Source organism: Lampetra planeri, chromosome 30 (genome assembly GCF_965212315.1).
Source record: "Lampetra planeri chromosome 30, kcLamPlan1.2.h2, whole genome shotgun sequence".
In the NCBI taxonomy this organism is placed as follows: Eukaryota; Metazoa; Chordata; class Hyperoartia; order Petromyzontiformes; family Petromyzontidae; genus Lampetra; species Lampetra planeri.
In genome coordinates, this window is record NC_136136.1 from 7,293,103 (window position 1) to 7,365,043 (window position 71,941).

At 53.9% G+C, this 71,941-nt stretch overlaps 1 protein-coding gene and 1 long non-coding RNA gene across 2 annotated transcripts; one reads left to right on the plus strand and one right to left on the minus strand.

Moving 5' to 3' along the window:
• Window positions 1–1,881: 1,881 nt before the first annotated feature.
• LOC144728904 (uncharacterized) lies at window positions 1,882–3,948 on the minus strand. Its single transcript, XR_013587578.1, has 2 exons — window positions 3,888–3,948; window positions 1,882–2,757 (listed from the first exon to the last, which is right to left on the minus strand). It is a non-coding gene; the product is annotated as an uncharacterized LOC144728904 (long non-coding RNA).
• A 10,231-nt stretch (window positions 3,949–14,179) lies between these two features.
• Window positions 14,180–50,620, plus strand: LOC144728905 (follicle-stimulating hormone receptor-like). Its single transcript, XM_078608645.1, has 10 exons — window positions 14,180–14,915; window positions 28,999–29,070; window positions 29,450–29,524; window positions 30,825–30,899; window positions 31,363–31,437; window positions 32,412–32,489; window positions 40,089–40,157; window positions 42,177–42,254; window positions 42,460–42,648; window positions 43,457–50,620. The coding sequence occupies exons 1-10, from the start codon at window positions 14,719–14,721 to the stop codon at window positions 44,742–44,744; spliced, it is 2,196 nt and encodes a 731-aa protein (XP_078464771.1). The 5' UTR covers window positions 14,180–14,718; the 3' UTR covers window positions 44,745–50,620.
• Window positions 50,621–71,941: the final 21,321 nt, after the last annotated feature.

Genomic DNA, 71,941 nt, shown 5'->3' on the forward strand with positions numbered 1-71,941 from the left:
ACTCACCCTCCCCACTCACCCTCACCACTCACCCTCACCAATCACCACTCACCCTCACCACTTACCACTCACCCTCACCACTCACTACTCTCCCTCACCACTCTCCCTCACCACTCTCCCTCACCACTCTCCCTCACCACTCACCCTCACCAATCACCACTCACCCTCACCTCTTACCACTCACCCTCACCACTCACAACTCTCCCTCACCACTCTCCCTCACCACTCTCCCTCACCACTCTCCCTCACCACTCTCCCTCACCAGTCACGCTCACCACTCACCACTCACGCTCACCACTCACCCTCACTACTCACCCTAACCACTCACCCTCAACACTCACCCTCACCGCTCACCACTCATCCTCACCAATCACACCCTCACCAATCACCACTCACCCTCACTGCTCACCCTCACCACTCACCCTAACCACTCACGCTCACCCTCACCACTCACCCCTCACTAATCACCACTCACAACCGCCACTCACCCTCACCACTCACCCTCACCACTCACCCTCACTACTCACCACTCATCCTCACCAATCACACCCTCAACAATCACCACTCACCCTCACCACTCACGCTCAACACTCACCCTCACCACTCTTCCCCTCACCACTCTCCCCTCACTAATCACCACTAACAACCGCCACTCACCCTCCCCACTCACCCTCACCAATCACCACTCCCCCTCACCACTCACTCTCCTCCTCACCACTCACTCTCCCCCTCACCACTCACTCTCCCCCTCACCACTCACTCTCCCCCTCACCACTCACTCTCCCCCTCACCACTCACTCTCCCCCTCACCACTCACTCTCCCCCTCACCACTCACTCTCCCCCTCACCACATGTTAAGGGCGATCCTAAAGGAATCTACAACCTTCGATGATTCCTTTGCACGATTCAAAGAATCGATTCCTGGCGCATAGGAGGTTTCCATTTTTAATTAGAGTTTTATTTTCATTCTTATGTTATGTTTTAAAGTTTTCAGGAGTTTTTAATTATATTTTAGCCCCGGTCAACGCCGGATATTTCCCATTCGTAGCAGTTTATATCAACTCTATAACCAACTAATATTAAACGGAAATAAGGCGATTCTAAATGAATCTACAACCTTCGATTCCTTTTCGCGATTCAGAGAATCGATTCTTGGCGCGGTCGGGTTTAGAGTTTTAATTACACAGTTGTATTTTCATTGGGATGTTATGTTTTAAAGTTTTCAGAAGATTTTAAATGTATTTTTCCCCCGGGCAACGCTGGGTATATCGAGTTTATACCACAAAGTCGACGCCTGACAGACTTGCGTGTCGAGGCCTAGTACCGTGCAGAGCCTCCGGCCTCGCCTAGATTGCCCACCCGGCTGAGGCTGGGTACTGGGGCCGTTAACCCCCCCCCCGCGCTACAATAATACTGTCTAATCGCTATAATTTTATTATCTACCGACCCTATAATAGTAATTGCACACATTGGGGTGGGGGGGGGGGAGTGAAGAGGACGTGAAACTTTGATGAATTTACCTCAGAGTCGCGTGTTATTGCGTGCGCATATTTTTAACGGGAATTAAAAATGGCGTCCACCCCGCAGCGAAGTTGTTGCTACCCGTTGCCAGGGGCAACCGCCGTGGTCCGCGTTGGTCGGCGATATTAAATAAATAAAGCGTTAAATAAATAAATACAAATCGCACTAAATCGATAATCGGTCCGATTTAAAGTTTAGAGACGAAAAATCGGAAATGCCTAAATTTACCGCGGGGCCGGGGGCGTGCCCACCTGCAAAATTTAATCTCGGCGAACCCCACAGTCCGAGAGCTACATCCCCCGCAAGGGAGCGTACGCAGACGGACGGACAGACAGACAGACAAAAAATGAATTATATAGCTTAGATAACAATTTTTTATTACATTCAATTTACATTTGATGTGCATGCTTGTATCGGCACACAGCAAATATAACACCGATTGTCTCGTGGGTTTGACTCACCCCCGTCGTGAGAATGTGGAATTTCCACCGCTTTGAGTGTGGCACCACGTCGAACTCGGCTTTGACGGAGAGGCCCCTCCGGCTCCAGTGGTCCTAAACATTTCACAATTTCTCCAAAGAACTGTTGAACTGATGAGAACCACTGGACCCGGGAAGCAGAGACTTGGTCCTCGTGTTCGTGGGGAGTGTTTAAGGTCGCGTGGTGACGATAATAGCGATTGAGCCGCTCTTCAAACCCTCCCTCTCTCTTTGCCGTGAGCCTCAGACATTGACACGCAACCATTGGAGTCCTAAAGGGGACCTTGGTCTGGCGCTGTGAGCCTCGGGCATTCACACAAACCCCTGAGAGCCCGAGTCTAGTTATTCTGCGTCTTGGCAATTGTAATAGTAAACAAGTTGTCAGTGGTGCACAAGCATAATTAACAATAAAAACAAATATCAACACATTGGTAAATAACACTGTGGCCTTAAAAAAAAAAATATATGATGACGTTTCAGACAATGACCCTTCTTCATAGCATATCATTGGATGGGCCATCAACCGAAACGAATATTTGTTTCCTTTGAAGGCCACAGTGTTACTGACAAATGTGTTGAGTCGTGATCACAACGCAGTGCTCATATCGGCTGCCGTGTGACGTCACAACGCCACCACGTGGCATCGACTTTCGTCGCGAGGGACACCGCGGAGGAACCCGCGCGGTCGCTGTCGAATCTGCGATGGGCAGGATCCGAGGTCCACCCGGTTCGGCGTCCAGGTGAAGGTCACGGCGAGCTGCCAGATAGCCCATCAAAGACAGAGCGAGAGAGTTAAACCCATCACGGAAATTATCACCGTTCAATTTGTTCTCACGCATACAATTACACGGCGTACAATCAACGAATTCATTTGATAGTTTTTGCTATTTCCATTCCACTGCTGGGTTAATACTTCTCCGCGCCATGTCGGTAATGGTGGGGAGGGAGGGAGGGAGGCGAAGTTGTTTGGCCATGCTTCACCACGGGTTGGTGAAGGCGGAAGGCCCGAAAAACTGGGTCGGATATCATTCGCCACCGATGTCGTTATCCGTGGCCGGGAATTCAACTCTGCTGGTCGGGTTCACAGCGCTCGCCAATCCCACAACTTCGCCAGTAACCGGCTTTATACCAGACGGGTAGGTACATACCCGACTGACGTTGTGGGCAATGCCCCCCTGCCTCTCAGGAGGTGGGTTACTTTGGCTTGGGTCTTGCAAAAATCACGAATAATCGCCGACAGTCACAGCCACTTAAATGTAACAATTTTTCCTTGCGTTTGAGTTTAAGGCACGCCACATGGAGTCCGATCAAGCTACGCGGAGGCACATATATTGTGCCATTATTAGTCTGCATACAATACACTGGAAACCTACAGTTATACATGTGCGTGGGCTACGGCGTAGAGGTTAGCGCGCTACACACTATGAAGCTCTCGTGACCCGAGGTCGGTTCTCGAAGGCGGATAACATCAGTGGCGAGTGATATCTCAACCGCTCTTGGTATCTACCACAATCTCGTCACCAACACGAGTCGATCAGCGCCGGTGAAGTATGGTCAAACGCCCCCTTCGCCCCCCTTCCCCCCCGATGACGGACACTTCGTGCCGAGGCCTTCATACATTGACCAAGGTCTATAAATAATGTTAAAAAATTTTAAATGTACATATTTTAAAATTATGATTATTAGAATTATTGCAGAAAGTCTCGGTACCTGTCGATGGTCTAACCCAGTGGTCGGCAACAGAAATAACAAGGAGCCATTTCTTTAGAATTTGGTAGTAAAAAAAAAACCCCGCAATATTTAAAGAGCCGCCTTGCTTTTGAATAACATTACGCAGGAGCCCCTAAATAGCCGCACGCAGCTCCGACCCCGCTGGTCTAAGCTCACCTGGAGTGGCAGGGAAGGCCACGCGTGGCCGAGAAAGATGGATGAGACGCGGCTGGTGCTGTCAGGACGCGGGGTGCTTTATACCCGGCGCAGGAATGCCCCCACGTCACCACGCACGCGTCTCGCTGCGTCTCCTCGATTGAAACGTGGACGTCGAAGGCCTGGGTGGGGGCGGTTGGGTGGGTGGGTGGATGAGTGGATGGGATGGATGTGTGGGTGGGTGAGTAAGTGGGTGAGTAGATGTGTGGATGAGGTGAGTGAGTGGGTGGGCGGGTGAGTGATGGGGCTGGTTTTTCTGGTCGTAATCGCGGCCACACCTCGTGACTCCCTGGCCCTTTAATGATGACACCGACTGGAGGAACGGGCTGCGCGACTCACACCACCGCCACCCCCCGTGTTGTAAGGGTTCCTCACTGCAAGCATGCGTGACTCACGTGGGAGGGAGTTATGAGAGGTATTCACGGTGACAGCGGTGGCTGCTTGGGCTGTAGGTGTGTGACTGTGGTGTGTGTGACTGGGGTGTGATTGGGGTGTGTGTGTGACTGGGGTGGGACTCGGGGTATGTGTGGCTGGGTTGTTTATGTTACAGGTGTGTGTGTGATTGGTGTGTGTGATTGGTGTGTGTGTGTGATTGGTGTGTGTGTGATTGGTGTGTCTGATTGGTGTGTGTGTGTGTAATTGGTGTGTGTGACTTGGGGTGTGTGGGTCGCAGTTAGCGCGCTGCGCTACGAACCAACACCAGTGACGATTATCTGAACCTGTTCTGGGCCTTCCCTAGGTCGACTCAGCCTCAAATGAGTACCTGGTGCGGTGTGTAAACATCGCCACTGGGGAGACAAGAGGGGTCGGGCGTGGTGTTGGCCACCTACCCCCTCGTGTGCCGTACCGGCCTTCATAGCTGCTCGCTAACAGCACTTGCCCCAACAGTCTGCTCAGGCTATACGGGGGATCTTTGTCTTTGTTTTTTGTGACTGGTGTGTGTGACACTACATTCACTGTGGGACTGCTGTGTGACAATACTGTGTAACGCGTTTTGTGACCCTGCCCTGTGACACGGTTGCGTAGTAAAGTGTTGCATACTGTGAGTCTTCGCTGTTTTTGGCACGTTGTGACACGTTGAGTAACACTTGCATGTGCCACTTAGGTGAGTGTGTGTGTGTGACACTGCGCTTTGTGTGACACGAACTTGTGACACTTCGCTGTGCGTGACACTCGGTCCACGTGCCACACGTCACTCCCCACCCCGAGCTGCCCTCCCGGGCTTCCGTCTACCCCCGAGGCGCACATCGCCCCAACTGCCCACAGCCGCGGGCTATTCAAAATCCCCCAGCTGCCCACAGCCTCAGCTGCCCACAGCCGCGGGCTGCCCACAGCCCCAGCTGCCCACAGCCACAACTGCCCACAGCCTCAGCTGCCCACAGTCTCAGCTGCCCACAACTCCCAGGCTACCCACAGCCCCAGCTACCCACAACCCTAGGCTGCCCACAGCCCCAGCTGCCCACAGCTGCCCACAGCAGCCGCGGGCTGCCCACCACACTAGCTGCCCACAACTCCCAGGCTACCCACAGCCCCAGCTGCCCACAACCCCAGCTGCCCACAGCCCCAGCTGCCCACAGCCCCAGGCTCCCTGCAGCCCCAGCTGCCCACAGCCCCAGCTACCCACAACTCCAGGCTGCCCACAGCCCCAGCTGCCCACAGCCCCAGGCTCCCTGCAGCCCCAGCTGCCCACAGCCCCAGCTGCCCACAGCCCGGAGCGATTGAGCCTCGCGAATCACCAAGTGTGGCAACAAATTGCGAGTCAAGGAATGAGCTCATCCGAGAGGACGTCAATCGAGGAGATGGAGCGGTGAAGTTGGTTCCCGTGCAGGTGGGTTATTACGTCGCAGGATCTTGAGAGGGTGGTGGCGGCGGCTTGGGGAGGCTTTCATCCAGCAGTGGATTGACCATGGCTGATGTTGATTATGCGGAGTCGCAATCGGGCAATTGGGCATTGTTTCTCAAAATGAAGGCCAATTAATCCTAAGCGATGAATCGATGTCCCCTATTAAGCCAGGAAAGCCTTGCTTTCAGGAGGTTGCTGCGAGCTTTGGATGTCGATCTGCGAAACCGGAATAAAAACCATCCACCACGTGCGCCATCACACGAGGGGAGAACACGTCCCAAACTCCGCACAGATGAATTCAACAATGCATTGGTGTACCGCCTCCTCTCGTCCAACTGGCAGCCCACCGCCTAACAACACCACGTGGCATTCCCAGGCAAAGTGCTCATCAACCAGGTTCAAACCCGCTTCGCTGGCGATGCGTTCAGGGTGAATCTGGTCGTACAGCAGAGGGAAATACGGGGCTGTGGGTTCGGCGCTGCGCATTCTTATGCCGGGGCCATGGCGTGCCGATACTTGCTCACACGTGGAGGAGGGAGTGGGGTGGGGGGGGGCTGTGTCTGACACCAAACAATGGGGGGGGGGGGGGGGGTTATGAGAGGGCAGGTGACACGAGGACGCGCGGAACTCGATTTAAATGCCGAGTCGCGGGGCGAGGCGCGCGGGGCGTGAACATCGAGAAATTCTGCTGCTCCCGAAAATAAAATAAAATTACAAAATCAGCAAATTCTTCAATACCACTGCAACTGAAAGAGAAAAAGAAGAAGCATAAAACGTACGTATTTAATCGGCGACGTTCCGGGCAATAGTCCTTCGTAAGTAGAGAGATGATAAAACAGTTCCGAGACCAAACAATGACCCCTATGACGCCGTATGGAGGAATAGCAACGTGAAGCAGATTGCTCAGCCGCGTGTTGAGTTTTGATGTCCATTAAGAGCTCCCGGGAAATGTCCAAGACGACAACCCCTCACCGACCCCTGAATCCCAATCTTGAACCACAACCCTATCCATACCCATATAGGCCACATGCCGAACCAGAACCCACACCACGTGTGCTTGGCTGGGCCCCTGAGGGATCGCGAGAGGTTGGCGAGGTCCCGTGGGTGTGAGCGTTGACCCCCCCCCCCTCCTTGTCACCTTGCCAACCCGCATTGACCGGCGTGGGGAAGTATAGCCACATATCTCCCCCACACTAACCCCAATACAGCCAGGCCCCACAACGGTCGTGTTAATGTGTGCATTGTCTCAATGCAACTGCGTCTCTGCGATGAAGGGCTATTGCCCGAAACGTTTCCTGTTATTAATGTTTCTAATATCCCACACCTCCGATAATTATCATAGTTGGCTACGTAACGTGTCAAATAAGTTCAATATAAAGACAGAGGATGGAGAAGGAACGAAGAAGCGGGAGCAACGGATCAGGAGAGATGAGGATAGGGAGCAAGCAGCGACATTTGCGCATCGAGGCTGCTACACGGAGCGGCGTCTGTTTTCACAGGGGGCGGGGAGTCAGAGTAGGAGTGGCCATATAAAAACCACGTGGTTTACGAGAAGCTTGAGCTGTCTTCTTGGTTCTTTCGGTAAAGTCACGTAGAATGGAAACAATAAAATAATACAAATAAAACATCATAAATAATTCTCACGACGTTTCGTTTTATTATGTTTTATTTTTATTATTTTATTATTTCCATTCTACGTGACTTTACCCAAAGAACCAAGAAGATGAATCCCTGCAGTCACGAAAGCTTTAAATAGAAATTTAAGCTTGAGCTGGTTTATTTCGAGCAGTGGTTCTTAAACTTTACTGCAGCCTTGCACTCCTTTGGTTCTCAATTGTAAAAAAAAACTGTACAATGTTAATACATACTTAGGGGTTGATGAAACAAAGTCGTTGCACTTACTGCCCATGCTTAATTTGTTTTTCGATGCTTTTACCTTCTACATTTTTTTCGGCCAAGTCTCGCACCCCCAGAAAGGGCACAGTATAGATACGAGGGAATGGATTTAGAGCGGGGGTGGCCACACACACACACACGCACAAAAGCACGTGATTTACGATAATTTCGAGCCGATCGAGATGGGTAGATTTGTGCTATCGCGCAAGCACTGCCATGAACGCGGTCTCGCCGCCATGCGTGTGCGTCTCATGACGCTGCGTGGCGTTTGTTGTTGGGGTTCGAGTCGAGAAGCCCAGCCTGGGTCGCGAGCGGTGGCGCAACGCTTGGGCTGCCCGTGAACGCTCGCGCCACGAATTCATGGCGCTCACGACCGCCACGTGTGATGGAGATGTTGATGATCGATGATGGTTATTTCCATCATGATTATTTTGATTGGTGGTGAAAATTAGAAAATGATGATGGAGATTAATACAATTATGAAGGCGATTGATCGATGATTATGGTGATGATGGAGGATGATGGTGAATTGTGATGATAGATTATAATGATGACGATCGATTGTGGTGACTGAGGAGGGTTATAATAATAATGATGTTAATGGCGATTATCACTGTGGTGATGATGATGATTGATGGTGAATGGATGGTGATTATTATTATGGACGATGATGATGATGATGTGGCGATACAAAAGCATCTACACGTGCAATGCAAGGAATCCGGGAGTGTTGCGGCAGCTCTCTGAGCTGTCTGATAGGAATCAGCTCGGGCGGTGTGGGGCGGGGAGCGCGGTCCGGGCCGGTCCGATCTCATTCCTGGCCAAGATGGGCGCGGGTGACGCCTTGGGGTGGCTGCAGGTAAGGATGAGTAGGGGGGAGGGGGGTTGAACAGGGTCCTACCCTCGCCACGTCCACCACCCCCCCCCCCCCAGTCACCCACGCGTTCCTCTGCACTCACGCACAGTTCGTATTTTTGACTCAAAGTATGTTGTCCAGAGATGGTGGCCCGCCCAGGGCACAGCTGCAGGAATGCGTCCGTCTCTCTGAGCAGCAGCATCGCTCGCTCATTCAAAACCCAAGTCGCAGTGGGCAGGGCGCGGTCGCGGGCAACTTCCTAGAGAAGTCGCGTGCGACGGCTCTGTGCTGCGTGACCGCGCGCGTGTGCGAGTACAACAAAGCGTGCTCTTTGGTTCTTTCTCTTTGCGAGTTTACACCCATGGGCCAAACCGGTCCAGGGCTGGCCTCTTGCTTCAACAAAAGCTGCCAGAAAAAGGCAGCGCTCCGTAAAGCCGAGAGGAGGGTGGACGAGAGCGTCGATGTTACGTGCGGAGTACAAAGAACGGAGTTCGGCATGGACCGGATTGGACCCGTGATGGTCCGCGCAAGCCGTCGTGCGCCTGTGCGCACGCGCCTGTGCGCTGATGTGCACGCGCGTGCACGTCACGTTCCCCTCTCGCAATCCATTCTGGGTTGCAGGTCGCGGGGTCATTTGACCAAACTTAACCAAGCTGCTCAGTGCGAGTTTCCGGAGGCGGGGAGCGTAGACGATGGGGGTATAGTACAGTACAACAAAAGATGTTTTTCTGCACCTAGAGGAGACGCGTGAAGGGAAGCGCTTGCGACCTGCAGCGTCGTGGTTGAACACCGGGTGGTGGATGAGAGGAGGCGGTTCGTGTCTGGTAGACCCGAGTCCTCAACACGGGTGGAGGAATCAATGCAGCGTGCACACGGTATCGCGTCAAAGTAAACCCGTGTTCACGTGATACAATAGTGGAAATTCCACATTCCCACGACGGGGGATGAGTCTGCGCGCCAGAATTTAAAGTTGCCAGTGTGTGGGGTAGGGGGGGGGGAAGGCGCACACCTCTCACTTATATCCCTGACCCAGCAATGGACATTCCACATTCATATGGCCGGGGGATGGTGGTGGTGGGGGGGCGAGAGTACTCCCATCTCGTGGGGCGCATGTGGGCTGTGCTTGGAGGCCGCTGCTACCATCCGCACCCCCCACCCCAATACCACAAGCTCGTTGCCTCCTCGTGGCGGCGACGCCGCCTTTATCTAGGACCCACATCGCGAGCTCTCGCGCAAAGTCGCTGGTGGCGGCTCCGGCTGCTGCTGTCGCAATCTCTGGGCGGCATCTCCCTGCATGCAGCTTGCCTCGTCCGAGCCGTCGAACGAAGGCCGGTCAACAGCGTCGCGCGTTAGGATGCGTTGCTTCTGCGGCACGTCTGGAACGTTCTTCCCTTCCGATATGAGGAAGCCGCTGGGAGCTTATGCACTTTTACATGTTCGTGGGAAACCAATTTCTTCAGAACTGGCTGTTTGTGCTTGGTTTGTTGTCGTTTCGCCCGCACCTCCGATGAGCACGGTTGCCTACGTATGAAAGAAGTTCAACTTACATACAACATACATACAACTTACATACAACATACATACAACATACATACAACATACATACAACATACATACAACATACATACAACATACATGCAGAACAAGGGAACTTCCCCGTCTCGCACGAACACGATCGTCTTTCAACCCTGCGGCCTTACGAAATAATACATGTAGAAATAATAGGCGACGTTTCTGGCAATGACCCTTATTTTTCATAATTCTTATGCCGGCTCTCTGGTGTGCAGTACAGTCTCAAACTAGTTTTCACGCGCTCTCTATTAGCTCTGAAGGTTCATCGGCCGAAACGTCGCCTATTTATGTGCTTTCAGAATATAGATTTTATTTTGTATCGGGACATTTAAAATACACACCTACACGCACACACGATATATAGCTATAAATACACGAGTATAAATAACATGTACGCCCACACACATACCTACATATCCACATACACGTGCTCACACACACGCCGAAGCACATATACTTGTATTCATACACCTATACCAAGACAGCCTTGAACACACTGTTTGGGGCAATTGCGTGCTATAGCGAGCCCCTATGAATGCCAGCATAGCACATGCGCGGGTGGGTTGCCAACACCACACTCAGCCGCCTTTGTCTCTCCAGTGCTGATGTTTACACACCGCACTAGGGACTCGTTTGAAGCTAGGGGAAGCCCAGCACCGGTTCAAATATCCGCCAGTGTTAGTCGCCACCGCTTCACATACACACACACACATACAGTACACACGCGTGCATGCATAACTACGCATTGATACAACCACAGATAAACACACACGGAAACGCATAGACACACTCACAGAAATACCTAGATACACGTTACACACTCACACACATACCTAGACACACACTCACAGAAATACCTAGACACACAATACACACTCACACATGGACAGAAATATACCTACACACTCACAGAAATACCTAGATGCACATTACACACCCACACACACACAGACATACCTAGACACACATACACACTCACACACACAGACATACCTAGACACACATACACACTCACACATGGACAGAAATATACCGAGATACACACTCACAGAAATACCTAGATACACATTACACACTCACGCACACAGACATACCTAGACACACATACACACTCACAGAAATACCGAGACACACATTACACACTCACACATGGACAGAAATATACCGAGATACACACTCACAGACATACCTAGATACACATTACACACTCACACACACAGACATACCTAAACACACATACACACTCACACAAAGACCCCCGTATAGCCTACACAGGCTGTTGGGGGTGTTGTTAGCGAGCACCCATGAGGGCCGACACAGTACACGTGGCCAGCGCCACGCCCGACCGCCTTTGTCTCCCTAGTGCTGCATGTATTACACACCGCAACCGAGTAATCATTTGAGGCTGAGCCGACACAGGGGAGGCTCAGGACTCGTAATTGTCACTGGTGTTGGCCCTGGGCGCGAATCGAATTCGGGTGGCTCGGGCGCGGTTCGTAGCGCAGCGCGCTCGCCACTGCACTACCGCTCCCCCACGTTCTGACCGTAGCGAACCGACAATCGAAAGCTCCGTGTAATTTGGAGAACGACCTGGGGAGGCGGTGACGTGGCCCACCCAGCGCCCTGTCGACGGTTCGCGGTTCCAATTTGCCCGCGGTCGCCCTGGCTAACGCTGCGTGTGCGTTTCACCGTTCAAAAGACGAGGCGATGTCCGCTTTCGCGGTGGGCGTTAAAGATCCACGCGGTGTCATTCGCGCGAGTTATATAGGCCATGGTGTGCCGGCGTCATGGTCCAAATTTTTTTAAAATAAAAAAACGAAAATTATTTAATTGGGGTCACACTCGGAAGTAATCATCATCGCCCTTTACTGGGAAACTGTAGCAGCACCCTTCTGGGAAAGTATCGAGGCTACGTGCGAGTTTCCTCGGTAACCAAACGTCATCGCCACCACCATCATTTGCATCTCATTTGCATCTCACAATCCCAGATCCTGAGGAACGCTGCTGCTGTGCGAACGGAGTTGTAGCAACGCGGCACGGCCACAATACTGTTAACGCCTCCTCATTCCGGACCCAAGCACCATCGCGCGACCTCCTGCCTTCAACGATCATCCCACGAAGACACAGACGGGAGCCGTCAACAGCATGAAAACACCAACAGATGATTGCTGCGTAAATATCTCGCTCGTGAATGGGAAAACGAAAGACCCAACCACAGTAGTGCGACCCGAACTATGGCCCGTACAGTAAGCCCATAGAGACACACGGAGACTCATAGAGATGGATGGATGGAGATCGTGTCGTAAACCACTGCAGTCCTGCGCTTCTTCGACAGGAGGAGGACGAACAGTTAAACTGGCACGAACTCCCTCCTAAAGCCGTCTCGACGTGGCCCAGCAGCAGGCCTAGGCATTGCCATCGAGCTCGAGAACACCTCGCCGCTGCCATTACGCGGCAAGCGTCGAATCAAATCAATAGATCAGGGCCGGGACAATTCGCGCGGGTTTCACTTGCGTCTGACTCCCTTGCGGTGTGAGAGCGACCCCTGGCGGGTGCTATCGGCGTTACTGCACCGTGCGAAATATCTCTGCTGCCATGTGCGGTGTACCTGGGGGTGGGGGACGGGGACGTCAGCTTTGACAACCAGCCGGGAGAGATAGCCCTGGGCTGAACTTCTCACGGGATATTTTTTCCGGAGTTCGGCCTCGGACAGCTGGATGTAACGCGTGCATCGATTAATCGATGGTTATCGTGACGGGTGCATTTAATAGGTTGGGCGAGACTCGGCGTACTCTATTTAGATTCGAACAAAAAAATAAACACATGCGTCAATAACGGGAAAAAATATAGATATCGGCCCTTGTTCATAGCACATAGAATACATTGATCACATCTATTTTATGTGCTCTGAAAAAGGCCCATTGACCAAAACGTCGCCGACATGATATGTCTTTCCTTTTTAATGCTCCAGCGTTATTCACGAATGTGCCGAGCTGTGTCCTGCACCACTGCTAACTCAGCAGCAGCATTAGGCGACGAGTGATTTAGACTCATTGCAGTAGTTGAAACAGTCCACTGCTGGGTCTACGTTGAACTTCTTTCGCACCGTACGTTGCCGACCGTGCTCATTGGAGGTGCGGGGGAAGGATGAACGTCCCTATGACCGTGTCAGTCATGAGTATTGTTTGACCATACTTCACCACGTTGGTTAGTGCTGTTGTTTAGAAACTGAATGAAGCATTCTGGACTATGACAACGACGTCGACCAAAAAGACGTTTCGGATGAATAGTCTTAAGCGATCATCGTCGTCATCATCAAATATCAAATGATCGTGATCAGAACTGCCGGGCGCTGGTGGATCACCACACAGATGGGCTTCGATACTCACTCCCTTCACGTGGGCGTCGAGAAGGTGTCCGTACCTTGGCTCACCAGGAAACGGCGCTACAGCAAGAACGTGGGACTCCCACGTGTCCTGTCTGTGAGAGATCGAGTGTTGCTCCCTCGCATGCGTGGGGTTTCTCCATGTGCTTCGGTTTATTGCTACATGTAAACACCTTAATACATAGAGGACTTCAGAACTTGGAGGGTGGGTGGATTTTGGCACCGGATCACCGCAGACCGAGCTGTTCCATATCGTGGGATTTTCCAGGCAAAATATTGAAAAAATTCACGAAAACATCATCATGAACAACAATGAAATATCATCATTCAGAAGGAACTGAGTAATCCGTTCCTGCAGAAGTACGTGGAGCAGAACGTCGGACATCGTGCCAAACTGCACCCGCGGCTCAACTCGAAACCACAGCCCAACCCCAAAACTCCTAAACCGTTGCTAACGAGGTCAATGAAGTGAGCCAATTTGGTTATGCAACATAATCTCGACAAGTAATGGCATTGATGGAGCGGAGGAGGGAGGCGGGGCGGGGGATGATTACCTTGACCCCCACCCCTCCCTCTTCACCTCGTACCTGTGCCGGGCCCCTCCTGGAGGGGATAAATGCGGGATCCGACCAAGGTCCCCTGCTCCTCCTCCTCCTTCTCGTGTCTCGCGCCTCCGCCGTTCGTTCGACAGAAGCAGCAGCAGCAGCCGCGGCAGCCGCAGTAGCAGCAGCAGCCGCAGTTTGTTTGGTGGAGACTCGCGAACCAGCGCTTCCACGCGGGGCTAGGAGGGCAGCCCGCGGATCTGCTCCACCATTCCACAACCGCCGCCCCCCACCTCTCCCTTTCGCTGATTCCAGCCGAGTCCCCGCGGACTGAGTCGCGTTCCATCGCGACTGTGAGATCGAGCGAGCGAGAAAGCGGCGGAGGAAGCAGCAGCAGCAGAGTTCCTCGCGGCTCTCCGAGCCCTGAACCCAGCTCCCAGTTCCCGTCACCCGCTGCCCAAATCCTCCCCACCCTGACTCCCTGCTCCCATGCCCCGTAACTCCCTGTCGCCTCCCCCGTTAATCCTTGCTCCCTCCACAGCGACTCCCTCGCTCCTTCTCGTGACGCCCAGCACCCTCCCCTGTAACTCCCTTGCTGCTTCTCTCCGTTTGACTCCCTCGCTCCTTCCCGTGACACCCCTGCGCGCTCTCTCTCTCTCTCTCTTCCTCGGCGACTCCGTGCTCTCGCAAAGGCGGCCATGAGTTGGGGGCACCGTAGGACGTGGTGGGGGGCCCTGGTCGCGCTCTGGCTCCAGGCTCTGGCGCTGCCGCCGAAAGTCGAGGGGGGCGCGTGCCCCCTTGGGTGCGTGTGCGCGCACGACTGGATGAACTTGGTGCAGTGCGTGGGCGGGAAGACGCTGGAGCTGAGCCTGCTGCCGGCACGCACGCAGCACTTGTGAGTTCGTCATCATCATCATCACCATCAACATCATCATCACCATCATCACCATCAACATCATCACCATCATCACCATCATCACCATCATCATCAACATCCTCATCACCATCATCAACATCATCACCATCATCACCATCATCATCACCATCAAAATCATCGTCACCATCATCACCATCACTTATCCATTGGAGCCACGCCCGAGTCGTGGGACTCGTTTTCAGGGAGGATGGGTCCTGTTGTTCCTTCGTTGGCTTTTTATTTGTAAGATGTTTTAGCCAATTGATCGTGAGTTGTGTTTATTATGATTATTATACAAGTGGGTAGGAAACTGGTCCACCCAGAGGAAAGCGATGCCTTGCGTAAGGGGGCAACACCATCCCCATACAGATGGGCACATATGGCGATGAGTCAACTTGCTGTACCGCCTGCTGATCGACGCCCACTCACGGGAAAGGAGTTTCACCCCATCTGTGTGTGATCCACCAACCCTCGCTGCTGCCTCCACATCAATAGATCGCAGGCAGCCACGTGCAGCGTAGCCCCCACACCGACCGACTCATCATCATCATCATCTGTGAGCGTGTGATTAACCATCGTCATCACACATAGGTCAGCACACCAATTCCATCATCAACTCAATCGCCCACACCGCTCCGGGAACGTCTTCACGGTGAGTTCCTCGCACGTTTGAACCGTCTGAGTTCAAGTCTCGTTCAGACACTCCACACGCCTCCCAAGAGTTGTTCATTGTGCTCCTTCTAGACGATCCAGGTGTTCTCGGATCATAGGCAAGGAGGTCGCGTTTATAAGCTCATCGCGATGTTAGTACGCAAGACGCCTCCCGCAATGGCCGCGTTAGAAGTCTAACCGCCTGGACTGCGAGTTACCGGCAGGTGCAATGGAAACTTATATCTATCTGTGCGGAGCTGGGAGCGTTGACTCGATTGTTGGGCGTGGGTTTTCTCGGATTTTCCTCGATCATGCACTAGACCCCAACATCCCGATGTAGTAGGATCCTTCTGGAAGCGAGTCTAGCGATTCGGTGTGTCACCTCTAAATGCTACAAATCCATGCAAACGAGATAAATGAGCCGAGGGCTCTACGCAAATTTTAATTGGTTAATTAAACATAAATTTGGCAATTATATTATTGCGCAAAGCAAGCTGTTCAGGTGCTCGATGTGAATGTCGAGGTCTGCTCGCCGCGACGAGAGGGCTTCAACAGAGAGAGTTCGTGCCGTTCTGCTATTCATTCTCCTCCGTTGAAGCAGCGCAAACAACAGCGGTTCACACACGGTCACTACATTTATCTTCGAGTCGCTGTGTGTCTCTGTGGTTTTGCTGCATGGTCCATAGTTTGGCTTGCATGGCCATAATGGCACGGCTGTGGCTCGTGCCTTTAATTTTCCTTACATGAAGGAGATGTTGCGCATCGGAGCGGTAATGTTCCAGCGCGCAACATGGTTCCACCAAGTGTCTTCGAGTATGAGGAAGAATATCGAAGCCAGGAGGAGATGCGATGGTGTGAGGGGGCGTCTATTCTGGGCGAGCGCGTTGCGCCACTCCGTTCGCACAGCCGCGGCGTTGCTCCGAATCTGGGTAGAAAGATGCTAGGATCTTGACAGCAGCAGTAGCAGCAGCGCAATTACAGAAGGGGGGGTGGGGGGAGGGTCGGGACTTGGTGGGTGGTGGTGAAGGACGTTGTTAATGTCTTGGTCGATGGGTCAGTGGTTGTCGTTGTGAAGGAAACGTGCAAACCCCCTCTCATAGTTTGCATGTCTTTGCGGATACCTGGGGGCCGCACGTTCGCCGGAGAAAAGGGAGCCAGGGGATTGGTGCCAGGTTCGATGCTCCTGTTATGATGCTCATTGCATTATCTCATTGTGCATCTGGCCGTTTGGTGTCCGAGCTCCTGGGCAGGGTTGGAACGCAATGGCTCTACCCCACCGAGTCGGTCAGCGAGAGGGTAGCGGCTCGCAGCGCGCCATCTGAAGCGCATCAGGTTCCTTCCTTGCAGGTGTCTCTCGCAGGGCGATTCTTGATTTGCTCTTTTTGCCGATCTGTTGTTATGTCAGGCGTCTCACGACCATGACCCCGATATATCTTGGAGTGGGGGTCATCACGCACCGGACTACGCAGCAAGGGTGGCATTTCCTGCGTGGTTGTGCAGTTGAACACGATCCTTATGAAGATATCATGTAACGTATAAGGGAATTGAGAGGTGCTGTTGTGCCAAAGGGAATGCGGCACCACAACAGGGAAACTACGGGGACGGGACTGCTGACTCGTGGCGCTGACTGTGAACACCAACAGCACCCCCTGGGTGGATGGAGCCCCGGGCCGACAGCTCGTGGGGTGTGACGTGGGGTGTGACGTGGTTTGTGACGTGCGGTGCGACGTGGATTTGTGACGTGGGGTGTGACGTGGGGTGTGACGTGGGATGTGATGTGGATTTGTGACGTGTTTGTGACGTAGGGTGTGACGTGCAATGTGACGTGGGTTTGTGACGTGGGGTGTGACGTGGGGTGTGACGTGGGATGTGACGTGGATTTTGTGACGTGAGGTGTGACGTGGAATGTGACGTGAGATGTGAGGTGGATTTGTGATGTGAGGTGTCACGTGGGGTGTGACGTGGGATGTGACGTGGGATGTGACATGGATTTGTGACGTGGGGTTTGACGTGGGATGTGACGTGGGTGTGACGTGGGTGATTGTGACGTGGGGTGTGACGTGGGGTGTGACGTGGTGTGTGACGTGGATGTGACGTGGATGTGACGTAGGGTGTGACGTGGCGTGTGACGTGGATGTGACGTGGATTTGTGACGTGGGATGTGTGATCGGCGGATAGCCGCGGGGCTGTCAGTTGAGGGGCGACTTAAGGGCAGTGAAGCCTGGACAAGAGTGGCTGTCAATCAAACACAAGCGTCCGTCTTCAGAGTGGCTGTCATTTGCGCGAGATCTTCACACAGTTGTGTAATTAAAGATGCTATGAGCGTCACACTGAATGTACGACACGCTACTGATCATTCCAAGTGTGGAACAGTATATATATATACACATATCGAAATTGTTTTACCCACCTGAGTTCAAAAAGTATTGTCCAAAGCTTATCTTATCGATTATTTTTTACATCGTAAAATTAGGCGACATGAAAGTTGTTCAAGTATGAAGCGCTAGCAGTGGATTTGGACGGATTTGGTTGGAGTCTCCAGAGATGGAAACATTACTCCTATAAAACTACATCAGCTGTGAGAGCATTGGCAATGTTCTCGATGTTTGTGCAGCAAGGGTTACGGCGTAGATGAACTTTCTAGGTGATGTACATGGCAGGTGACTAATATAACACATTCCTGCGGAGGGAGCTGGTAGGAACGTTGGGTTGCTCGGTCAATGGCCAGGGTCAACGGCGGCGTGGTGTATTCCGCAAATATGCCCGACTGTGAGGGCGGGTACAAGCCGGCGTGAGTAGGTTAAACGTTGAGTTTTATAAGGGCACCACGAGGTGACCAGCCCCTCCCCACCAAGCCCCACCCCTCCCACCCCCCACCCAGCCCCACCCTCCCTACCCAGCCCCTCCCCACCCAGCCCCTCCCCACCCTCCCCTCCCCACCCAGCCCCAGCCTCCCCACCCATCCGCTCCCCACCCTCCCATCCCCACCCAGCCCTCCCTCCCCACGCAGCCCCTCCCTGTACGACGGAACCAGTGGGTTCCTACCAGTATAACGATGTTAAGTAGCGACGGTGTCAGTACCGAGCCTTAAAGCCATTGCTCATAATTCTTGTGTGGCCGTGTTCACCAGCGAGGTGTTCGCTCTCAATGTTACGGTTGCCAAGCGTCGCGTCGATTAGGTGAAGAATAGAATGACATCTGATCATTTAACCAACATCAGCGGCGGCCCAGTCGTCATAGGCAGCGGCAGCAGGAGCAGGAGCAGAGAGGTCAATCCTTGCTGTGTCAGTTCTCTGTTGACCCTGAAAAACCCGCTCCGACGAGAGTGGCGAAGGCAGCGAGATTAGACAATTACACGGACGCGTGATTGCTGGCTCGGCGGTCGTGATACAGTCGTTGTGTTTGTGAGTTCGAATTGGTGTTCATAATCTGGGCTTTACGTTACATGTGTAATGTAGTAACTCGGCGGGAGACGACTTCACGGGTAGCACACTCTTTATTTCACCAACTTCGGTTCACAGGCGACTAACACCCACTGTAGTATCTCGGGTGACTAACACCCACTTGGTTGCTCGGGTGACTAACACCCACTTAGCTACTCGGGTGACTAACACCCACTTGGTTACTCGGGTGACTAACACCCACTTAGCTACCCGGGTGACTAACACCCACTTAGCTACTCGGGTGACTAACACCCACTTGGTTACTCGGGTGACTAACACCCACTTAGCTACTCGGGTGACTAACACCCACTGAGCTACTCGGGTGACCAACACCCACTTAGCTACTCTGGCGACTAACGCCCACTGAGCTACTCTGGCGACTAACGCCCACTGAGCTACTCGGGACACACCCTGCCGGGGTGTCCGTCTCGACTGTGGGTCCCCCGGTCCCGACCCACGTGGGCGTCGAACCACGGGTCCCACAGTCTCGCCTCCGAGCCACACAGGGCCCCAGTCCCTACAAGGACAGCGGGACTAGGGGTCTCGGGGCACTATGTCTTCAACTCCGTCTTCGATCTTCAACTGGTTAACAACCCCGAGTGCTCTCGCGCGTCCCCCTTTATACCCCACCTGCGGACGTCGCTGAGAGGACCCATCCTATTTGACCAATCACTGGGCGCTGGCTACGATCCTGTTTTCCCACATCTCAGCGTGCCTCACCACCCACGCCGCGCCGCCCCGTCATCCGTCACTCCCGGCGCGCGCGTCCATACCACGCCCACAACGCGTGCCCAACCCCGCACCCCGTGCCGCCCCGTGATCCATCACTGTCACAGTCGGCGCGCGTCAACACCACCACTACATCACCCCCTACCACATAGCTCGCAGCCGACCCGGCTGCTATAAAAATATACAACACCCCCTCCCCCCAGTGTGCCCCGTAACACAACAACAAGAACAACAACCAACGTAACAACACAACACAACGCGAACACTGCCATCCGCAACCATCAACCAATGCCACTACACAACAACAGAACAATATATACAATCCGGCGAGTGACAATACCAAATGTGTATGCAGAAAAGAAAAATATATATTTTTTTTTTTTCCTCTCTTCCGACTCGTGCAGCGTCCCATTCTTTCCGAGCGTCCCTAGAACGGGACATTACCCCGGCAGAGGGGGAACACCGGGCGAGCTCGGTGTTGAAAAATGTCTTCATGAAAAGTGTTGTGCCCGAGCCCGAGTCCGCCTCGCCGGTCCGTCGTACGGCACCAGACGCGGTTGACCGTCCGGCGGTGCCGGCAGTTCAGGAAGGCACGAGCCAGGCATCGGGGACCCGCGCGTGCCGCGGGGTTCCGGTTCCCGACGGTCAGCAGCCGTCAGGCCCGAGACACCTGGGGGAGGGTCAGGTGGAGACATGTGAGGATCAGCCTGCGACACATCCCTCCCCGAGTCGACGGTCACATCACACGCCCGGTCGTTACGGCACAGAACGGGGTCACACGGTGCCGCATAGGGCTTCAGTCGGGAGGGGTGCACGTACCAACGGCGTTTTCCCCATTTAATCTGTATACTCTGGGGTCGTGCAACCCGCATAATTTCCACCGGTCCCCTCCAAGGTCTCAACAATTTGGGGGACGTAGCCAACGGTGCATGTGGACAATGCAGCCAGGCCTTATCGCCTGGTTTCCAATCGTGCGTATGCACCCTCCGTCCATGCAATCTCTCGTTCGCGATTTGCCGAGACCGCGAATTCAATCTCGCCGCCTCCCGCGCTTCAGCCAATTTGGCGATATTAAATTTGATGTGGTCTGCCAATTTTGATTTTGCACGTGGCTGGGAAATCCCCAGTTGGACGTCCATGGCCGGATCGGCCTCCCGCCCATACATAAGAAAAAATGGGGAAAACCCCGTTGCCGCATGAGGGGCCATTCGATAGGCCGCGAGTACCCCCGGCACCTGTAAGTCCCAATCAACCTGATCGTCGCAGACCTGTTGGCACAGCATAGACGTAATCGTCCTGTTCAGACGCTCAACCATCCCGTCAGTCTGCGGGTGGTACGGGGAAGTCCGCACTTTCTTTGTACCCAACAGGTCGCACACCTCGCGCAACAAAACGCTCAAAAAATTCTTTCCTTGATCCGTCAGCAAGCGTTCGGGGGCGCCCTTGTCCAAAACATAACCCTGGACGAAGGCGTCCGCAACCGCTGCAGCCGACTGGTTGGCGAGTGGCCATGCCATGGGCCATCGGGTGAAGTACTCTACGCCAACCAGCAGGAACCTATTTCCCCTCGGCGTAGCAGGAAAGGGCCCCAAGATGTCTAACGCAACCAATTCGTTTGTGCGCGAAACTTGAATGGATTGCAGCGGTGGATTAGCCGCCAATGGTGGCGGTTTTCTTCGGGCGCACCCTATGCATCCCTTAAGAATGTTCGCCACGTCGTTACCCATCCCCGGCCAATAATAGTCTCGCTGGATTAGGGCGAGCGTTTTGTGAAAACCCAGATGCATGAGTCGTTCATGAGCAGCCAGAACGACCCTACCCCGCATAGCAAAAGGCACAACAAGCACGTGACGCCGGGACATGTTGTCCCACTTCATCAAGAGGCCCTGTCTGCACACCCAGGAACCGACCCGCGCATCCCCTACCTCGGGAGCGTCAACTTTTCGACGCAGCGTAAGCAGGGAGCTGTCGGACATTTGGAGACGGCCCCACTCAATGAGGGGCAACGATAACAGCGAGTCCCTCCCCGTGGGAGCGTCGACACCCGGGGTGTCAGTGGCGGCGAGCGCAACTCCCGCGGTGTCGGCGACCGGGGGTTTACACCGCGCCGATCCCAGCAAACATGCGCAGTCCGTGCGCGGTGGCAACCGCGACAAGGCGTCCGCATTTGAGTGTCGTAATCCCTTGCGGTAAATCGTCGTGAATTGGTAGTCCTGAAGGACCTCCAACCATCGGGACAATTGGCCCGATGGCTGCGCCACCCGCATAGCGTATTGGAGAGCCGCATGGTCCGTACGAACCGTAAAATGACGGCCGTAAAGATACGGCCTGAATTGCTGTGTAAAAAACACAATCGCTAACAATTCACGGCGAGTCACGCAATAGCGTTGTTCGGCGGGGGAAAGAACTCTACTACCGTAGGCGACCACCCGTTCAACCCCCCCGACCACCTGTGAGAGCACTCCCCCGATACCCGTGTTGCTGGCATCCGTGTCAAGCAAAAACGGTTGTGTGAAATCGGGGTAACACAAGGGGGGAGCCTGCACCAAGGCGTCACGAAGGGAGCAGAACGCAGCCTCCTCTTCCGCCCCCCAGTGAAACCGCACACCCTTAGCCGTCAAAGCGTGCAGGGGCCTGGCTATGGTGGCAAACTGCTTGACAAAACGACGGTAATAGGAGGCGAATCCAATAAAGCTGCGAACCTCCGTGACCGAGGTTGGCGTTGGCCATGAGCTGACGCAATGCGTCTTAGCAGGGTCTGTCGAGATCCCTGAACGACTCACGATATGGCCCAAATACCTGACCGATTCCCGAAGCAGAAAACATTTAGCCGGTTTAAATTTAAGCTTAGCGGAACGCATCCTGAGGAACACCGCTCTCAGTCGCTGGAGGTGCTCCTCAAAAGTCCGGCTGAAAACGATGATATCGTCGAGATAAATCAAACAGGTGTCCCATTGGAGGCCCGACAAAACCAATTCCATGAGCCTCTGGAACGTGGCGGGAGCGGAATGTAAGCCCATGGGCAACCGGTTGAATTCAAATAGGCCACCAGGTGTCCGGAAAGCGGTTTTAGGTTTAGATTCGTTATCGAGGGGCAATTGCCAAAATCCGGAAAGCAGATCGAGTGTGGAAAAAAACCGTGCTCCCGCCAAGGCATCCAGCGACTCATCCATTCTGGGGAGCGGATACGCATCCGCCATCGAGATTTTGTTTAAGCGGCGGAAATCGACACAGAACCGCAAAGACCCGTCCTGTTTTTTAACTAGGACAATAGGAGCACCCCACGGACTAGAAGAGGGCGAAATAATGTCGGCCGCCAACATATCATTAACCGCCGACTGCACATGCTCCTTCTCGGCTGGGCTGAGCCGGAAGGGATTCTGTCGAATAGGGGCCGCGTCCCCCGTAGCTATGTGGTGGCGCAACAGGTCTGTGCAGCCGATATCGTACTTATGTCTGCTGAACACATCAGCAAACTCGAGTAGCAAACCCCTCAATGCTCCCAATTGCACCTTGGACAAGTTAGCAGACCCGGCACACAACGAGTCCAACCACTCTGTCCCCTCATCACTTGGAGGATGCGACTCAACACTGAAATCGGCGTGAGCAACGAGCTGTTCCTCAACGGGTAGCGGCGCGGCGTGAGCCAGCACCGTTCCCTGCGTAATTATGGCCGGCCGCGACCCCGTATTCAGGACCATTACGAACGGCTCACTGTCCCCTCTCACCATGGTTCGAGCTACCGCCAAGTCGAGGCCCCTTTTGGCCCTGTTAGACGGCCCCAACAGTACTCCCTGTGCCCCCGCACCCACCCCGAGTGGTTTCCTCAACCGAAGGGGTACCAACATTTGCGATCCCGGGGGCACCCGTACAGTCTGAGTTGCCAGCGCCTGCACCGTCGCACAAACCGTGCGTATTTTGGTAGGGCTTGTCAAGAACGCAACCCGCCGTCCCGACGGAAGCTCAATGCAGGCCTGATCTATGAGAATTTTGATGGGCATTTTGGACAAAAAGTCCGTACCTAGCAAACAAGGAACGGCCAGCGATGATGATACAAAAATAGGGCCCGCCAATTTGATGTCACCAATGCAAATAGTCGCCCGAATCTGGCCGATGATCCCCAGGGATCCCCCATTCGCCGCATAAAATGGCACGTCCACAGGCAGAAGGGGTCGACTTTGGACGGGAAGAATGTTATAAATAAGGTCCGAAATGATAGTGGCCGACGCACCCGTGTCCACAAGCACCCGGACCTCAACCCCGTCAATAAACCCCGTTACCACGGACGACCCGGCCGACGCAGCCACTATCCTGTGGGCCAATTCGGACCATTCGACTGCTTGCGGGCCGCGTACGGACCCCCCCCGCCGAAGTGAACCCCCGGCACCCAGCCGCGGACCCTCCACCGCCAAGCGGCGACCCGAACGTGCCGCGTATGTGGACCGGGCGTGTGAGGTGCCGCGACTTGCCGGGTTTAGTTGGGATGACTTGTGGGCCTGGTCGTCGTCCCGACGTGGTCCCGTGGCGCGCTGACGCGGGGCCCGGCACCCGGCTGCGACGTGACCCCGAAGGCCGCAGTTGTAGCAGACGACGAGGGACGTCGTAGGTTTCGGTTGCTCCAGCTTGCGGGATGAACGTGTGGGTGAACGACCTCCCGTTCTCCACTCCCCCGGACGCGATACAGCGAAGGCCTGCTCCCGATCCGCAGCTGGCTGAGGCTCGGCGATCGTGGCGGCCAGTGCCGCGTTCTCCGCCAATTTGCAGACGACCGTCGGCTTGCGCTTGAGGACCTCGTATGCGTGAATACTCGTGGCGATCGCCAGGGAGCAGATATCCATTTCGTCCGCCACATTAATGGGGACTCCCAACTCGTGTGCCAACGCCAGCAGCTGCTCCGTCACCATGGCGTCCTTCCCCTCCTTGTCCATGCGGGGAAAAGCTGCGTCCGCCAAGGCGAGCAGCGCCGTGCGATAGGCGAGCGTTGTTTCCCCAACCACCTTCCGCCGATCGTAGAATTGGTGGCGGCAGGTCGAGGGCGGGCCGAACACCTTAGCCATCAGGTGTAGCGCGGCCTGGAGCGTTGAGCGAGACGACCTTGGGGCCGATGTGAAGGCTGCAAGCGCGTCGTCGTCGAGCATCGCTGGCAGAGCGCGCAGGGCAGTGGTGTCGGACCACCCCGACATTTCTTGATGTGCGAGGAACCTTCGGTGGAAGGCTCCCCAGTCGCCTCCGTCTGCCTTGAACGCCGACAGCGCAGGCAATCGTTGCTGGAGGACTCGGTCGTCGTCGTCGTCGGAACGATTTTCCCCCGCGCCACTGTGGTTGTACAAAATGTCGGCTCTGTCAGCAGTCGCACCCTGGAGAGCTCCGGCGCGCGCCGATGACGCGGGCCGCGCTGAGTGGAGATCTCCGGCCACGTGGTGTCCCCGCTTCCCGCCAAACAATGGCGGTCTCTCAAAAACGGCGCCAACCTCAAAACTTTTGGCGCGAAGCGCCTTCTGGCGGGAACCCTCCAGCCGCGCCGCCTCCTCCAACCCCGCAGCCGTCCCTCCGCCCGCTGGAACGGAGATCTCCGCCAAAACTGCAGCGGCGGCGAGCAGCAACTCCGCCAGGCGGGAGTGCGCGTCCTGTAGGCTGGTGTCGGAGGCGAGCTGAGCGTCGGCCATCGCCGCGAAGTGCTGCATCGGCGGCAACTCCTCGTCCTCTCCTCCCGAGGTTGGTGTCTCCGGTACGCCGTCGTCTTCCCGATCTCGCTCGTGGGTACGTGTAGTCTTCCTAGTATCCATTCTTCTTGAAGACAGGTTTACTTCTGACGCCAGTTGTAATGTAGTAACTCGGCGGGAGACGACTTCACGGGTAGCACACTCTTTATTTCACCAACTTCGGTTCACAGGCGACTAACACCCACTGTAGTATCTCGGGTGACTAACACCCACTTGGTTGCTCGGGTGACTAACACCCACTTAGCTACTCGGGTGACTAACACCCACTTGGTTACTCGGGTGACTAACACCCACTTAGCTACCCGGGTGACTAACACCCACTTAGCTACTCGGGTGACTAACACCCACTTGGTTACTCGGGTGACTAACACCCACTTAGCTACTCGGGTGACTAACACCCACTGAGCTACTCGGGTGACCAACACCCTCTTAGCTACTCTGGCGACTAACGCCCACTGAGCTACTCTGGCGATTAACGCCCACTGAGCTACTCGGGTGACAACCACCCACTGAGCTACTCGGGTGACCAACACCCACTTAGCTACTCTGGCGACTAACGCCCACTGAGCTACTCTGGCGACTAACGCCCACTGAGCTACTCGGGACACACCCTGCCGGGGTGTCCGTCTCGACTGTGGGTCCCCCGGTCCCGACCCACGTGGGCGTCGAACCACGGGTCCCACAGTCTCGCCTCCGAGCAACACAGGGCCCCGGTCCCTACAAGGACAGCGGGACTAGGGGTCTCGGGGCACTATGTCTTCAACTCCGTCTTCGATCTTCAACTGGTTAACAACCCCGAGTGCTCTCGCGCGTCCCCCTTTATACCCCACCTGCGGACGTCGCTGAGAGCACCCATCCTATTTGACCAATCACTGGGCGCTGGCTACGATCCTGTTTTCCCACATCTCAGCGTGCCTCACCACCCACGCCGCGCCGCCCCGTCATCCGTCACTCCCGGCGCGCGCGTCCATACCACGCCCACAACGCGTGCCCAACCCCGCACCCCGTGCCGCCCCGTGATCCATCACTGTCACAGTCGGCGCGCGTCAACACCACCACTACACATGCACGCGACCGCTTCTGTCTCATTTGAAAGAGAGTGACCGCGGGTGTCACTCGAAATCACAAAAGCGTCAGCAACAACAAACTGCGTTCCAAGAGAAATCTCAAATAATTCGGAAATTAATCAAAAGGATCATAAAAATTATATTTCCTGTAAGGAAAGTTGGCTCGAACAGATCCTAGCGACTCACCATGCTACTCATCTCATCGTTTGCCGATGTACTCCTCCCCATTACAAATACAAACTAACTCGTTCCACGCGTGCGTGTGCGCGTGCGTGCGCGCGTGGCCATCCACCCCCTTGCGTGCCGTGGCGGTCTTCACCGATGCCACTCGTTAAAAGCACTCGCTCCAACAGTCTGTTGAGGCTCCACGGGGTGGGGGGGGGGATCTTGTGGGGGCCGACGTCCGCTCCGCCGCCCTCGTTGGGCAGGTGAAGCGCAACGTTTGCCCCCTCCACTCCTTCCTCCACTCCCTCCTCCACTCCCTCCTCCACTCCCTCCTCCACTCCTTCCTCCACAGCGCCGTTCGGCCCCTCTCTGAGGGACATCGCTAATTAGCTGGCTCACCCCCGTCCGGGGTTATCCCGCACACGCCCACGTACACCACCACAAAAGCGAACGCGGTGGCGTCCACGCGCGCGCCCCTACAGGCGCTCATTCCGCGCAAAGGTTAGCGCTAAAGAAAACGGCGGTATTAATATGCGCGCGCACCCCCACCCCGTGGTTAAGCCCTAATCCGCAGCACACTAAGGCTAATGCTAAAGGGCTGTATGAATATGCACGCGCACCTCCGAGTGGCTAAGTCCTAATCTGCTTGCGCACAAAGGCTAGCGCAGAAGAAAAACGAACGGCGGCGGTATGAATATGTTGCGCGTGCCTCGCCGTTAATGCTATCGTCGCTGTGTAAACGCCGACGAGCGGGTTTATCGCACCCCACCCCTGCCCGAATTACTCACGCGGCACACTGCAGGCGCTCGTGTTTCACACACGTGCGCAAAAACTCGCGCGAGCTTCAGCGGCCGTGTATGTTTTAATACACTCGCACACACGCTCCAATAATCACTGGTCAAAAAAAAAATTCTGGCCTGGACTTTTGCAGCTGTTTTAGACTAATGTCAGGGTGCTGATTCCAAATCTGATCTCAGATTTGCTCTATCACATGTCATTTTTATGCTATCGGCATACCCCATTTTCATTGATTTTACCCGAAATTAACTCTGTCACTTATGATTGCAAGTTGTTGCGAGTCAGTGACTGCTTTAGTGTTAAAATATGGTGCTGTATTTTTAGGATAGTGTGTTTATAATAATATTTTATGTAGATATCCACATTTATTTTATATTTTTCTTCTGCAGTTTTTATTGAAAATGCAATATTTGATATCTCAAAAACCTGATGTGATAGACAAAAACTGATGCCAGATTTGGAATACCTTATGCCAGAAAAAGTGTGTTGACCAGTGTTACCAACACCGCGCCAACGCTGCAGCCCGGCGCTCGCTCTCTCGCGCACACAGTCTCCCCGCGCAGTCGCACCGCACACAAGTCGCAGCCACCACACACAGATATCACACTGCACCAATCCTTTGAACTAAAGTTTATTACCGGCGCAAATACACCCTACCTGGGGGGGGGGGGGGGATACTTCGCGGGAAAAGTTTAGCCTAAGTCTGCCTACGAACCCAGTTGCTCAAACGTCCTACCACGTACCTCGAAGCTGGACTCAGGGCGTCCCACGGACGCTGAGAGAGGGAGAAGGACGAGGGAAGACTTGACCTATCACTGTCTCGCAGAGGCAGGGCGGCAGGGAGAGGTTCTTGACGGCCCGGAGGTTGAAGACATTGGACATAATCGTCCCGGGGCTCCCACCTTTATTCAATAAACTTCAAAGGCCCAGGGGGACGTCGCGACGCGCAGCCAATAATGCGATGTCCTGCCCTTACCTGGAGCATTATTTTCCGTTACGCCTCGACCCATTGTCTAAGCGCCCGCCCTCCCCCTTCCAGATTCAGCCAGTTTGGTCAGTGTTGCCGTCCCGCGGAATACACCTCCGCGGGGGGGGGGGGGTCCAGGGCTTTCCATCCCCTCTCCCCGTCTGCATTTCCCCCCTGGCCCCTCCCCCTGTGCTGTGAGCGGTCTCATTGCGGTTATCCCGGTGAGTGTCTGTGCGCCCATACAATCTTAAGCCAATTTAGGGGCACCGCAATGTGACCGGTCCTGTGAGGGTCGGCCAATCTCCTGGCACCGGGAAACCGTGGGACTCTCCCTCTAGGGGCCCTTGGGATTAAAACCCGATGTGCCAGGCAACCCCCCGTCAGGACGCTACGTGGGTGCGCTGCGTGCGGGTGTGTGCTTTCAGTGCGGGGGCCGGGAGGGGATCGTGGCGTTTGCGGAGTTGCTCCGTGGTCGTGGCGCCACAATCTTTGTCTTTGTGTCTCCGTGCGTGCTGCCAGGGTGTTGATGGACACAGTTATCGAACGTGTCCCGTCGGGAGCCTTCTCCAGGCTGAGAAACATCACGAAAATGTGAGTGTCTCCGCTCGGAGCTGCTCCCCCGTAATCCCTCCGCACCGTCATCCCAGCACATTATCCCCGCACCGTGATCCCAGCACCGTGATCTCCGCACCATGATTCCTGCACCGTGATCCCCGCACCGTAGTGCTCGCACCGTGATCCCAGCACCGTGATCTCCGCAACATGATCCCCGCAACGTGATCACTACTCAAGCTCGTTAACGTCACCAGGTTCCAGGTGAGAACTCAACAGACCAGGAAAGGTCTCGTTTACGAGAGGTGACCTGCCAAACAACAGGGCTGGGATGAGGCGAGGTCTCTCCACGTTGCCCCTTTGGTCCTATGTACCGTGTGGCCTCTGACTCTTGACTCGCGGATTTTTGTTTTCACAGCGACATCTTAGTTTCCAGGCACCTGCGCAGCTTGGAGGCCATGTCCTTCTCCCGTCTCTCGCAGCTGCAGGACATGTGCGTGGTAACCCCCTCCTCGCGTCCCACGCCTCGCCACGGGGGGGGGGGGCTTTGTTGAGATCATCGAGGAGGATGGCCAGTAGCTCGGAGAGACCGTGTAGATGTTTGAGGCAGATCCTGCAAAGCCCCCCTTCTCCAGAGTCATCTTTCCCAGGTCCTCAGGTCTTCACTAGGACCTTCGCTGGTCTTGTCCAAATCCTCCTTAGCGTCTTCCCATTTCACCCCCAAAGTCCATTCCCAGCTCTTTCTCACCCTGCTCCGGAGTCTGGCTGGCTTAGCGTTGGGGTTAAGTTGCGAGGTGACGCAGAATCGGAGCTGGAATAAGTGCATCGTGGTGGCGTCAGGCTCCTTGGGGTGGCGGGGTTACGTCTCGAGGTTCTCCCCCTTGCTCTGCCTGGGTTTCCTCCGGATTCTCCAGGTTTAGCCCCAACAATAAATACGTGCAATGTCAATCTCGGTTCACATTTTCAAACGTTAGAAAAATTGCCCACAGACGACTCGCATAGCGACCATGGCCCCCTGCTGGCAGACCGACGCCCACCGCTGAGCCAGGTGCTGAGAGTCACCTCGTGCCGCATAGGAGCAGATGCCGGTGGTGGGGGGGGGGGCTGTCCCCGTGTCGTCACGTGATAGAGAGAGCGTGATATCAATCCAGGTTCGTTCATTCATTCAACGTTTATTGAGGTTCCAAACTCTTTGGTTCTTTCGGTAAAGTCACGTAGATAGAATAATAGTCACAAGCGACCGTCTTCAGGTGAGAGAGAGAGAGAAAGCTACTGATAAAAGGTCTTATATAGCCTCAAGAGTATGGATTCCTGCAGTCACGAAAGCTTCAAATCAAGATTTTATTGAGATTGTACATACATACAAAAAAAATACGTCTAGCAAGCTCCTTGAGTTAAACTAGATGATAGCCCATTGATACTGTTTCCCCTCTTACACTGGCACACCCGAGCGAAGCAGGTACGGGGCCCTCATGGTTTGAGTGGTTTTTCCACTGGGGCTATTTCCCGAGCCGAGCTGGAACCAAACCGTGATACGCTGCCCTCGCAAGAATACAACTGAACCTGGCTCGGGTGCCAAGCAGGGCCAGGGGCGGGGTTAATAACGTGTCTGTTGGGTGTGACGTCAGATATACCGCAAATATCTATGAGAAAAAAAAAACCTTCGTAAATATCATGAAGGAATAAAACATTTGCCAATAAAATAAAAATGGAATGTTCTTCACGGGCCGCGGGGCTACTCGTCGCCCACATATTCACACGATGCGTCTCTCGCGCCGTCATTATACTTGCAGAGAAATCCGCAACGCCAACCGCCTTGTCTACATCCACAGGGACGCGTTCCACGAGCTGCCCAGTCTCAGGTTCCTGTGAGTCCCGCTCCGTCGTGTCCGATCCGCTCCCCCCCCCACTCCCGTTGTGTCTTCGGGAGGCCGCGTGTTTCCCTGCAGACTTCTCGCTCGAGGCGCTGCCGTGAGATCGGCAACGGCAACCGCGGAGGAAGGGAGCGCGGTGTACTCGAGATCGGGTGGTGGGCGCTGTTGGGATTTGGTGGATGGTGGACTGTGTGGTTGATTGTGGACTGTGTGGTCGATGGTGGACTATGTGGTCGATTGTGGACTGTGTGGTCGATGGTGGACTGTATGGTCGATGGTGGACTGTGTGGTCTATTTTGGACTGTGTGGTCGATTGTGGACTGTGTGATCGATGGTGGACTGTGTGGTCGATTGTGGACTGTGTAGTTGATGGTGGACTGTGTGGTCGATTGTGGACTGTGTGGTCGATGACAGACGGTGTTGTCAATGATGGACTCTGTTGTGTTTATTCCGGCAGGGGAATCGCCAACACGGCCATTGAGTGTTTCCCGCACCTGGGCAGGATCCAGTCCACAGTTTTCAGCTTCATCCTGTGAGTCTAGCGGCCGGCCGCGGAGGATCAATCACTGACATTGATTTAGAGGCCCTGGGACGTTCGCTGAGCCAGCGCCGCCAGAGATCCCGGGTTTGAATCAAGGGTTCCAGCCACGTGTAGTTAAACCGGGGTTCTCAAGCGCAGCGAGCTGACGGTCTCAACTCGGTCACCAACGACTACACTCAAATAAAAACCCCGTCGCATTCAAGTTGGTGCAGCACTTAATGTGACTAAATTCCAGCTTTTGAGAATATAAATACGTCCGTACTGAAGGGGGATGGGCAACATTCACCAGGCAGGGCCCCTGAGCCTCTCTTATGTTTTTAGGGCCTATAACTTCTGCTGCTGCTGCTGCCTCAACTCCAAATGTCTTACATCCTTCCCAGAGTGATTCTGCCACTGGCTTCGGCTTCCCCCTTCTACTGCCAGCTTCTCGAGACCCTGCCATAGCCGGCCTCCACCTGAACGTTTCCGTCACACCTCGGGGGGGGGGAGGGGGGGCGTCTTTGGGTTTGTGGACGCAGGCCCTTGGGCTCGCTCGCTCCCGGCTTCACGCTGCCCTGTGCGGCGACTCGGTCGTTGCTTGGATTGACAACAGCGCCATTCTGGGCTCTCTGGTCTCGAAGAAGAGGGGTCTTGCGACGGTGCTCCATAGCTTCGATGTCAATCAATCCGAGCTCTCGGTGTTGCCATCGCGGGCGATCTCCGCTGTCAGCTTGCGTGACTTCTAAATCGCGAATAGACCGTGGATCCTGAGCACTGCATCGTCGCTCGCGGGTCGCTCCGACCGATGGTGACGGTCGATGGTGATGGGCGAACGAAGGGCGGGGTCGATGCGAGCCACGGTCGTTGTGGTGTTATTTTCGCGTGACAAAAAAAAACCCACACACAAACACACCGAACAACGAAAGAAAGGAACACATCCTGCCCTTAATCTAATCTCGTCGTTTCCTGTTGTCACCATGTCACAGCGAAATCCTGGACAACCCCATGATTGACCTCATCCCCGCAAACGCTCTGCAAGGTCTCAGCTCCGGGTCGCTCATCGTGTAAGCGAACCGCCAAGCGCCACTCGCGGGCGCGCGCACCTACGCAGCGCACCTGCTCAATACACACCTGTGTGCAGCTGTCACCTGCACCATACACACCTGTGTGGACCTGTCACCTGCTCCATACACACCTGTGTGCAGCTGTCACCTGCACCATGCACACCTGTGTGGACCTGTCACTTGCTCCATACACACCTGTGTCCACCTGTCACCTGCTGCATACACCTGTCACCTGCACCATACACACCTGTGTCCACCTGTCACCTGCACCATACACACCTGTCACCTGCACCATGCACACCTGTGTGGACCTGTCACCTGCTCCATACACACCTGTCACCTGCACCATACACACCTGTGTGCACCTGTCACCTGCACCATACACACCTGTGTGCAGCTGTCACCTGCACCATACACACCTGTGTGGACCTGTCACCTGCTCCATACACACCTGTCACCTGCACCATACACACATGTGTGCACCTGTCACCTGCACCATACACACCTGTGTGCAGCTGTCACCTGCACCATACACACCTGCCACCTGCACCATTCACCTCTGTGTGCACTTGTGACCTCATGCAACTGTCGCCCCCTTATGTCTGTCACACCCCCATGTCGTAAAACAGACAGGCCATGTTGCGAACATCAGAGGGCAGTGCTACAAAATCCGATGTTGTACGATACTATGCTCCCACATCTATGGTTCCCCGCCTGCGCCAACTATTACCGCTCGGCACGGTGGAGTCCGCTCGCATAACCCTCACGCATCATCACACGGTGTGGGGAGGCTCTCACTCATCCGGCAGTGGATTTACAAAGGGTGCCGTGCGTGTGCACGTACGGGATAATGTATGTATGCTGAGGTTCACCTCGCAACGTACGTAGCCAAACGCGCTAATTAAAGGTGAAGGGGAAGGACAACAAACTAAAAACTAAATCTGTTAAAAAAAAATTCGTTTTCAATCCAGATTTAAAGGTGCATAACCCAGTGGCTTCGTAATTTCGGAAGGAAGAGCACTCAAGAGGCTGAGGAAGTGCATCTGAAAGCGCGCGGTGCGGTGGCGTCTTTGGTAGATGGCCAGCCAAACGCCGCTGCTGCCAGATTGACCGGAGTTGAGCGTGATTGGTTTATGTTCCTTGATGAGATCAACAAGTTTCGATTGAAAGCTTTCGTGACTGCAGGTGACTTTACCGAAAGAACCAAGAAGATGAGATCAACAAGGTGTTGTGGTTCACTTGTGGCAAGCACTTCGTGCGTAATGAGTGCGACCTCATAATGTGTTCGTAACAGGGACGAAACAGCGGTGGGTCGAGCCCATGGGTTTCCCCTCGGCAGAGCTCTGCGTGAGAGATTTTCAGCGATGTAGAAATCGCTGCGGCGAGCGAAACCCGCCGCCGCTGCGCTATGCTCCGTCGTGTCGTCACGGTCTTCTACGCAGATTTGAGCCACATTTAAAACACACACGTGTAGAAATGGTTATCGAACCAGTTCAGAGGTTTGCTTGGACCGAATCAACGCCGTTGGAATGTGTTCACTCCCAGAAGGCCGCGTGGCCCATAGGACGTGTTCGATATGCTGCACGTGTTTTCTACGTGGAGAGACGGACACGTGGAGACGTGTCATCTGCTTATCCATATATATTGTTGGGATTATTGCCCCCAAAGTTATTCCGCAGGACATTGCAACCCTTCTAGTGAGAGAACGGCCCACAGACTTGGGTATCACAGAGCTGCCTCTGAGATCCCTTCTTCAAGTGACCTCCGACCCACACACAGTAGAGAGCAGCACTTTCCCACTGGCTCGGCATGCGAGATCGAGGCTTGTCGCATGACAGCCAAAAACATTTTAATTCTCAGAGCTGGAATTTGGTCGATTTGAGTGCAGAGCCAAATTTTACGTGATGGTTTTTTTTTTCTGTGTCAGTCATTGGTGACCGGGTTGAGGTTATTAACTCGCTACAAATGTAGGACTCGGATTAAGCACAGGCAGTGGCAGAAACCTGGATTCGAACCCAGCAGCCTTAACAGTGTGACGCTCTGACCTCTGAGCCACCCGGTTTAGAGCCACATTTTTCAAAGTCTGAAAGCACATAGCGAATCAGTACAGAACAGATATGCACGCCGCTCGAACACCAAACCCTTAGCTGTGGTCAAAGTTAAACGTTTGTTGTTGTGATGCTGTTGCTGCATTGGCAGCGACGCCCAGGCACAAATCACACAATGTCAACGCATCCGTCAATAACACTGCGTGTGCGTGGGGCCTGAAAATAAAAAAGGAGATAACAGACAACGTTTCGGGCGATTGCCCTTCTTCATAGCAGAGAGATAAAGTTTTTGCTATATATATGTTTTCCCACTCAGGGCAGCGTTGTTGACGCACGCGGTGACTTAAGAAAATTGCATCGGGCTTCAGCCTTGACTGTTGCCAAAAAAAAAAACGCATTTCATGACGTGAGATAAGCCCTCTGGAGGCATGCGCCTGCGCCTAAAGTTAAAAAACACACGCGGAGCCACAGCAAGTGCTGACCCGCGGCCCGACACGGGGGGCGAGGCCAGCCACACCGACGCGTGCACACGCGCGGCTCTTTCGTCACTCCGCTGCTGGCCTGCACTCGAGCGCCGCGCAGGCCGCAACGGGGGTTGGTGGATCACCGCTCAAACGATTGCAAAGCTCCCTTCCCATGGGCGTCGCGGGGGAGCCGTGTCGCGCGAGGAGAACGCGGTACAGCAAAGTGTGGACCTCTGCGTGGGATAGTGTTGCACATTGCACCGGTGCAAATCACGCGTCGCGGAAAACGGTGTCGATTGCCGCAAGGGCCGCGGGATGAGGCCCCCGGGGCGCTGAGATGGACAACTTCTCGAATAATCGACGCGTGGCTCCAGGGCGTTTTGGTCGTGGGTGGAGGAGGCCACCGTTGGGCCAGCTCTCGAGTCCCGAGCGTGAGCCTCATCATCGATGTCCTTCAAAGGCAGCACTCCGCATTGAACCGCATTCCAGCGTCACGCAGCAGGACGCGGCCACCGTAGGGGAGCGCAGGAGCGTCCAGGTCGCGACTGCGAACACAACAGCCAAACCTCGGGTGGCTTTGGTTCTCTGTGCGAGTCCATGGGTGCTTATGTGAGTCGATGGTTTCTGTGTGAAGCTAAAAGGGGTCTCAGTATGTGTCTATTAGCTTTTTTTGTGGAACTCTCAGCGAGATCTGATGATCAGACACTGCCCACTTGAACCAGTCAGACATTTTATTTGTCTTTTGTCAACGTGACACATTTTTTTACTGATTTGCCGTGTCGCGTGGTGGAGGGTTGCGACTCATTTTTAAATAACACGATCTAACCCAAAAACCTTTCTATTGAATGAGCATCAGACATTTACAACATCACGTGGCTCAAACCTCGACATCAACATGTGCTCACGTTCATACGCCCCCCCCCCCCCCCATTAAAACGAACCAACGTTCACCTTCCCCGAGCGCCACACGAGTCTAGATCCGAGACCTTGAGGCCGCACCCCCACCCCCTCCACCGCCCCCAGGGGCAGATAAGTGGTCAAGGCCGGACCTCGACGCGTCCGGGTTGAAAGGAACCGATTCTTCTGGGCCGAGTTGCGAGATAAAGGCCACGTGAAGGAGGCCTTCAAGGCCACGTGCGGGAGGCCTCTCGCCGAGCAGTTAGTGCCCCCCCCCCCTCCTCCGTGCGGGCAGCAGAAGCAGCGTCTCTGGCATCATCGCCTGCGTCTCGCGACGATGATGACCGACTCGAGCTCCACGCATGCTGGATCGGTGGCCGAAGAACGGAGAAGAATGGGGGTGGGGGGGTGAGCGATTTCATGTTTCCCGTGGTGGAGGTCACAGAGGAATTTAAGGAACACACGGAGGAGGAGGTCGGGCGGATCAGCTTGTTCGTGATGGCCGGGTCAGAGATAGCTGAGCCAGTGCAACTGAGATGCTGCTTTCGAATTTGGCCGTCAGCCGCTGCGTTGTAGAGCCGTGTGGTGGGTTTGATGGTCTCGGTTCGATCGCCAACGACTTCACCAAAATAACATTGCAGTGGTGTTTTATTTTTTACTGCATCCAGCGTGTTTTCGGCTGTGAGGAATGAAACACGGCTGTATTGACATTGGGAAGTCGTGAGAATTTTTATGTTTTATTTTCATTATTTTATTATTTCCCTGCTACGTGACTTTACCGAAAGAACCAAGAATATGTATTGTGATAACTATTGACGCTTGTTGATCCAGAAAGGGCTAAGTCTCAAGACTCTTCTTCAGCAGGGTCCTGCCAAGTTTCACAGTGGAGTGATGATGTTGCTGGTGTCATCCTAATCGCGTTTTTTTGCTGGTACATTTTCTCAGCATTTGAGATGTTTCAGCCAAAGCCAGTTCCACTGAGAACCCCGGGGTAAACCCATGCAGAACAGGGCGAGAACATACACACTCCAAAATAAAGTTTTTTGGGTTCGATCTCGTAAATATAAATGTGTCGTAACCCTCCACCACCCGACACAGCCAATCAGTAAGGGATTTGTTACTAAACAATACGCACCAATTAGTTATTAATTGTATCGCCCTATGATGCTGGATGTAATTACCAGCGAAACGTCGTACTACTCAAATTTTCAATGTTGTGGATTTACTCTCCAACACGCCGGTGGGCTGAAGTAGTAAACGAATTGGCGCGTTTTGTTTACGTGACAAATCCCTTACTAATTGGCTGTGTCGGGTGGTGGAGGCTTACGACAATTTATACTTACGCGATCTCACCCAAAAACCTTGATTATTAATAATATTGGTCGCGAAAGCCTGCACTCACCTCCCCGTAGAGTCTTTAACAGTGCGGGCAAGTGCTGTTGTTAGTGAGCACCTATGAAGGGCGAAACGGCACACGAGGGGGTGGGCGGCCAGCACCACACCCGCCTACCTTGGCCTCCCCAGTGCTGATGCTTACACACCGCACTCGCTACGCATTTGAGGCCGAGAGTCGGACTCACACTTAAACAACAGCTGCCATTTCCCACTAAGTGGAAGTGAGCACGGCGATTGTGTCAGGCTAGGTGGACTTTGTGGCCACGTGTAGTGTGGAAGGCTCGCTGACAGGAGGTTACGGGACAGACCCAGGTAACATGGGTTGACCGTCTGAGATCACTGGAAATGCACCACCTGGCTTAACACACTGTCACCCACCAGACTCGAATTCACTCACTGACCACACTGCAGATCACCTCACTTTTCTTATTTCTTCTTCCCTCACATTGATCCACTCTGGAATTCGCTCCCATAAGTGTCTCTTACCCCTAGTTAAAGAACCGCGTTAAGTCTTATCTTTCACGACTGTGATTGTGCTGTTTGTTGTTGGCCACTTGGGATATTAGGTCTTTGTGCTCGGCAAACCGGTGACTTAAATGACGCCCTGCGGAGATGAGCGACTGAGTTTTGGGAAGAGCAACGAAAGTGCTTTGAAAGAAAAAGAAATCCTCAACGCATTCGTCAATAACACTGTGGCCTGAAAAGAAACAAAATACTGCATATGATAGGCGACGTTTCTGGCAATGGGCCTTCTTCATAGCACATAGAGAGACCAGTAGAGTGACAGAGTGGACGATAAGAGTTGTAGATAGCACTTGTTAACACCATTGGACCTGATGGGAAATTCATTTTTTAAAAATGTTTTCTTTGCTAATGGTCCGTTTTCAGATGGACATATGAATAGTTACCGCATAGTAGCCCTTGAATAACAGACAAACCCCTTCAATAATAAATAACCAATTCCTCAAAGCAACACATTTATATCAAAGGCAAAATGATAAAACGTTGTCTGGCACATTGCATTGTGGGAATACTCGTTATGGTTAGCACGGGGCGCGATCCACCTAGCCAATGCAATTCCTGGGCGCAATAGCCACCATCTCAATACAAATTGATTTAACAGCTGTCACTCGTAAACCACTGGCGTTTCAGGTTCTTCAACAATCCGGGGACCACGGCTCTCGGCTGTTTTAATTGCTCCGGTGCTGCCGTTTATAAATAATCTTGAAGCGCAGCGAGTGACTCTGTGCCTGAGTGTTGGTAGCGAGCGTTGCTTCGGGGAGAGATGATTTTTTTGTATTTGGCAGGAGGAAGGGTGGTTGTGGTGATGACGACGACAACGATGATGGTGACGATAATGATGATGGTGGTGATGATGGTTATACGCGCATTATAAATCCCGTGGCTCCGATTAGCACGCTTGGCTACGTACGGTGAAAAATAATGTCAACCATACATACAACGTAGCGAGCCTCTCATCAGCCGCGTGCTGCTTGCTGCTGCTCCTGAGTGGAGCGGCTGGCGACCTTGAGCTGACAAAGCCCGGCGCCGTTTCCCTCCCCGCACGAAATTCAGAAAACACAACCAACGAATACAAACCCCGTCAGGATGTGCTCCCTGAGTTTCGGGCCGTAAATAAAAAGTAAAATAAAAAAAGAGAATCTGAAAGTCTCGGCCCAAGATACGGCAATTTTTTGGAACGGTCCGAAACCTTTCGTTTGGTTTCCGGTTTGATCCCGAAAGTGTGACGCGGGCGAGGGTAGCACGCGCGCGACACTGTGCCGTCACGTGGCATCGCCGCGTCACGTGCCCTTTGTTGCGAGCACTACGCAGGCACACGTGACATTCGTGAGCGAACACGAAATGATCGTAGACTCTGCAAACTCATCCGCATACGTTCCTAAAATTAGAAATAGAAAATGTTTAAATCGGAAACAGTTGCCCGGTATGAACAGATGCTTGTTGCTGTTTTCCGCTTGCATAACGTACAGGGTTGGTGGGGAGTGGGAGTACACGTGCAGTAGAGGAAAATGGTTGTGCCGATCACACTGAGCGGGCAGCTCTGCTGATGAGAATTATGGCCCCAACACACGCTGCGTCTCCTCTTTCCAAAACCGGCCGTCGTATTCGCCAAATTCTCACCGCGCGGTCCCATTAAGGATGGAGCGTTGGGCCAACGTTGATCCCACGGGTCTAAACGACGTGCAACGACGGCTCAACGTTTAATGGAGCGATGCACGTGCATCGTGTCAAGGGAGACACGTGCTCTGTGTATCTGGGGCTTGTAACTGACCCAGTCATCTATCATCGTCATCATCATCATCGGCCATTATCTATCCACCGTTGGATGGAGCTCTCCCCAAGCCTTTGCCCTCCAGTGACGGTGAGGACATCGGTCGCGTGCTATATGAGTGTGTGATTGTAAATACTCAAACCGTAGGCGTATTTTTAATTCATCGATTCATTGATGATAAATAGATATTACGTTCAGGAGGTTAGGCCATGTGCCTAGTGGTTTTCACACTGCGTTACAAACCCGGTGACCCGAGTTCGATTGCTTCCAGCGGCTAATAACAGTAACAATGATCTGCACCGCTCCTGGCCAGCTTCCACCGAGTTCGTCTCGGCCTCAAACGAGTCCCTTACAAGGTGATTCGTCTAAAACAACAGCACGTGGGAGACAAAGGTGGTGGCCAGGCGTGGCGCTTGCCACACCATACCGTTCTAAGCGCCCGCCCCCAACACTCTCTGCGGCTATACGGCGGGAGTGGGAACCTTTGTCTTTGTCTCTGCAGGAGACTCTTCAACAACAAGTTTGCGAAAATCGAAGACTTCGCCTTCAACGCCACCATGCTGGACCTGCTGTGAGCCTCCCTCTCGCGTCACGGCGGCGGTTGACCCTGAGCCTCGCACCCACGGATTCTATGTGTCAGGTCACGTGAGGCTCGAGAGATGAATTCTAAACGATGATGTTGTCACTCGCCTCCAGGGGCATCATTTTGCGCTCAATATCTCCCGCAAAAGATTGGCTCGGAGTAGGCATTATCGATCGAAGGCACTGCCACTAAATTACAAGGTACGCCTTTCCCGTAATAAGCCAATTTTATCGTCCCCGATATTCCTATTCTCGTGCACACGTTCACAGAGAAGCGACAAATAGTCGTCTCAGCGTTGTAGTTGTCAGTGTAGTTGACGTTAAAATGTGGCGAGGATGTATGTTGCATTGCTTTCACGCCGTACGTAGCCAACCGCGCTAATCGGAGGTGTGAGAAAGGTGTTCCATGCCCCAAAAGCGTCCCTCGCCGTTCCGAATGACGTTAACTACGAGCGCACATTACATCGAGGGGAACAGTGCCATTGAAATGGTGGAAACAGAAAAATACGAAACAAACGAGATTTCGAACACGATTGAATCGTAATGAATAATCGAATGACTGGGGGGGGGGGGATTGCCACACTCCCACGTGTCGGAGTCCGTGGGCTTGAGCAGGAGGTGATGCCAGGCGAGGTGGAGAAACGCGATGCGATACCGATTGATACGGACAATACAGCTGAGCTCTTAGATTGACGACTCATTTTTGGGGTGGAGCCGTGCGTCATCAGTTAGCGCATCGCGCTCTGGTGGGGCAGAGGGGGAGTTGTGTGGAATTCCTGCCCAAGTTAACGAGGTTTTTCTCATCCATTCGTACCTGATGATGGTTGCTTGTCTTGCAATCGAAACGTCGTATTCTATTATTATTTAATTACATTTCTTTCTCGGTGACTTTACCGAAAGAACCAAAGAGTAATTCCTGCAGTCACGAAAGCTTTGAATCTAGTTTGAAATACAGGGTGGTCCAGCATGTCTTGTGACCCCCCCCCCCTTTTTAATTTTCTTAATTAAACGTAATATTTCGATTTAAAGCTTTCGTGACTGCAGGGATTCATCTTCTTGGTTCTTTCGGTAAAGTCACGTAGAATTGAAATAATAAAATAATAAAAATAAAACATAATAAAATAATTCTCACGACGTTTCGGCCACAACGCAAGTAGCCGTCATCAGGTGGAGAAGAACAGGTCTGTCGAGGAGACAGAGTCAATTCTACGTGACTTTACCGAAAGAACCAAGAAGATAAACGTAATACTTTGTGTACCAAACGGGTGTGGAATAGAAATGAATAAGCGAAGGAAACAAGTGTTGAGGGGTCAATTAACGGAGGGGGTGGGGGGGGTCACAAGACATCTGGACTACCCTGTATAGTACCAACGGAGGAGGGAGGGAGGGACTGGGTTCTGTTGCAGCGTCGCGGTTATTGTCGCCTCGTCCAATCACAAGGCACCAACGTGCGCCTGCCGCCAGGGAGGGAGGGCTGGGCAGGGCGCATGGGCAATCGCGATGCCCTTCGCCTTGAAAAGCACGCGCAGTGCGACGGGCGCTTTTCACGTGGAAAAGAGGGGGGGTGGGGGCTTATCTCGTCTCGTGGGGGGGGGGGGAGATGGAATTCGTGGGGGGGGGGGGGGTGGAATGAGGGGCGCCACCGTGGGGAGATGTTAACCACCTCGCCTGGTATACAGGAGGACGTGGGTTCGATCCCGACCCTGACGCCTGCTGCACATCTGGAGTTCGCGTGTCTCTCTCTCCCCGTGGTCGCGTGTATTTTTATCCGCATTTAGAATCAACACGCGTTTAGAGTATTTGGCTGCTTGACATTTTCCACACGATGAGCCACCTGGGCAAGCTTTCGTTTGTGGCCAGGTCGCTTATGAAAAAGAGCTGTAGAGCTCCGTGGGGCCTTAGCTGGTAAAATAAAATGCAAGTTTAGTTTAGAGTTGGTGCGGTGGTGCGGGGCTGGGACGATTCGCCACGCCTCTCTCGCCGTGTCTTCCTCTTGCTGCGCATGCAGGGACCTGCACAACAACGACAGACTGTGGCTCATCGGCGAGGATGCCTTCAGTGGGATCCAGGAGAACTCTTTCACACTGTGAGCAATGCTTTATACGTGGCACCCAATGGAGAGAGAGTGCAACGATCAGAATTCTCTCCCACGGTCATTTTTTTTACAAGTTCTGACAACCGTGCCCAATTTAAGATGACGCGTTAAATCGCGTCTGATAGTGCTGTTTGTTGCTCGCCCACAGTTGCTCGTGTGTGACCACGTGCGCCCCACCCGTGCGTGACCACCACAGGGACGTGTCCCGTACCTCCGTGCGCTCGCTTCCGCGCCGCGGGCTGCAGCACGTGTGGAAGCTGATGGCGTACGCCACGTGGCACCTCAAGCAGCTGCCCCCCATGGACAGCTTCTCCTCGCTGTGCTCCGCCAACCTCACCTACCCCAGCCACTGCTGCACATTCTGGCACCGCAAGGCGACACAGGGGTAACCATCATAACCATCACCGCGCACTGGGGCTCCGCGAGCCGGGAAGTTGCGTGTGATAACCACGAGGCGACCTTGATGATTGGTATGATTGTAAAGACAGGGTGACACCTGCTGGCCGGAAAGGGAATCACGGGTACGGGCACCGTTAAGTAACAACCAATCAGAGGAGGCGTATCTGGGGCAAAGGTGGGGCTAGCCGAGACACTCCGGGAACCTGCTCGAAGGTTCCACGAGAGGGCGTGGCCGGAGGCGGGGCCTAGCCACGCCTGGGGGGATATAAGGGGAAGTGGACCCGGGGCTCGTGTGTGGGGTCCTGGGTCCTGGCTGCGTCGCTGCCCACCGACATCTCTCTCCGTCGTCCGGCCACGTGGAAGATCTCCCACGTGGTTTCCATCACGGTCATCGTCATGCCGCCAGTCAGCCGCGTGGCCGAGTGAGGGTGATGGGACCACGCCGAGTGATCGGCTGTGCGTGTAGCCAGTAGAGGTGTTAATGCATCGTGTTGTACTCAGTGTGAGAAGGAACAAGTGTTGGCCTGTGTTGTGCCTAGTGTGAGTAATAAAGAAGAAGTACCCTCTACACGACGTGTCGCGGAAGTCGCTCATTACATGATGATAACGATGGTGAAATGAAGATGGTGATGTTAATGTGATGATTATCGTGAAGATCATGTATGAAGCTAGTTTATGTGCTGTGAAGGGCCATTGCCCTATGATGTATTCGTTTTACTTTGAAGGCCACACTTTTATGGCCCGAGCTGAAGCGGTCCTCCTGGGAGCTGACGCGATGGCTCTCGCCCACCCAGGTGCCACGCGGACATCTTCTACATGGACCAGGAGCTCCAGAACGAGAGCCTCGCCTCCAGCGACTTCGACTTGGTGCAGTGCGCTCCGGAGCCCGACGCCTTCAACCCCTGCGAGGACCTCATGGGCCACCAGCTGCTGCGCCTCAGCATGTGGTTTGTGAGCGTCCTCGCCGTCCTGGGCAACTCCATCGTCATCCTCGTCATCCTGAGCAGCCGCTACAAGCTGGCCGTGCCGCGCTTCCTCATGTGCAACCTGGCCTTCGCCGACCTCTGCATGGGCGTGTATCTGCTCATGATTGCGTCCTTCGACGTGTACACCCGCGGCGAGTATCACAACCACGCCATCGACTGGCAGACGGGCCTCGGCTGCCGGCTCGCGGGCTTCCTCACGGTCTTCTCCTCCGAGCTGTCGGTCTTCACGCTCACCGTGATCACGGTGGAGCGCTGGCACACCATCATCTACGCCATGCGCCTCGACCGCAAGGTGTCCTCGGCGCAGGCGGTCACCATCATGGTGTCGGCCTGGGCGCTGGCGCTGGTACTGGCCGCCCTGCCCCTCGCTGGCATCAGCAGCTACTCCAAGGTGAGCATTTGCCTGCCCATGGACATCGAGACGCTGCCGTCGCAGGCCTATGTCCAGCTCATCCTGGGCCTCAACATCCTGGCGTTCGTCGTCATCTGCGTGTGCTACGCGCACATCTACTCGACGGTGAGGAACCCGAACTACGACTTGGGCAGCCACGACGCCAAGATCGCCAAGCGCATGGCCGTCCTCATCTTCACCGACTTCACCTGCATGGCGCCCATCTCTTTCTTCGCCATCCTGGCGGCGGCCAAGCTGCCGCTCATCACGGTGTCGCACACCAAGATCCTGCTCGTGCTCTTCTACCCGCTCAATGCGTGCGCCAACCCCTTACTCTACGCCGTCTTCACCAAGAGCTTTCGCCGAGACATCTTCGTCCTGCTGAGCCGCGTGGGGCTGTGCGAGCGCCGCGCGCAGCGCCACCGTGGCCAGGTGGTGTCGGGCGGCCACCGCGGCCTGCGCAATGGCAGCCACACGGTCATCATCAGGGGCGGCAGCGGCGGTAGCGGCAGTGGCGGCGGTGGTGGAAGCCAGGACCTGAACGGCGGTGGTGGTGCCAGCGGTGACGGCGGCAGTGGCGGTGGCGGCGGCGGCGGTAGTGGTGGTGGTGATGGCGTTGGTGACGGGCTCGGCATGAAGACGGCAGGCGCCGGTGCCGTGGTCGGCGGTCGGCTCCGGGCCCCACGCGGGCCGTCATGGTCGTAACGCGGCTCAATTACACTGCCGTATGAAAAAAGGCCATGCCTGTCATTCGATTTACAGTGGTGGGGGGGGGGGGGGGTAAACTAATTTATTCCGATCAATATATACACACATTTGGTATCCGTGCCATCCTTGAAGGGCAAAAGCTGTCGCGAAGGCACGACGGTTATGCTATCTTAGCCTCACTGAACATTTCTGTCTTGAGTGTGGTGGAGTGCGAACGATGGGAAATTGGGGAGTATGCCTTTAGCTTGAGTTTACGAGTCTTACGTTACTATTTACAACCCCCCCTGTATGTATTGCCATTCAATCCAATAATATAATTCAACAATCCCTTGAGAAGCTCTGTCAAAAGAGTATTTGCCACCCCGCCACCATTATTAGCATCATGAGAGGTGAGCAAATGCGTGCGATTAATAAACCCGACGCTCTTTTTGAGCCGGTAAGCTGTCTGGAATTGTCCCCAGGCGAGAGAGCCCCCTCCCCCCTCCCCCCGAGGCGAGCAGTCGCTATTATTCGGGACACCTGGGGACAGGGTTACAAAGGCGACAGAAAATGATAAATTGAGGATGGGAAAAAAACCGAAATGAGTACAACACGTCCGAGATGGTCAACAAGTCAATTACCCAGAGTTCCACAGGGGAGGTGTCACGACTTTGCGTTAGGCCACAGAACTTGGGAGTCAACAAGTAAATGAAATGGCAATAAAGAGCTATTTAAGTTAGGTGTTTCTTCTGGGTATATTTTATATATGAGCCACAGGAGACCGGGTACAGTACGGGTATTTATGAATCGTGTGTTGCCAGATCGACCCTGCAGTGAGACAAACCGGTGCGCCATTTTGACTGGAACAGTGCAGAATGCTCCATTGGAACCTCATTTGCCAGTAAAAAAATATGATAATTGTTTTTTTACCCTTCTATCTGGCAACAAAACTGACACCTTTTTTTACAAGGAGTCATGTTTACATAGACCACAATACCTGCAGTCATAATGCAAACAAAAAACATAACTCTGATAATGTGCGCCTTTTGGCGTCATCTGGTCCAACCCATGTGAGACTAGGCTCTAAGGAAAGCTGTCTCGGTGGTGGACCAATCAACTTCAAGGACAGTGCACATTATCAGTTATGTTTTTGTTTGCATTATGACTGCAGGTATTGTGGTCTATGTAAACATGACTCCTTGTAAAAAAAGGTGTCAGTTTTGTTGCCAGATAGAAGGGTAAAAAAACAATTATCAGTGCAGAATGCTGTTCCGGGAATTATATCGGCACGGCGCGTCCATGCCGTCTTATTTTGGCCCGCTGCGGCGGCATATGCCGTGGTGCTGGCGGGCAAAAGCCACGCGTGAATAGTGCTCAGGGTTACCGAAGGGACATTTGAGGGACAGCAGCTAAAATTAAACTTGCTCTGTCGTCAAGATAAACCCCCGCCTTGAACGAGGACGGTGCACACACGACTGTGACGGGAATTTCACGCGACGTGACACGTCACGCGCTCCGGTCAAAATATCGGGTGAGTAATTTCAGCCCCGGTGACTTACCTCGGGCGGGGTCAGAGGGCGGCAAGGGACGCCGGCGGGGTCAGAAGTCAAATCATATGAAACACGATTTAATGTGGCATAACTGGCATTGTTGTATACATTGAAACAAAGGGGTAAGTTTGCATCCAATAGGCATGAAGCGAGGCTGTTTAGTGGCATTGAATAAATATAAACAACATGTAAAAAAATATACATACGCCTTTTGGCGTCCTCTGGTCCAACACCGTTTTGAGACTAGGCTCAAAAGAAAGCTGTCTCTGGTGTGGACCAATCCGTTTAAAAGACAATGCATATATATCAGAGTATGTTTTTTGTTTGCATTCTGACCACAAGTATTGTGGTTAATGCAGACATGATTCCTTGTAAAAGGTTTCAGTTTGGTGTTCAAACATCTTAACACCTGTTTTGTTGCCAGAAAAAAGGGTAAAACCTACTCGCAACAAATATCAGGTTTTGAATTGTACGTTTTTGGGGCTGAACAGCTTTGAAAGCCCTTTGTAGACAACTGCTGTTCATAGCATCCACGTGCTACTGGAGTCACGGAAACTTGTGCCAGCTCAGGACATTCACACAGCCTACTTCAGTCCAACAGTCGCAGGCAATTAGTGTCACACAGCCTACGTCAATCCGACAGTCTCAGGAAACTTATATCACACAGCCTACTTCAGTTCAACAGTCTCAGGCAACTTGTATCACAACATAGCGCAGGTTGTTGGTGGGAATAAAAAAAACGCTTGTGACTTGGGTCCAACACTGGCAACGCCTTCAACTCAGGGCAGGCTCACACCCACTCTCACCTCTGCCCTGGGGGACGGGCTTCTATCAAATCAGGGTTGCGTTGGCACTGGACTACCTGTGCACGATGCAAGTTCCAAGCATCAGAGAGGCGGGCGGGGCTTTTGCTGTGGGCCGGCGCCAGCCGATTGTGCAATCTCGACCTCGCTACAAGTTCAGAGGCGTCCGTCATCGAGTCGCCAGGCAGGAGACGCGGGGTTTGTGACATCCAAGCCGTCCCTTGCAGCGAGATGACGGCGCGCGGGCCGACACGGGGTGCGAGGAGGTGGGGCGGTTAGAAAGAGACCGTCTGCTTCTGCGGACCGTCTGCTCACGGGGCCTTGTCGCCACGGTTAAAGCCAGCTCCCCTGGGAGCTCGATTTCTCAATGTGGCAAATGGGGATGCAGCGGCTGTCACGCTCAGCAACCTGTCGAACCGAAAAGGCGATAGGAGGGAAGCGTTTACTCCATCTGCACAGCTGTTGGTTATGTATTGGAGGGTGGTGGCAATTTATTGAGCAAGGTGGGTGCCTAGCCCCCTTCACGTACCCCTCCTCCCTCCCACCAGAGCAGTCACATCTGAAGTCTGGAGTGAGTGATGTGTCATAGACACTCCACTCAGCATGACGCACAGCGCAGTTCTGGCAATTATTTTGGCAGCGTGCCACATTCATTTCGCCTTACATTGCCCTAATTGTATCCTCTATATGTGTACCTTGTATCGATTTAACAACACGCAAAGTTGTGCACTGCATGCGCAATAGCTCTCGGCCTTATCCAGACCAAAAGCTCCGAAAGCACTGAATGTGTGGCTATTGTGTTGACTGTAAATGTGCGTTCTGTGTTAACTTTGCTCTAAAACCGTCTTTCGCGATTGCGACACGCGATATGTTGGCTGCTGCAAGGTTTGCAAGCCACGTTATCCTGTAGAAGTGTGTCTCACATTCATCATGGCGGTTGTGATTTAGGCTTAATACTGGGTGGTGCGGTCGTGGCTATGCACGCGGCCTATAACCGAGCACTGTGGAGGCAGCGAAGGTTGGTGAATCGCCGCACAAATCATTGTGAAACTCCTGTCCCGTCGACGTCGAGGAAGTTGGAGAAGGCAGTCCATCAAAAGTGCGGACTCGTATAATCTGTCCCATCTGCATGGGATAGAGTGTTGTCCGCTTGCACGCATGAGTTTGGTTTCCTCTCCATATGTGTATGAACATTAATGAATTGGCTGACAAAATCTTAATATATAGAGGGCTGCGGATTTTGGGCAATTGTTGGTAGCGCCAGCTCACCGCCTGGTTGCCTTTCAGCTCGTCTGTGTTTTTTCAGTGATTGTGAGATATGCAAATGGCATCAACAACGATGACGTTATGTGTAAGACTAAACATTGATATGTATTATTGTTAAACGGCTTTGGGCTAGGAAATATCTCACCAAGCAGACGATTTTTCCCCCAACTGTAGTAATTTCATCTCCGGATGTTTCGGAAATGAAAGCTCTTCAGGATTGGCTATTGAAATGTCGAGAGATGAAATCTTCTAGGTGAGACTTTTCCTTCCCCATGATTATTTAGATATTATCAAGCGTTTCTTTTTGTGAACTGTACCTCGTTAACTGCTTAAGTGCGTACCAAGGATTTGCTGCAGCGTTAAGCATTCTATATGTCAATTTAATCTGGCGGCTAGGTTTAAAGTGTAGATTTTCTCTGATTAAATGTTTTGTAATTTTACGCACACGTGGTGTTCTGTAATAATTAGATTTACATATTTAATTGACTCACAATCTTCTTCTCTTAAAGGTGCCTTACAGCGGGCCCACAACTGCCCAAAATATGTTCCAGGCAAAACGTCTGAAAATCAGTTAAAGTTTTTGGAAAATTCAGACTGAGGATGGAGTCCAAGTTTCAAAGTATTTGTTGAACCAGATTAGAACTCATCTTGGGCCACCAAGCTAGGATGGGGAGTAAATTCTGGCAGACCAGCGATGCCCACATCCCAAATAAATAAAATAACAAAACGATACAATTAAATAAAGTACAGCATTGAAGAAAACATAAAAACCAGCAGTAAAAAAAATCAACAGCGTTATGAGAGAAATTTAAAACATCGCACAGACAAAATATTAATATAATGAGAGACAATATATCCTGTAATGGGAATTGGCTTGGGCAAATCACTCTCAAACCATTCACAGTATAATTAGGTTAGAGAAATATTAAACAGATTTGGTGTGATTATAGCACTGAAATTACACGAAGCCTGAACAGCCACACTGCCTGATAATTAATTTAAAATCAAAATTTAAGCAGATGTCCCCAAACAATCTGGAACGTTTCAGATAATTTGTCAAAGGATGTCTTGCCTGACGGGTGCGATTGTTAAAAGGCAGTTTCCTCTGATAAATGATGGAAAATCGACCTCATAGCGCCTTTCCGCGCATCTTCGACAGTGGTTTCAATGTGAACGGTCAGCACGGAGCGTCGTGCTTAATGGAACCGCATGGGCGATGCGGCTGTGACGCCTCGGTGCGACGATTTCGCGAGACACAGAGGAAACATGAACGCCCACCACGAAGCGGCAAGCAACTCAACGATAGACAGGCACCCTGTGTGTTGTGGTGGTGGTGGTTGGAGGTGGGTGATAGTTTAGAAGTGGAACTTTGTTTATTTGAGAATTTGTTGGACACGGTAGGTAGAGCGGTAGTGTAGCGGTTAGCGCGCTGTGCTAGGAACCCGGCTTCCCAGGTTCGATTCCCGCTCACGGCCAACACCAGTGAACATTATCTGCACCGGTCGTGGGCCTCCCCGAGGTCGACTTAGCCTTAAATGAGTATCTAGTGCGATGTATAAACATTGCCACTAGGGAGACAAAGGCGGCCGGGCGTAGTGCTGGCCACCCCACCCCCAACAGTCTGTTAAAGGCTACGCGGGGAATCTTTGTCTTTCTTCTTGGTTCTTTCGGCAAAGTCACGTAGAATGGAAATAATAAAATAATAAAACATAAAAAAATAATTCTCACGACGTTTCGGCCACAACGCAAGCAGCCGTCCTCAGGTGAAGAACAGGTCTATCGAGAAGACAGAGTCTACGTGACTTTACCAAAAGAACCAAGAAGATGAATCCCTGCAGTCACGAAAGCTTTGAATCGAAAGATCGTTGTCTTTGTTTTTTGGTGGTGATAGCGGTGAGAGTTGGGGGCCAGTAGGAGAGCTCCAACTCGTGGCTGCTGAGCTGTTGGTTGGTTTGGGCTGGGGCGAGGTTGCACAACTGATCGCTCGGTCGTAGACCCCGACATGTTGTGATCTTTATTTTATTTTAAAAAGTTGTTTTCGTCAACCGCGAAGCTGGAAAGCCACGTGACACGGCTCGGGACTCGCACCCGAGGAGTCGGCTACGGGATGGGGGCCCCTCGTGTTTCGCGCTCTGTGCCCCCCACGATCGCCCCGAGTGTCACCGCGAGCTGCGCGACGCGCCGCGCGATTCGAGTTGCATTTCATAGTAACGCGTGCACGTAATAGTCATCGGTGTTTGCTTTCGTGCTTTAATGAATAAAAACATTATGATCTATATTTCAGGACATCTTTTGTCCGCGGAGTGCGGTAAACTAATTACGCGTTGGCGTATTTTGGCGGAGGCACATGGAGGCAGCCTCCCACCACACCCACAACACAAAACGGGGCGGATGGAGGAAAGGTGGAGTGGGTTAAAGCCATCTACTCCCTCAATATTCTTCAAGAGCCCTTTGCCTGTTGAGTGTGCGGTTTTCTTTGAACCTGTCCAGCGGTCGTAATTCTATTCCAGGCACAGGGAACAACGAACGGTGAACGCAGGCGACAATGCAACAGACACGGCGTGAGGTAAACGGAGAGGGAAATTACACAGGAACGGAGAAGCGCTTCTCACGAGCGAGAGAGAAGGGAGAGACATGGGGTGAAATGGTGGCAGTGCCGGATTATCCTAGCAGCAAAAGTAGCTACATCTGCTACGGACCCCGCACTTTCAAGGGCCCCGCGCTAAATGTTTTCAAACTATGAATTCCGAATTTCGCACTTGCTATATTACTAGAGTACTATACTGCCTTAAACTTTTATGAACGACTGGGTGTTTAAGGTTAGCGATTTGTCGTATTATCTGGCTGTATATCAAATGAAAAAATACAATTACTTTACTATGCAAGTAAAACATTTGTGCTTGAATATTTAGGTATTTATATATTTAGGGCCCCTTTATAAAATCCGGCACTGGGGGGGGGGGAGCGAGAGGCCACCAACACACCTCGTACCACGCGTGGTTGTCAGATTTATCACCGTGTGTGGGTTCCATAGTGGGCAGTGGCGCAGTATGGAACCGGGTGCACATCTCAGTACATTAGGCGGATTAGAATGGTAAACGTCGCGACAAGTTACGCATTGGACAAGATGCAAGTCATTGATTTATTTTTTTCTGCTCAAATGAGCATTGAGGCGACTATGCTCGTCTCCCGTTTACAGCCCCAAGCCAATGGTGGAAATGCCACATTCTTTTGGAGGGAGAGAGACTATCACAAGTGTAGAGGTGTAATTGTGTAGATGTATGGGCACGGATGGGAAACAAACACAAGGGGCGTGGTTAGGGCTGTACACGAAGGAGGTGCTCGCACCGACGTCCGCACCTACATCCCCCACGGGCCCCTCCCGGGGGCCGAGTGCTATAAAAGGTGGTGAGCCGGAGGGCTCGAGGTCGAGTGTTAGCTTTAACCAGCGAAGAGTGAAGACCAGCTAGAATAGGCCCCGGAGCTCCCCTGGCTCGCTGTCCTTGTCAGGACCGACCAGGGCAAGCCGGTGGCGTGGTCCCGAGAGCCCAGACTGACATTCTTATAAGAGCCAGTCTGGAGACTCAGGGTGCCGGGATCCCAGCTTGACCAGGGCTGGGATAGGTAGCCTCCCCTAGCTCCGTAGTGGAGGACTCGGGCGTAGGTTAGCGGGGTTAGACGTCGTGTCTCCCTGATGGACGAGTGAAGGGGACGATACCCCTTCAAGTGTTGTGTGTACCCGTTACTGTACACGAGTTGGTATTAATAAATAAGTGTGCCTCCGACCCCGTCATCAAAGCCTCCTGAATACTTACTACATCTGGGGTCAGAAGTGAACGTTCAACGATGGACACACGAGGGACGACGCGTACCAGGGAGTCGGAGATGGAGGACACCTCGGCTGAATCGGCACCAGAGATGGCCGAGGTCGGATCGGAGCAGCTGGGGCCGAGTACACCCGCGCCGCTACAACAAGAAGGGAGGGATGCATCGGCCGAGGGACTTCGGCTGGCTCACTCCCGCCTGGCGGAGTTGCTCTACGCTGCGGCCGCCACATTGGAGGAGATCACGCGGCTGGGGGCTGGAGGGGTTGTGCGGGACGATGACGGCAGCCGACGCGCGGCGCCGTTTCCCGCCACCCCGACGCGGCTCGCGGTTACATTTCCCGCCATCACTACAGTGGGAGTAGAGGGCGGGGCCGGGCCGCGTCAGGTGACTGCTGAGGGCCAAGCAGAAGCCGTGACATCATCAACGCCAGCCAGCGCGTCAACAACGGTGCGACCGGCGATGCCATGCTCGCAGCCCACCCACACTGTAACGTGTGCAGGGAATGACGGAGCGCGATCCACGACCACAGACGTCGCGTTACAACAGCGACTGCCGCCTCTTAAAGAGTTTGTGGGCGCGGACGGTGACTGGGGTGGCTTCAAGAGACGGTTCCTCGCTCATCAGGAGATGGCGAACTGGACGGACGGTGAAGCACTACGCGCGCTGCCAGCGATGCTGGACAACGACGCCCTGGCTGCCCTCACCTCGGCACCTAAAGAAAAGCGCGCCACGCTGCACTTGGCGCTGCAGCTACTGTCCGCTGTCTACGGGCCGCCTTCGGACTGCAGGCAGCTGTTTCACGATCGCCAGCGGGGCGCCACCGAATCGCCTCTGGCTTTCCGGACGGCTCTCCTGGCCCTGGCAAAGGCAGCTTTTCCGCGGATGGTGGCGGAAAAGTTGTTGCTACTCGCGGATGAGCTGGACGTCGCCGTCTTGGCTCAAGACGACACGGAGATGTCTTCCCTGCTGGTCGCGCGCCACATCCATGGGGGCTTGCGGTCCCTGCGTCGCAAGGCTGCCAAGGGGGTGGCCGGCCATGTCATGGCGGCTCCCGCCCTTCCATCGGTGGAGGTCTGCGGGGTGGAGCGGCGGGAGGAATGGAATTCTGCGGGACCACAGGCTCAGAACGGACCGAGCCGCCAGGAGCAGCCCAGGCCATCTGGGGCGCTCACACGCTGCTACAACTGTGGCCTTTAAGGCCACGTTGCTGCAGGATGCCGGGCTCCCCGTCAGCGCGGGGCGACACCTCGTCAGGACGTCGCGCCGTCTCCACCCAAGCTCCAGCAGAGAAATACGGCGAGTCGTGGCACCTCACACGTTTGGCCCATGCACACATCCGACACACACTCACGCGCTGAAACGAACAGGGCTCAAAAAGCGATGGCCGTTGCGTCGGATTGTTCTGAAATGCGGCGAGCGCTCCAACCGGGCCAGTGGTCGGAGCTCGCCCATCGTGTCGTTGCAGCGTCGGCGGGATCGTCGGTCGTGGTCGGTCATATTGATGGGGTAGAGGTGCGGATTTTAATTGACACAGGAGCATCGGCGACCATTATATCTGATTTGATTTATAACATCCTTCCCGTTCAAAGTCGTCCTTTGCTCCCTGTTGACGTGCCATGCTATGCTGCTAACGGGGGCTCGCTGGGCATCATTGGGCAAATCCGCGCCAAAATTTCCATTGGAGACATTAAATTATCTGGCCCTGTTTTGGTTTCCTCCTCACTGGCGGTTCCGTGCCTGTTGGGGACGGATTTCTTGGCCAAAATGCCCATTCGTGTCTTGATCGACCAGGGGTGCATCGAGCTCCCGTCGGGCCGACGTGTAACATTTTTGTCTTCCCCCGCCACGGAGCGTCAGGCGTTTGCGACCGTGCAGGCACTCGTGGCAAAAACTGTGCGCGTACCCCCGGGGGCTCAGATGCTCGTCCCTCTTAGGTTGCGTCGGCCGTTTGCTGAGGGGGTTGCGGATCGGGGGGTCTTGTTGGGACCATCTCGGGCCGGGGTCAATGGACCCAATTTGCTAGCGGCTCAGACCATGGCGAAAGGGGATGGGGACCCCTTCATTGCAGTCCTTAATGTAGGATCGCGAACGGCCGTGGTTCCTCAAGGGACCGTGCTTGCACACGCAACGCCGGCACCCTATGAGGAACCACTCGTGGGTCAGGTAAGCACCGATCCTCCGTCGCGACCGCATTCGGACTGTGATGACGGATGGCTGGATGCGCTTTGCGCGGGATCAGTGGACCTGTCCGACTCACAGCGTGGGAAGCTGCGAGTTCTCCTGAAAGAATTTGCCGACCTTTTTAGTCAACACAAATTTGATATTGGTTGTACTAAATTGCTGCGACACCATATTGACACGGGTGACAGCGCGCCAATCCGCCAAAATCCCTTTCGGTTGAGTCCCGCTGAAAAGGATCATGTCAAATCGGCCGTTGATGACATGCTAGCCGCCGATATCATTTCCCCTTCCAACAGCCCGTGGGGCGCACCGATCGTTTTGGTGAAAAAACACGACGGCTCACTGCGGTTTTGTGTCGACTTTCGGCGATTGAACAAAATTTCTGTGGCAGATGCGTACCCGCTTCCTCGAATGGATGAGTCGCTCGATGCCTTGGCGGGGGCGCGATTCTTTTCCACCCTGGATTTACTTTCTGGATTCTGGCAGCTTCCTCTGGATGACGAATCAAAACCTAAGACTGCTTTCCGTACACCGCACAGCCTCTTCAAATTTAACCGCTTGCCGATGGGCTTACATTCTGCGCCGGCAACTTTTCAGCGGTTAATGGAACTGGTCTTGGCAGGCTTGCAATGGGATTCGTGTTTAATTTACTTGGACGATGTCATCGTTTTTAGCAAATCATTCGATGAACACCTCCAGAGGTTGCGTGCTGTTTTTCTCAAAATGCGGGCTGCCAATTTGAAATTTAAACCGCAGAAGTGCCATTTGCTCCGCGAATCGGTGCGGTATTTGGGTCATATTGTTGACGCTCGGGGATATCCACTGATCCCGCCAAAACGAAATGCGTCAGCTCCTGGCCGACTCCCACCTCGGTGGGAGAGGTCAGGAGTTTCATTGGGTTCGTGTCGTACTACCGACGGTTTGTGGCTGACTTCGCTACGATCGTGAAACCATTGCATGCCTTGACGTCCAAGGGAGTCAGGTTTCATTGGGGGCCGGAAGAGGAGGCTGCTTTTCGCGCCCTCCGGGATGCCCTGGTGGGGGCTCCGCCGTTGAATTATCCCGATTTCTCACAACCCTTCTTGCTCAATACAGATGCAAGTAACACGGGCATTGGGGGCGTGCTGTCCCAGCTCATTGGTGGCGTAGAGCATGTGGTGGCTTACGGTAGTCGGGTACTGTCTCCGGCGGAACAACGGTACTGCGTTACCCGTCGGGAATTATTGGCGATTGTTTATTTCGTTCAGCAGTACCGCCCGTATCTGTACGGTCGACGTTTCACCGTCCGTACAGATCATGCGGCTCTGCAGTACGCCCTGCGGGTTCAACAACCATCGGGGCAGTTGTCTCGATGGTTGGAGATTCTCCAAGACTACGACTTTGTCACCACATATCGTAAGGGCGTCCGCCACACGAACGCTGACGCCCTGTCGCGGTTGCCACCCACTTCGGAGTGCGCTTGCCTCTTGGGTTCGGGGCGTTGTAGGCCCCCGAACGTGACCACGGATTCGGTACTCGTGGCCGCCGCCGATGCGCCTTCAGCTTCGGGTCCTATCGAGCAAGAAGGGAGGGATTCGTTGCTGGGGTTGTCTGTTGCGGAGTGGGGACGCCTCTAAATGGAGGACACCTCGCTCTGCGCCGTCGCACCGGGGGGCTTGGTCAGGGGGTGGCGAACGTTGACTCGTGGGGGTTGTTCCAGGGGCTTTTAATGCACTGGGACGGGAAATCCCGCCGCCAACGGCTCGTGGTGCCTGCAGCATTGAGGGGTAAGGTGGTATGGGCTGCGCATGAGCGGCTCCTGCACTTGGGGACTCACAAAACCCTTGCCATGCTCCAGCTCGATTTCTTCTGGCCGGGCATGGCAAAGGACGTGGGGGATCTCCTGGGGTCGTGCACGCAATGCGCGCAGCGAAAGCCACCGGCGAGGGGGTCCAACCCTCCGCTGCAGTCCATAAAGGTTTCCCGGATTAACGAGCTCGTTGCTCTGGATATTCTCGGGCCATTTCCCGCTACACCCAGGGGAAATAGGTATTTATTGACAGGGGTCGAATACTTCACGAGATGGCCCATGGCCTGGCCCCTGGCCAATTAGTCGGCAGCAGCCGTCGCGGAGGCCTTTGTCCAGGGCTATGTCCTCGACAAGGGTGCTCCAGGACGGCTGCTGACTGACCAGGGTAAGAATTTTTCGGGGAAACTCCTCCGCGAGGTGTGCGACCTCTTGGGTACGGAGAAAATTCGGACCTCCCCATATCACCCACAAACTGACGGGATGGTGGAACGGCTGCATCGGACTATCACGTCCATGCTGTCCCAGCAGGTATCGGAATCCCAGACAGATTGGGACCTTCGCATTGCCGGTGTGTTACAAGCCTACAGGATGGCTCCCCATGCGGCCACCGGATTTTCACCTTTCTTTTTAATGTATGGCCGCGAGGCTAACCCGCCTGTGACGACTCAGCTGAAGCTCTCGGCGCCTCAGGCGAAGTCTAAATTGTCCAAACACGTTAAATTTAACATCGGCAAATTAACTGAGGCGCGGGAAGCGGCCGTGCAAAATTCTGAACTCCGCCAGAAGGCGAACGACAGGCTTAGGTTGGGGCGGGTACATGTGTTCAAATGGAAACCGGGGGACAGGGCATGGTTGCACTGTCCCCAGGTGCCGCTGGCGACCTCGTCAAAGTTGGTACGGCCGTGGCGGGGGCCCGTGGAGGTCGTACAGGTCTTGCGGCCGCAATGTGTACACGTCAAATGGGGGAGGCATCGGTGGTACGTGCACCCCTCCAGGTTGAAACCGTTCATTGCGCCGCCCCGTGGTTCGCACACACACACGCATGGCCAAACGTGTGAGGGGTCCGCCGACTCCCCGACGTCGCTGCTTTCGCCTAACCTGACATCGACTGTTCCATCTCCAGGTGCACCAGGAGTGACGGCTCCACGACCGCCAACCCCTCCCGGGGGGGTCGGGGGTCACTCAGCAGCGAAGCCAGACTCTCTCGCACCTGGACCGTCAACAACCGCCACTGAGCGTGCCGGGACGGGCCCTAGTGACGGGCCTGCCGCGAGAACGCGCGCCAAAACGCGCAGACTTTTGTGAGGTCGGCCGTTGGGGGGCCCTTGCGGAAGGTGGGGGGAGGCGTTCGGGGCGCGTGTATATATGTTGGTTTTGCGGAATGGGGTATTTATTCGGGGGGGGGGGGTGCGTCGGGTTATTTTTTTTCCTGTTTCCTGTTGTTGTTGTTGTGGTTGTCATTGTTCTTGTTAAAATTACGCGAGGCACACACGGGTTTGGGGGGGTCATGCACCTTTATTGCGGTTTTGTTGCAGCCGGGGACGGCTGCGGGCTGTACAGAGGGGGGTGATGTAGAGGTGTAATTGTGTAGATGTATGGGCACGGATGGGAAACAAACACAAGGGGCGTGGTTAGGGCTGTACACGAAGGAGGTGCTCGCACCGACGTCCGCACCTACATCCCCCACGGACCCCTCCCGGGGGCCGAGTGCTATAAAAGGTGGTGAGCCGGAGGGCTCGAGGTCGAGTGTTAGCTTTAACCAGCGAAGAGTGAAGACCATCTAGAATAGGCCCCGGAGCTCCCCTGGCTCGCTGTCCTTGTCAGGACCGACCAGGGCAAGCCGGTGGCGTGGCCCCGAGAGCCCAGACTGACGTTCTTATAAGAGCCGGTCTGGAGACTCAGGGTGCCGGGATCCCAGCTTGACCAGGGCTGGGATAGGTAGCCTCCCCTAGCTCCGTAGTGGAGGACTCGGGCGTAGGTTAGCGGGGTTAGACGTCGTGTCTCCCTGATGGACGAGTGAAGGGGACGATACCCCTTCAAGTGTTGTGTGTACCCGTTACTGTACACGAGTTGGTATTAATAAATAAGTGTGCCTCCGACTCCGTCGTCAACGCCTCCTGAATACTTACTACACAAGCACAAATGTGGATGATTTTCCGACCAAGTGGTACTAATTATATCGACCCCGGAGAGGTGATGGGCTGAATTAACCAACCGATTCTGAAGCCGTTCGCTCTACGGCTCAGCCACAGTAATGTAATGCAAACGACGGCTCGGATGTATAACCACGTGATCTAATGTGCATTACATAAGAGTGCAGCGTGTAATGCGGAGACTGCCAACACGCCCCCTGCAATGCATTAGCAAAGCCGGACGATCGACATACATAACCAGGTCGAACGGCGAACAATTCCAGACACAGGATATCCTTGATAAATATTCATGATTAAAACGGGGCAAAGCGGTCACAACAAGGTGTGTATAGCACTACTGACGAGACATGGAGCCCATCGCATACACAGAGTGAGCCGTGCAAACCAGATCCCTAGGAAGATATACATTAAGGCCCTAACTCACCCTAATCCTGGTCCTCAAGGAGACGGAAGGCGAACGCGAGAGTCATCGCATCAATCTTCGGGGGGCCTGGGCCTCCACCACCTCAAGAAAACCATGAATATCATATGAAAGGCAGCCCGTGGCTGCTTGCGCCTCTAAAACCCTCAACATCTCCCACGTGCCTCCTGATGGATGAGCGGCCACTCAAGAGCTTCCTCCCTGCAGAATTAAAATTGTATAAAACACACACACACCGCGCGCATCATTTCAGATGCTGTTCTTTTTCTGCTAAAAACATGTTTCAGCTCGTGTTTGGTCTGGTCGTTAACAGGCATGGAAAACAGCTGCTGTCTGAATGCGGACGGTGCGATTTGGCGAGCCTTTGGTGCAGATGCTGCATCGCTGAAGCCCCACCAATTCAGTGTGACCACGTGCAAATTAAGGAGCACACCTGGTAATGACAATAAATGCATTATTATTGGTCCCACATATTCAGAACTGTTTTATGTATGTGTGTTTAGTTTATTGTCCTTCCCCCGTAACCCCCCCCCCCCCCCCGATTGGCGCGTTTGGCTCAGTGCGGTGTGAAATAAGTTGAACATACATCTGTTCGCAGGTGTGCTCTCCACATCACAAGACGCGCGATTCGTGCTGCGGATCAATGGACGTAAGGGTCGTGGAAAACAGCTGCAGGGGTCACGAACATCGTGGGACAATGGCTTCACCTACGGCCGCCGCGTTCGTGATGAGCCACGCGACTGCCCCGTTCGACCCCCCCCCCCCAAACACGTGGTGTGTGGGACGTGCGTCGGACGCAACCGAGATTCAATTCCCTCCCACTGACGAGTAGCGCGCTGCATCTGTTCCCGGTAGGGAGGTCTGCTGGTAGGCGATGCACGCCGGCCTCATCGTTGCGCGAATTCCAGATGCGCGTCTCGCCCTGCGGTTGCAACGCGTGGGGGTTACCACGCGGATCAATGGGGGAAGGACATCTACAACCACACAAACGAGACGAGATGTCTGCACTGCCACGCCTGCCTGGCGCACGGCGGCGTCGAACCGCGTGCGGCGCAAACAAATCGGCGCACGTGCCCGATGCCTCGGTGAGCGTGGCACGAGCGCTGCAAGGCGTTAACGCTTCGGCATTAACGCGAGGGGAGCAGTCCCCCGGGGTCTCGCTTACGATTGACGAGCCGATGGGCCGTCGAAAGCAGCGATCCCCAAACTTTTTGGTACCAGGGAACGGTTTCGTGGAAGACCATTTTTCACGGACCGAGGGGTGGGGGGGTTCATCATTGGGTCTCCCCCCCCCCTATTCAAAGACGTTCTCCAGCGACGTTTGTTTTTTACTCATTTTGACTAGGGGGTTAGCTTGTGGGCTTACCAAAACTGTGACTGAGACAAGTGCGCAGTGGAGGGAAAGAGGCGCGGACTAACTGCTCACCTCCTGCTGTTGTGCGGCCCGGTTCCTAACAGTCCACGGACCGGTACTTGGTCCGCGGCCCCGGGGTTGGGGACCCCTGGTCTAAAGGACCACCTCTAAATGAACAGCACTCACTCTCCGCCGCTACCCGACTCAGAGGTAGCTGCTCGCGGTGGCTGTGGAGGCGCTCGACTTGGAGTTTGAAGAGGTTCGTCACGGCCAGTGCCACTGATGACGCCACACATCACTTCCTTCCTTTGCCTGATTCTTTAGCGCGATCGGAGACCCTGGAGTTTGTAACGCATGAACACGTTGAGCACACATGTCCCTATGCTCGGTTTTAAATCAGTGTTCACTTAAGGGGATGTTTGTTTTACTTTATGCAACTGGTGACGACTGACCTTCAACATCTGACCTCACATTCTAACGCCATTGGTCACGGAGGCTCAGACTGAGGGTTCAGATACGAGGTGTTCATCATATCAACGCGTTTATTACCTAATAATAACAGGAACAACAGCAGCCATAGATAGTAAGCAATCTTGTATTCATTGTGAATAAAAAACATTGAATATGAAAAAAGTAATAAAACATTTTTTTTTGGAAAATGTATGTCAAATATGTGAATTTTAATGGAATTACATGTAAGTGTATTTAAACAAAAATGTCTGTTAAGTGTTATTAAGAATGTGTGTGTAAAAAATATGAATGTTAATATGTGTGTGCAATGATTATGTGTACGTGATTATGTTATTGGCTCTCGTTGTCTAGGGGTATATATCGCCAATGGTGATAATATCAATGATTCTCGCTTTAACATTGATCGATTCTCGCTTTAACAAAAATAGACCAGTACCCGGCCCCCCTTCTTACCTATATATCCTCTTGCCACGGCAGCTCTCTTTCACACTTCAGCAAAAAAACATTTTCTTGCAGTGGTTTTCCCACCTGATGATGATTGCTTGTGTTGCACTGGAAACGTCGTGATTTAACTTTATTTTATTTCAACCTACGTGACTTTACCGAAAGAACCAAAGAGTATGGATTCCTGCAGTCACGAAAGCTTCAAATCAAGATATTGCAGCGTGTTGAATGTCCACACGGCGAACGTTAACGCCAGCTGCATGGACGTTAACGTCAGCTGTACGTACTCATCACTCCTTTGTTCTTCTTTCTTCCCGGACAATACCTCACGCCCCACAACGATGTGTGGAACGGCAGGCTTGGTCCACAGCCGCAGTGTGGTCTGTGCATAATGCTCTATCCACAGCTGGAGTGCGCTAGAGACTCTCGAGTCAGCACGCTCGTGGTCAGCCGTCAGCTGCTGCGCTCCACGCTCGCAGGTTGTCTGCACGGCAGGCTCGATCTGCAGCTGGCGAATGCTCGCTGCTCGGCACGCTGTCTGTAAGTCGAGCTACAGTCATACCTCGGTATACGACCGCTTTGAAATACGTCGATTTGGTATACGTCGTGTTTTGACGAGAAAAACATGTCTTGGGATACGACGTCTTGCTTGGGATACGACGCGCTTGCTAGAACTTGTATGGGTCAGGATGAGTCGCCGCGTACCCGCGTGTACCCCGTTCACGACTGAAACACAGAGCCGCTCCTCAGTCTGCCTGTAGATCTCGTTCAGTGCACAACCCTTGCTATAACTGTCCGTTCATTTTCACGTGTTTTTTGTCATTTTAACGTGAATTTTCAGCAAGGTAAAGTGATGTAAAAGTTTGTTTTTATTTCAATTTATTTTTAGTTATTTATGCATTTATTTTACTGTATGTATGCATTTTAGTAATACGTAGTGTCTAAATTATTTTATACAACCCCATTAATGTATAAAAAGCCACGTAAAATATCATTTATTATCCTCTGGAACGGATTATTTCCTTTCCCTTGATTTCTTTTGCGAAAAAATTCGTTTGGTATACGTCATTTTCGGCAAAAGTCCGACCTTCTGGAACGAATTAACGACGTATACCGAGGTACCACTGTACTTAGGTTTTTTCGGTAAAGTCACGTAGGTAAAACATCAAAATAATGAAAATAAAATAAAAATCACGACGTTTCGGAGGCAACACAAGTCTCCGTCATCAGGTGGGACCGTCACAGCCGGATTAGCTGCATCAAGTGAGGCAATGATTCAAGATGTAATCCCTTAAAAGCAAGTTGAGGGGGGAGGAGAGGGGGGGGGGAGCTCATCAGAATGTGGTAGCCAATGAATGGAACGTATCGGGAGGGAGGGGGGTGGGGCTCAGAGACGGCACGGAGTGCCAACGTACAACGCATCGGGAGGGGGAGGGGGGCGGGGCCAAAAGGATGGACGACGGCTTGGACGCGGTTGCTGCTGCACACGCCAACGCATTGGACAGAGAGGGGGAGGGGAGGCCTGATACACATGATAGAAAAAGAACGAAAATGCCCATGTTTATACCAATGCTGGCTGAACAATGAAGAGAGTACTGTTAAATACTGGGGATGTTAACACTCGGTACAGTAAAGTAAAATAGTGCCTGTCAGATAAGATGGTCCAAAAAAGTGTAATTAAGTCTTTTTTGCGTGGTTGATAACATCTTTCCAATGATTACTAAGTTTGTACCCATCATCACGGTTGAAATTATGTCTGTGTTTGTATATTTGTATGGCTTCGTGTACAAACCTTTGATGGTAGCTGGGAGGTTTGCAGAGAACCTTGGTCTCGGAAAAGACAATTTCATCAGAGCCCACCGAGTTGTAGCAATGATCGGCAACGGCTACCATATTCTGATGAGCTCCCCCCCCCTCTCCTCCCCCCTCAACTTGCTTTTAAGGGATTACATCTTGAATCATTGCCTCACTTGATGCAGCTAATCCGGCTGTGACGGTCCCACCTGGTGACGGAGTCTTGTGTTGCCTCCGAAACGTCGTGATTTTTATTTTATTTTCATTAATTTTGATGTTTTACCTACGTGACTTTACCGAAAAAACCTAAGAATATGAATCCTTGCAGTCACGAAAGCTTCAAATCTAGAACCACTGTACTTGGTTTGCGAGCACCCTCGGTGCCCCCCCCCCCACCCCGGAGAGGTCTCCCGCTCACTCACTCACTCCCGGCCTCTCCAAAACTCATCAAACATCAGTCACTTGACCAACAAAACTTTTCACACGTCTTAACTTATCACGGTATTATATGAACATTCATTCGCACAACCCTTAGCTTATCACAACTCTCAGCATAGTATAGTACAACTTCTCGAAGTCCTTGATTCTGCAAGTGACATATGAGGAAAAACTTAGAATAAAACTTTCAGCGATACTTATAGAGTCTGTCTTAGCAAAAAATCAACACTATTGCTGCTTATAGGGGCCAGACCCCGGAGTTTGCCGTTGCAAGACTGGTTTGTGTGATTTTAGTATGCTGTTATATCGGGAATTCTTCCCGAATACGCATCAAAAGCCCAAAGTTCCTCCCACTATCACGCCCCTCGAACATTCATCTGGTCAGTCTAAGTTGACCTAATCTTATGGCTGCCTGGGTATCCTGTCGGCAGGAGTAAGCAGCTCGGCCATACGGAGGTCATCCCAAGACTTGTGTGGACACAGATGTTCCTAATTGCCACTTGCGCGGCCTTTTTGATTCGAAGGAGCTGACCCCCGGGTGTGGTGTGTGTGCGTGTGTCTATGGCCCTGTATTTATTGTGAAATGGCTTCTAGAATTATCCATGTGGTGTGGGAGCGGCCTCCATTCCTCTCTCTCTCTCTTTTGTCCTCTCTGTAGAGCCTCGTTAACCCAGTTTGATTCTCCCTCAATAAAGTGACGGTTATCTGCTCTGGTTATGATTCCCTGCTTTGGTAGACTCAACCCAAGTATGAATATGTGGTTTGGCATGTAAATATTGCCACCGGGAAGACAAAGGCGGTGGGGTGTGGCTTTGGCTGTACCCCTTGCATTATCGTTAAGTTTCACTTGCTTAACACAGACACGTGACAATCATTGTTAGTAAGAATATGCAAAATAGTCACATTAAACCTTTTCACCCTGAGCTACATGGTCATATACCAGTACACCCTATCATCAAGTTAACGTTTAACACCATGATGTTTGAAAATATTCCTTTGCGGTGGTGGTCAATTTAAACTTGATAACTTTCCAAGCCCAGACTTTGTTGTCTCAAGGTAGAAGTTTCAGATGCCCATCGTTACTGAGGGGTTTTTTTTAGAACGCGCAAAAATCCAGAAATATGTAAAAAAAACCGATTACATAAAAAAAATAGGGAATCACTTTTAACATACACATTTTTGGAAAAGACAACAGCAGACACCCAAATCATTTGGCTATAATCCATCAAACACGTGGCAATTTCCGGTGCGGTCGTGCATGGCGGCGTGCGGAGTGCCGCATTTTCCTCCTCGTTACCAAACTCCTGGTGCCGGACTATGATTGCTGGCTGAGTGGAGACGTGGGAGTCTGTCCCACGGACCCCGGTGACCTGCGGCGCCTAATGGAAGTTGTGCGCCTGAAATGAGGCCAAGCTGAAATGGTCACCGTCCACACGGCCACCTCCAGGTCGTCTCAAGCTCAAATCTTTGACGAAACAAATAATTGCGGCGACGCTGCTGCTGCTGCTGCTGCGTTGGCAGTGCGTTGTGCACAATCAGAATAAACAGCAACAACAAACGCGCAACATTCGCCAGTATCACCGTGTGTGGCCATACATATGCTGTTTCGGGCAATGGCCGTTCTTCGAAGCACATACACCATATGAAGAAAGGCTATTTCCCTAAAACCTTTACGGCGCATCTATACGCCCGCCTTTGCCTACCGCGTTGTAAATCTTGACTTAAAGCTTTCGTCTCTGCAGGAATTCACATTCTTTGGGTCTTTCGGTAAAGTCACGTTAGATAGGTTCAAAGAAAAAAAACCGATGACGTTTCGATCGCAACACAAGCGGTCGTCATCAGGAAACTACGACGTTTCGATCGCAACATCAGCAATGATGACGACCGCTCGTGTTGCGATCGAAACGTCGTAGTTTTTGTTGTTATTTTCTTTGAACCTATCTGCGTGACTTTACCGAACGACCCAAAGAACACGCATGGTAAAGCGAATGACAACGGCAAACGTTCGTTCGCAGCTTCAGTTGCATGCCGTGTCGTGTAATGCTTCGGTAGCTTAGTTTCAGTCAGGTGAGTACACGACGATGACCCGGGGAAATGATTTTGGCTGCGTGCGGCACATTGCCTGCGGGCCCCCCCTCGCCTAACCGTGTCCACCATTGCAGTTGTCGAGCGGGCGGTGTGCAGAGAACGCGTGAGGATATATGGCCACGGTAATACCGGATTACGATGGAGAGACATACCTGGTATTACATGCGGCATTGCTTTAAACTAATTAGCCCCATTCCAAGCCGGCAACTAAGTGAATTGAGAAATTAAGCCTCGGTTTATGCCGTTAACGGCGGTGCAAGGTGGCGGTGCTCTGCGGGGGGTTGATCGGCGGTGCGTGCGTCCATATCCGATCGTACTGTTGAATTGTCGAAATTTACACATTTATCAGTTTGTGAGATTACTGGCGTTGTTGTTGTTCCAGTCCTATTTTGCAAGGTCACGCAGAAGTGAAAACATTGGAAGCTCACCTCCCTCCCTCCCCCGAGCACCCCCCCGTCCAGTTGTGACATAATTCGCAGAATTTTGGTGTAATTGATTTTACACAACGTTGAGGTAAAACGTTTACAGATAAACGGAGACACTTTCGTCGGGGCTGATGCTCTTATTGGCCGGTCAAAGGAGTCCGCTTCAAGCCGGCTCAGTTGACAATTAAGTTCTCCTGTGTTGCCACTGTGGCCGTTGTGCTGCGATGGTAATCTTATATTGTTTTTGATCGCACAGCCGATCGGGACAATTCGTTTGTGCGAAAGCCCCCCTAATGCATACAAATATGTACGATTAATTTTGATTTTAAGCGTTCGTGACTGCAGGAATCCATACTCTTTGGTTCTTTCGGTAAAGTCACGTAGGTAGAAAAGAAAATAAATCACGACGTTTCGGGCGCAACACAAGCGTCCGTCATCAGGTGGGAAAGCACGGCCCGCTACTGATGCACTGTTTAAAACAACAGGCAGGCATCTCCAAGCCTCTCAGCTGCTGTTTAAAACAACAGGCAGGCATCAGCAGCAGGCCATGCTTTCCCACCTCATGACGGACGCTTGTGTTGCGCCCAAAACGTCGTGATTTATTTTACACCTACGTGACTTTACCGAACGAACCAAAGAGTATGCATGATTAGTTATTATTGTATTCCTACCGCCAATGCAATGTGGAGTTTCCCGAGCAGGGCAGGCGTGCACGCCTCTGCAACAGCTGCGGCGCGGGCTCAGCAGTTGGCAAGCACACACACATCGCGTCGCGCTCTCGTGTTCAAGATTCGTGCAAAAAGGTCACACATTTGAATTACGAAATGGAACCAGATTGCAATATATTCAAATGTCCATCTCCTGATGCGCTGTTGCTGCTGTTGTTGTGCGATTCAGGTCTAAGAAATATATGTGGAGTGGCGTTATTTCACGCGGACAACTTATTTGTTTTCTCCTGCGTCACTTTTATTCGAACAGAACTCCTCGAGTTCAACGCCACGTGACTCCATCGCAACTCCCCCGCTTGCGCTGCTCGCTTCGCTCTCACTCTCCTAGCCTCTCCACTGCTAGCCTGTTCTCTCTCTCACTCTCCTAGCCTCTCCACTGCTAGCTTGCTCTCTCTCTCTCCTAGCCTCTCCACTGCTAGCCTGTTCTCTCTCTCTCCTAGCCTCTCCACTGCTAGCCTGTTCTCTCTCACTCTCCTAGCCTCTCCACTGCTAGCCTGCTCTCTCTCTCTCACTCTCCTAGCCTCTCCACTGCTAGCCTGTTCTCTCTCTCTCACTCTCCTAGCCTCTCCGCTGCTAGCCTGTTCTCTCTCACTCTCCTAGCCTCTCCACTGCTAGCCTGCTCTCTCTCTCTCTCTCTCGCCCCCGTGCGGAGAGGCCACGCCTAGTGGTCGCTCCTGCTCCACCAGGTGAGCGGATGGAGGCCTGGGCTCAGGTGAGAGCCTGAGCCTGGCCTAGAGAGAGTTAACTAGGAAAAACTCTAGTTTATTCTGTTTTCTCATCCCGGGGGTCAGCCTGCTGTAGAAACAGGTTGCTATTACTACTGTTGTGTGTGTGTGTGTCGGTGTCGTGTGTTTGTCTGTGTGTTCGTTTGTCTGCTTGGACTGGTCGCGTTGTGTGTGGGCCTGGTGCTGTGTTACCTGGATCGGCACCACGTGGGTCTGGCCTGCTCTGTCTGCCTGGTGAGTGTTTGGTTGTGTTTGTGTTGTGTTTGGTTTGTGCTGTGTGGGTGTCTGTCTGGTTTGTGTGTTTGTCTAAGTGTTTGTTTTGTTTGTTTGTCTGCTTGGCCTGGTCGCGTTGTGTGTTGGCCTGGTGCTTTGTACCTGGATCAGCACCACGTGCGTCTGGCCTGCTTGTCTGCTTGGAGAGTGTTTGGTTTGTGTTGTGACTTGTCTGGTTGTTTTGTGTTGTGTGTTGTTTTATTTTGTGTTGTGTGTGTGTTTGGCTGGTTTGTGTGTTTGGCAGTGTGTTCGTTTGTCTGTTTGTCTGCTTGGCTGGTCGCGTTGTGTGTTGGCCTGGTGCTTTGTACCTGGATCGGCACCACGTGGGTCTGGCCTGCTTGTCTGTTGGGTGAGTGGTTGGTTTGTGTGTTTGATTGCGCGTGCGTTTTTTCATTTATCTGTCGTTTTGTTATTTGTATGTTGGTGTGATTATTCGTTTTCGTTTGTTTACTTGTTGGTTCGGTCGTGTGTGTGTTCGTCTGTGTGTTTGTCCTGCGCGTGTGTGTGCTTGTCTGTGCGTGTGTGTGTTTGTCTGTCTGTCTGGTGATTGGTTTCAGGTGTGTGTTGTGTGTTTGTTGTGTCGGGGGGTTATTACTTTTTTCTATCACTTGTTATTTATTTCTACGATTATTTTGACAAAAACAACAACGACAACGAAAACAGCATCAGCAGCAAACACCCCAACGACACAGCGCACAGGTGTTCTGCCGCCGCCATCATGGCGCAGCGCCAGCGCGCGGAGGAGGAGGACGCGAGGATGATGAGCCTCACGCGGAGGAACGGCCTCGTGGCGTTTCCTCCGCCGGAGGTAACTGCCGAAGCTGTCGCCGTCGCGGTGGCCGCGTGCGTCGGCCCCGCCAACGTCAGGGCCGTCCAGCGCCAAAACCGCGGTGTCACCGTGTACGTGGCGGAGGAGGAGATGGTGGCGCGCGTCGTCGAGAAGGGGCTCACGGTCGGGGAGCTGTATGTACAATGCGCCCCGCTTGCCTCACCCGCGGTCCGCGTGCTGCTCTCCGGCACGCCGCCGTACCTCTCCAACGCCGAGCTGCGCAACGACCTGCAGCGTTTCGGCACGGCCGTGTCGAGTATCACGACATTGCCCATGCGAACGACCAACACTGCACTCACGCACGTCAAGGCACTGCAGCGGCAAGTGTTCATGGTCCTGAAAAATGGGGCCGAGGAGCTTGACGTTACACTAAAATACACCATAAACAAATGCACGTACACGGTGTATGCCTCATCGGTTGGACTCCGGTGCTACGGGTGTGGCAAATCGGGCCACGCCCGCAGAAACTGCCCGAGCAAGGTGAGCGGGGTGGCCGCGCCACCTGCCGCGACGACGCCGGGACAGTGGGGGCGGCCAGAGGCGCAGCACCAGCAACAGACGCAGCAACAGAACCAGCAGCAGCAGCAGCAGCAGCCGCAGCAGCAGAAACAACAGCAGCAGCAGCAGCCGCAGCAGCAGCAACCGGAACAGCAGCAGCAGCAGCCGCAGCAGCAGCAGCAGCAGCAACAGCAGCAGCAGCAGCCGCAGCAGCAGAAACAACAGCAGCAGCAGCAGCCGCAGAAGCAGCAGCAACCGGAACAGCAGCGGCAGCAGCCGCAGCAGCAGCAGCAGCAGCAACAGCAGCAGCAGCCGCAGCAGCAGAAACAACAGCAGCAGCAGCAGCCGCAGCAGCAGCAACTGGAACAGCAGCCGCAGCAGGACGAGCGGCAGGACCGGCGGGAGCGGCAGATCATCAGCCACGACCCGCCGGGAGCGGAACCAGGCGGCGACGCGCAGGCGCCGGGGGACGACTCCGCCGGCTTCGTCACGGTTGAAGGGAGCCGAAAGAAACAAAGGGCCAAGAGGAAGGCGAAGAACGGGCACGCGGAGGGGGAGCACGAAGGCGCCCCCCCAAAGCGCACGGCCGGCATCGATGGAGACGCGGCGGGGCAGCCCGAGAACGCTGAGATCGCGGCACGGGGGGAAGAGATGGACCATGGAACAACCCCACCCCCCACCCCCCACCCCAACCCCCCCACTCCCCACCCCCCCCACCCCACCCCCCCCCATCACCCCCCCCCCACCCCCCACCCCCCCCGCCCCACCCCCCCCACCACCCCCCCCCCACCCCCCCCCCCACCACCCCCCCCCCACCCCCCCCACCCCCCCCACCCCCCACCCCCCCACCCCCCCCCCCAGAGGCGGACACCCGCAGCGGCGACGGAGGTGCGCTGCAGCCGGCGACGACGGCGGCCGAGGGAGCGCCCGTCGAGCCGGACGACGAGAGTCGCCCCGGTCCGAGCGGCGCCCTGGGCCCACGGTGGTGGGCAGCGGACGCTGACCCCGGGGGTGACCGCGACGGGCGCGCGGACGCCGGGGCGGGCGGCGGCGACAATGAAGACTGCGGCGCCCCGGGAGGAGGCGGCGGCGACGATGACGTAGACGACGACGACGCCTACACCGTGTGTGAGGGCGACGGAGGCAGCGTCTGCGGGAGCGAGTGGAGCTGCGGCCTGGTGGAGCCGGATAGGAAAATGCCCGCGCAGACCATCCTTGCCTTCTTTAGAGACAACTATGGCAAGAGGGTGTTTTCCAAAAAGGCTTTCCCGGACGCGGACGCGTTCCTCTCCACGGCGCAGGAGATCTGCCGGCGGCCGGCAGAGTACGGCTGCACTCCGAGGGAACGCTACCGTATTAAAGGAATGATGACGAGGCTGCGCGGGAAGGGGAAGGCGGCCTCAAAGGAGGCCTCAAAGGCGGCAGGGCGCGTGGACCTCCCCTGAACGCCGCGATGGGACCACAAGTAGTTGTCGCGACCATAAATTGTAACGGTCTGCGCAGCGAGGACCGGTGGCGCCGGCTGTGCAGGCTCCTCGACGATCAGGCGGTCGACGTGGCTTTAATACAAGAAACCCACCTAGACGCCGCGCTACAGCCGAGCCGCCAGCAGATGCTGCACGGGCGCTCCTTTTTCTTTAGCAACGGGGTGAACGGGGCGGCGGGGGTCGCGGTGGTGTGCTCCCGGACCTTCGCCCCGGACGCCCTGACTTTTCGGGAGGTAGTGGCCGGCCACCTCGTCGTGGCGGACATGGTGCTCGCCGGCACCAAGGCCCGCGTGATAAATGTGTACGCGCCCAGCAAGTCGAGGGACAGGGCCGTGTTTTTCAAGGGCGAACTACGGCGGGTGGTGGCGGAGACCGACGGCGTCGAGGGGGCGGTCACGATCGTGGGGGGCGATTTTAATTGCACGCTCCAACCCTCCCTCGACCGAACTGGGCCAGAACCACACCCCGAATCTGCAAGAGAGTGGGCGGCCGTCGTGGCCGACCACGGACTACTCGACACGTGGCGGCTCCAAAACCCGGGCCGGCAGCAGTACACATGGACCAGGTGCGGTGCGGGGGGGCGGCCGAGCCTGGCCAGGCTAGATCGGGTGTACGTCACGGCCGGGGGGGCCAGCCTGCTCGGTGAGAGCGGGGTGGTTCCCCCCGGTTTCTCCGACCACCACATGGTGTACGTGCGCCTGCATCTCCCTCACGGTGGGCAAGGGCGGCCGTATTGGAAACTGAACGTGAACCTGCTGGACGATGGTGGATTTCGGGCGGCCTTCCGGGCCTTTTGGAAGGTGTGGGAGGAGAGACGGGGCCGTTTCGCCACCCTCCAGCAGTGGTGGGACAATGGGAAGGCCCAGGTGGGGGTGTTGGCGAGGGCCTACATGGGCCAACACGTCGTGGCCCGGCGCGAGGAGGAGGAGGTTCTCCGGGCCCGGGTGCTGGCGGTGGAGGAGGCACTGGGCCACCACCCCGCCGCCGAGGGCTGCAGGGAGCTGCGGGAACAACAGCGGCTCCTGAGGGCCGTCTCGGACAATGACGCATACAGGGGGTTTGTGGGCCGGAAGATGACCCACCTGTACAGTATGGACGCGCCGACGAAAGCCTTCTTCAGGCAGGGGGCCACGCGGGCCCAGCGGGCCGACATCACCAGCCTGACGGGGCCGGACGGAGAGACCCGGTGTGACGGGGAGGGAATCGTGCGCCTCGTCAATGGGTATTACGGACGGCTTTTTTCTGAGAAGAAAATTGACGAGGAGGCGGTGGCGGAACTCCTGGAGGGCGTCCCCAGGTTGGCTCCGCCTGACGCCAAACTGCTCGACGAACAGGTCACCATGACGGAGCTGGAGGCCGCGGTGAGGAGTCTCGCCGCGGGGAAGACCCCCGGCATAGACGGCCTTCCTACCGAGTTTTACACGACTTTCTGGAGCGAGCTCGGACCGGCGCTCGCCGACGTACTGCGCGAGAGCCTCCGGTCGGGGGTGCTGCCGCAGAGCAGCAGGCGCGCGGTGGTGACCCTGCTCCCAAAAAAGGGTGACCTGCGCCGCTTAGACAACTGGAGGCCGGTGTCCGTGCTATGCACGGACTGTAAGGTTTTGGCTAAAGCCCTGGCGAACCGCCTGAAGACCGTGGCGGGGAGCCTCGTGCACCCGGATCAGTCGTAC

Excerpts from the sequence above, each read along its gene's own strand:
- LOC144728905 (XM_078608645.1), top strand. The coding sequence starts at position 14,719 with ATGAGTTGGGGGCACCGTAGGACGTGGTGGGGGGCCCTGGTCGCGCTC. Across the intron at positions 30,900-31,362 it reads CTGCCCAGTCTCAGGTTCCT|GGGAATCGCCAACACGGCCA; the intron begins GTGAGTCCCGCT and ends TTATTCCGGCAG. Across the intron at positions 42,255-42,459 it reads CAGGAGAACTCTTTCACACT|GGACGTGTCCCGTACCTCCG; the intron begins GTGAGCAATGCT and ends TGACCACCACAG.